This window comes from Nansenia antarctica (assembly GCF_963989245.1).
Source record: "Nansenia antarctica genome assembly, chromosome: 15".
Classification (NCBI taxonomy): domain Eukaryota; kingdom Metazoa; phylum Chordata; class Actinopteri; order Argentiniformes; family Microstomatidae; genus Nansenia; species Nansenia antarctica.
The window spans coordinates 15,118,613-15,190,701 of NC_137685.1; the positions used below are offsets into that span (position 1 = coordinate 15,118,613).

Consider the following 72,089-nt stretch of genomic DNA (forward strand, 5'->3'; position numbering starts at 1 on the left):
AATCTCTCCATGAATAAATACATAGAGGAAGCACTGGCCGCGGGTCATATCCGTCCTTCCACCTCGCCCGCTGGCGCAGGCTTCTTCTTTGTGGCAAAGAAAGACGGGGGACAGCGTCCCTGCATCGATTACCGCGGTCTAAATGACATTTCCATAAAGAATCGCTATCCCCTGCCCCTCATGGATACCGCCTTTGAGTCACTGCAAGGAGCAAGGGTGTTTACCAAACTGGATTTACGCAATGCATACAACCTGGTGAGGATGAGGGAGGGGGACGAGTGGAAGACGGCCTTTAACACGCCTAACGGACATTATGAGTATTTAGTCATGCCCTTTGGTCTCGCTAATGCACCCGCAGTATTTCAAGCACTAGTCAACGACGTACTGCGGGATTTGATTGGTCATTCGGTTTTTGTGTACCTTGACGATATCCTCATTTTTTCCAAAGACATTACTCAACATCAACGTCATGTCCGTCAAGTCCTCCAGCGCCTCCTCCACCACCAGTTATTTGTCAAGGCAGAGAAATGTGTCTTTCACGCCGACACAGTGTCATTCCTGGGGTTCATTATAACACGGGGGGATTTAAGCATGGACCCTGCCAAGGTTAGTGCGGTGTTAGACTGGCCCCGCCCCTCCTCTTTGAAACAGTTACAGCGGTTCCTAGGGTTTGCTAATTTTTATAGACGCTTTATCCGCAATTTTAGTGCCCTAGCTGCCCCTTTAACTGCCCTCACCAGGTCTACCCTCCGTACGTTCGCCTGGTCCTCGGAGGCGGAGGCCGCCTTCGTGGACCTCAAGCAACGGTTCACCTCTGCTCCGGTCCTAGCCCATCCGGACTCGGAAGTACCATTCCTGGTGGAGGTGGACGCCTCAGATCTCGCGGTGGGGGCGGTGCTCTCCCAGAGGTGCAGGAAGGATGGGAAGGTACATCCCTGCGCTTTTTTCTCACGTCGGCTGTCCCCGGCCGAGTGTAATTATGACGTAGGAAACCGGGAGCTGCTGGCCATTAAATTGGCTTTGGAGGAGTGGAGGCAGTGGCTGGAGGGGGCCGCACAGCCGTTTGTGGTGTGGACGGACCACAAGAACCTGGCCTACATCCAGGGGGCTAAGCGCCTCAATTCGCGTCAAGCCAGGTGGGCGCTGTTTTTTACACGCTTCCAATTTTCCATCTCCTTTAGGCCGGGGTCCAAAAACGTCAAGCCGGACGCCCTCTCCCGGCAGTTCGATCCGGCGGACCGGGAGGAAAAACCCCACCCCATTGTTCCGGAGACCCTTATTGTTGCCCCTGTGTCGTGGGGGATCGCTAAAGTGGTGAGAGCGGCGCTCAGGCGGGAGCCGGATCCGGGGGGAGGACCCCCGGGGAGGCTGTATGTTCCCAAGACTGCGCGCTCACGGCTGCTGCAATGGGCGCATGCATCGCCCCTCACTAGCCACCCCGGGGCTGCCAGGACCCTGGACTTTATTCGCAGGAGGTTCTGGTGGCCCACAGCGGAGAGGGATACGCGCGCCTTTGTGGCAGCCTGTCCTGTGTGTGCGCGCAGCAAGACATCTCGCCAGCCTTCAGCGGGGCTACTCCGACCCCTCCCCATCCCCAAACGCCCCTGGTCCCACATCTCCCTTGACTTTATTTCAGGTCTCCCTCCCTCTGACGGGTTCACTACCATCTTGGTGGTAGTGGACCGTTTCTCCAAGGCGGCCCACTTCATCCCCCTCCTCAAACTCCCCTCGGCCCGAGAGACGGCCGACCTGGTGGTGCAGCACATCTTCCGGGTGCATGGTCTCCCGCAGGACATGGTGTCGGATCGGGGTCCTCAGTTCGCTTCCAGGTTCTGGAAGGCGTTCGCTACCAGCCTCGGCGCCTCCGTCAGCCTGTCCTCCGGTTTCCATCCACAGTCCAATGGGCAGACGGAGCGTGTCAACCAGGACCTGGAAGGCGTGCTGAGGTGCTACGTCTCCGGCAATCCGGCGACGTGGAGTCGGCGACTGGCGTGGGCGGAATACGCCCACAACACCCTCCTCTGCTCATCCACTGGCCTATCCCCCTTTCAGTGCCAATATGGCTATCAACCCCCCCTATTCCCTGAGCAGGAGGAGGAGGCGGAGGTGCCCTCCGTCCAAGCCCACGTCGGTCGCTGTCGCCGGACCTGGAGGCGGGTGAGGGCGGCGCTTCAGCGGGCGTCGGCTCGGTCCCAGCTTCAGGCCAACCGCAGGCGTCGCCCGGCCCCGATCTTTCGCCCGGGGCAGAAGGTGTGGCTCTCGACCCGGGACCTTCCCCTCCGGGTCGAGTCCAGGAAGCTAGCGCCCCGGTTCGTGGGTCCGTTCAAAGTGGTGCGGCGGGTGAACCCGGTGGCGTATAGACTACTACTCCCACCTTCCATGCGGGTTCACCCGACCTTTCATGTGTCCCTACTGAAACCCTTCGTCACTTGCCCCATGTCCCCACCACCCCCCCCTGTTCCCCCGCCACGCATCATTGATGGACAGACTGTTTATACAGTACGGAGGATTATGGATTGCCGGCGGAGGGGTAGGGGCTTACAGTTTTGGGTGGATTGGGAGGGGTATGGGCCGGAGGAACGGTCCTGGGTGCCTCAGAGGGACATATTGGACCCAAAACTAATTACAGACTTCCGCCAACTACATCCTGAGGCACCCAGGTGAACGGCAGGTGCCGTTCGTCGGGGGGGGATACTGTAAGGGTTGGGGAAGCGACCTTATTGTGGAGCGACCCTTTGGCGCCCTCTGGTGTTTTATGTATGCATTTGTCTGTCCTAATTAACTGATTTGTACCTGGTGTGTGTTGTTTGGCTGTGGCTATTTAGATCCCTCTGTTTCCCCTCTGGTTGTCGGTTGTTCACTTCATGTTGCGTTTGTTATATGTATACGATTCTTCTTAGCCTTATTGTTCCTCGCCGGATTAGGAAATAAGTATAGTTGACGATTGTAAGTACATTGCTCTGCCTTGTTCCTGTTATTATTTAAAACGTTTATCGGAGACTTGTTTTCTCCTCTTTTGTTTATCCGCTTACTGTGCGGTTATTATTTGTTCCGTTTACTCAAAATAAAGAGTACCGTTATTATTTAGTATACTCCTGCTTCCGTCTACTCTGTTCTACTCTGCGCCTGGGTCCAAACACATTACCCCATCGTAACAAGTATATTCAATATATACAAGATAAACAGCAAGCAGAGAAGGACACTTAAATCAAGGATGCTGATTGTGTTGGGTGTTCCTCAGCGTGTGTCTGGTGATCTGAAGCTTCTTACTGTCTAAGACTATCTACAAAACATCAACATGAAACTTTTCTTGTAATATTAACATGGAAATCCCAGCAATAAAATAAATTGTGTAAGACCGTCGATCGAAGAACCAAATCTAGATATGCTATCCTTTATCAAGTCATTTATCATTTGTGTAACTTTTTTTTCTTCTTTCTTTTCTTTTCGTGATCAGGAAAGGTATGAACGCTTACAACTGAATACTGAGCAGGTTAAACACGTTAAATATTAGAGATGCTCCGATCAGGGTTTTTGGTGCCATAACACATTAAACAAATATGACAGAATAAGACGAAAAAGCAAAAAAAAGCAAATTGTATATATCAGTTTTCACAACTGAATTTATTTCAGACATTTATTCCAGAGTTACAAAAAAATGTCCTGGAGACACATTGTGTACATAGCGATCGCCCGCAGTTTGAATCATTTCACGCAGATACGAAGTTATTATTCACCAAACAGGTACTGAAGGTTTTCATTTGTACATTGATAACGTAGCCCATTCCTCTAAGTGCCTTCTACCATCACCTCATCAGCTCACCAACAGTCACGTCATCAAACACATTTGTACAGTTCAAAGGGATTCTCTTCGATCTCAATTCCGCAAGATAACATAAAAACTTGAATTGCATTTCAAGAACAGCGTTAAAGAAACAAAAACGATGACTCTGTTGCCCGTTCTTAAGCCAAGAATAGTGTAACCTTCCCCCCCCACTCAAAACACTTAACATATCTGCTATTTTGTAAATATCTTTATTTTTTAATTCATTCGAAGCGTTCAACTTTCTTTTCTTTTTTCTTCTTCATTGGAGTAGAAATAGAGATTTGTTATGTATTTAGTGCCTAATTATAGTGGGAATTATTTTTGGTAAAGACATAGCATTAATATGCAAAGAGATGAAGATATACACAACGTTTGTTAACAGATTAAATAGATTGAGTAACACAACAGCATGGAGCCTTGAAGCTACACTGAAGCTACACTGAAGCTGCACTGAAGCTGCACTGAAGCTGCACTCAGCTACAATGAAGCTATACTGAAGCTACACTGAAGCTACACTGAAGCTGCACACACCACCAGGCCAGAGAGAGCCTCGCATTCTGGTGCAGGGCGTTGGAGACAGGTCCTATATTTACCCCCGTTAGAAACATCAGAGTCGTTTAAAATAAGCAGTGACCAACAGGATCATGTAAATGTTCATGTAACTTTATTTCCAAATATACAAATATAGCAAATAAATTGGCAACCCCCCCCCCCCCACACACAACAACCATCCTAATAATAATTCAGAACAAAACTAAAGTAAACACACAGTAAGTATCTGGGCCAAATGTAAAAGTATAAGGTTGTCACTTTGTTTTGTTGAGAAGATGATTTCCTGATGTAACATCCGCTGGGGGCTTGGTACAGGGATGACTGATGTACTGACAATTCCTGAACAACATGTTTGTGATTAATAAAACTCACTTCCAATATCCTAACGTGTGGTCTCCGTTTCTCTACAACACCAAACAAACACAACTGACTCCATCTTGTAGATACAGTAAGGCTTTGGAAACACAGCCCCGTTTAAAACATCAGTGTAGTTAATAAGCAGTGACACATAGGATCAAGTAAATGTTCATGCAAACGTTATTTTAAAATACACACAAATACATAAATCTAGTACTCCTAGAACATGAGTTATTATAGGAACTGGTAAGGGCTTTCAATAAAGTATTTTTGATTACATTTTAATGTTTTTCCTTAAAGGCTCCCCCTCAGGAGGAAGCACGGCCAGTTCACTCCACTTCTGAGGGTCAACTTGTGGGTCGTGGAAGACAGAAAATTGCCTCGCGACTTGTGTCCTCAGAAGGTGCTGTGTTCTATGGTCATTTAAAGTAGCTAATGCATATTAGGGGTGCAACGGTTCTCTGTTTATATTGAACTGTATGGTTCGCCATCCACGGTTCAATATGCACCAGTGAATTTTCAGTGTATGATGCGTTCCATTGAGTCGGAGGTCGAGTTTGTCTGGAACGCAGTTGCTTCTGTAACTTATTCAAATGTTTGTTCATGGCGAGCGGATTTGAGAGTTGAGGGAACGAAAACAGTGAACAGAAACGTTACTGCAAGCATTGATTAATCATGTCTTTCTGCGCATATGGTCTACCTGTCAAGCCTTAAGTGCACTTTTACTTTTAATTCTTCCTCTCCTATACCAGTAGTCAAGCCTAACATTTTACATTTGAAATGTGTTCAATCAATGTGTTTATGACTGTGGCCACCAAGATTGCCCTGCAGATGAACTGCAAGATGGGAGGAGAGCTCTGGAGTGTGGAGATCCCAGTAAGTCGACCCAGTAAGTGGTCAGAGATGTACTGCACCCCCTCCACGGCCTTCCACAAGGAGGGGGACAGGGAGAGGAGACCCTGGGCATCCCTGGGGGAGTTGCTGGAGCCTCCAGCCTTGGTGACGTCTGCCCGGCCTGGACCCCCGCCTCCGCCTGTGTTACGCCTACACAGGACAGGACAGCATTCTCTTAGTTATTCAGTCTCAGGTCTCTCTGCGTGTTTCGACCTTCGGAGGAGAAACCAGAAGGACTGTTGTCGCTGAACCGGAAGTTGATCGGGTGTTTCATCATTTTCAGCCGCCGATGTTGGGGTCCAGGAAGTTGTGTTCGCTGTCCGACCAGTACTCCTCGTCGCACGGGTCCCCCCTCTGGCTCTCGGCGTCGCTCTCCGTCCGGTTGGGGTCCCAGCAGGCCTGGGGATCCGGCGGCTGCAGGGCGTCGGGGAAGAGGCGCCCCTCCGGGGCCGGGGACGGGGTTCCGGCCATGCATCCTCCGCACGACTTCCAGGCGTTCTCCTGGAGCCCCAGCGGGGTCGAGCCTCGACTCTCTCCCGCCTTGGGCCACATCTTGTCGGGGAAGCCCCCTCCGGCTGGGTTGCCGTACCCCATGGGCCAGGCCTTGGGCTGGAGGCTGGGAGCGGGGCTGTCCCAGTGGCGGGGGGTGCCTGGGTGTGGGGAGGGAGAGGGGGAAGGGGCGACCTTCAGTGAGGGTGATGGGGAGGGGGCGGGAGAGGCCATAGGGGTGTTTGGACCGGGGTAAGTGTTCCACTGCTGCTGGACCTCCGTTTTGACGACCGCGGTCTTCTCCGGCGTCTCTCCCGACGCGGCCGCCTTCTCCTGCTGCTTGCCTTTCTTCTTCTCCGAGGTGGCCTTCTTGGCCTCCAGGCGGCGCTGTCGGCAGGACTTGGCCGGCTCGGGGAGCTTGCGGACGGCGCGGCGGAAGTTGTCCAGCACCTGGATGGTGTCGGACTTCATCTTCTGCCGCTGGCCCTCCTCGCTGCCGTGCTCGTCGGTGAGCGAGACCTTGTAGAGGGGCAGCACATGGAGCTGCTCGTCCTCGGGGATCTCCCCCACCTTGCGGTTGTCCTCTTTCGTCAGGGTGCACACCTGGGAGAGAGGCGGTGGTGGGGGGGGGGAAGGGGAAGGGGAGAGGAGAGAAGAAGAAGGGACAAGGTTTAGTGTCTGCTGAGTCATCGTGGCGGTGACCGGGCAGGGGGACGTTGTACTGCGGACACACACACAAGTAGAGATGCTCCGATCTGATCGGCGCCGATCGATATCGGCCGATATGCCCTTGATCGGTTTTGATCGGAGTTCTCAAAACGGCCGATCAAACACGGCCGATCAGTTTACATAGAGAAATGGCGTCGCCAGTCTGGCAATATTAATGTCAGAAAGAGACAACAAATATGCAGTTTGTAATGTCTGCTCAAAAGAAATTCCTCGCAGAGGAACGCACGCAAGGACTTTCAATACCACGAATATCATACAGCATTTGCTGCATTCGTCGATTCGCTCCGAGAGCGCCGAAGCGCACACTGGGCTCGACGTCATAAAGGGACCGAGTGCTTTGATTGGACGAGAGGCGTTCCACGAGTGCTGGTCAGAGTTCCAGCGCGACTTCACGAGCGTAGTGTAGGTAGTGTTCAGCGACGTCATGTGACCCCGCGAGCAGGAAGTCACTAAGCTAGGCTAAGGCCCATAGCAACAACAACTATTAGTGCGCGAGTTTTAGGTCTTCCTCTGTGCACCTTGCACAAGTGTAGATAGCGAGCGACTTTTCAGCATAGCAGGACATATTTTAGATGATAAGAGGTTTGGCTGAGTGCCAAAAACGCTGAGATGCTTGTATTTCTCAAGGCTAATCTGCCAGTGATGCTGCTTAATCAGAAGTAAGGTTTGAGTCTGAAATCTCCTTAGGTGCAATGTTTTGTTTTTTTGTTTTATTGATTATTGCCGACTTGCTGTCTTATCTCCTCCTAAATATGATTTGAAACTGACTGACTTGAAACAGTATTTTATATTTGGCTATAGCCTGTTTATGTTGCAGTTTAGTTTGGGTATGTTTATTGTTCCTCAGGAAAGCTACAGTATAAGCTCCAAGTTCTCTAAGAGCCCCTAGTTCCTCTTATTCGAGTGGAATGTTGCACATTTGATGTGACAGTGTACATTTTATTTATTATGATTTTTATTTTCACATTTTATTTGTTTTTCCTGAAGTAAGCTACAGGTGGTTGTGAATTCAATAAAACAGATGGTTGTCAATTCATGATACTTTCTCATCTCCTAATTTCATTTGAATACTTAATATACAATGTCAATGGTGTTAAGAATAATTAAAAACCTAAATAATGCTACACAATAAATAGAATGCTTCAATTGCCATTTTCGACGCTGTGATCGGTGATCGGTGATATCGGATCGGCAGATCACTGATTCCAGTGATCGGTGATCGGTGATCGGCACCAAAAACCCTGATCGGAGCATCTCTACACACAAGTCTCTCTGGCAACTACCCCCCTGAGAAACAGACAAACGACCTAAGAACAACATAGACATGCACAGATAGAGTGAGAAGGAGCGAGAGAGAAAGACAGACAGAGAGGCAGACAAACAGAGAGACAGATGGACAGAGAGAGACAGACGAACAGACGAGAGAAAGAGAGCGTGAGAGAGACAGAAAGAAAGAGCGAGAGAGAGCGGTAGTGGGGGGTAGTGGACGTCGACGCATCGTCCCAGCCCTACTTACAGGATGAGCTGTTGAACTCAGACATACCCTGTCTGAGACCAGAGTGTTGTGGAATTTAACGTGTATGCAGAGTGAACATAACACACTCCGGCTTATATGAGAGAGGCCACTTAGAGTACCGAATGGACACAATTGTCTCATGTCAGCGCAACCAAGATCTCTCTGGCTTCCCAACTGTCTGTTGAAGAACCCGTCGGAAGACAATGGTATGGGCTGTCAACTGATAATCATGTTGGGATAACAACAATCCCCTTCAATTCCTCTATTAAGTTACATTTACCCATCTGTCTTGCACTGTTGAATATAATTAACGTGTAACAATGAACAGATTTCCGAATTACACCTAGCGGAGTAGATATCACAGATGCCAATACCAGTGTTTCCTCTATATGCATTTATTGGTGGCGGGCCGCCACGAATGAATTTCCTCCGCCACTAATTGATTCAGTCCACAAAAACAAAAAAAACAAAAAACACCTCTGAACATTTTAGCTGATTAAAATATATCTGATCCTAGATCAGCGCTATAATGGATGTTGACTAAATGTGCACCTAAATCCACGCCCATCTCTCTCTAACCGCTGATCCAAAATCAGATTAATGACATTAAACATTCAGTTGACGACGTAACACAAGGGCTACTCCTGATTGGTCTAAATGTGAACCGGCATGAGAACCGTGCAGACTCAACCATCCCTGCTGAAAAACTGTCGCAAGTTGAAGAACTTGCGCAAGTTGGAATGGAATGGAATGGACTTTATTTGTCATTGCTACAGTACAGGTACCAAACAACGAAATTTAGGAGGGGTGGCTCCCCTGGTGTTAGGAAAGGGGAAATGTTTTTTTTTTTTAGAAAAAGCACAAAATCACAAGAAGGTAAGGAGCTGGTTTACATAAATAAAGGCTATGTCCACAATCCACTGTACTATACTGCACAGATAGTCAACTAGGGTTGTCATATTGCACAAAAGTATTTTTTCACGTTATTTTAAAGTGTCACAGTTTGCAGGCTTGAAATGTACATGTTTGTGCCTCAGCACTAGCTGCCATACAATCCGTCCGGACTGTCCTGGGCCCAGAACTTAGGCCTTTGCTGTGTTCAGGGACTTGACGGCCCTGTGGTAGAAGCAGTTCTTCAGTCTGTTTGTCTTAGCGGCCGGGGTCCTGTACCTCCTATTCGAGGGCAGCCTGATAAAGTGTACGTGCCCAGGGTGGGTCGGGTCCCTGGAGATCTTGGAGGCCTTCCTGAGACAGCGTGTGTTGTACAGCTCTTCCAGAGAGGGGAGGGGGGCGCCGGAAAGGAAAAGTTGGAAATACTCGGAAACTTTCGCCAAGTTGGACATACTTTTCCTGTTGTGTTTGAGACGGAGCCAAGACTGCTCGTTTGGAAGGACATTGGATCCGTGAGTAACGTAAACCTTCAGAGCTGATGGATGGAAACCGGTATCACAAGTTTATATTGACTGCTATGTTTAGCCAACTTGAATGCCAACATGGCCATCAGGGTTTTTCCTGGCTCAAAATGAGGCGGAGGTGGTACCAGTGGTGTTTGACATCGGGGGGGACCCATGAAGCAGGGCTGTCTGGGGGTCCTTAAACATCAAACACTAAATTTCTTGCATTCTGGTGAATTGATATGCACCAATTTGTGCCCTTTCTGCATAAATTTATGGTGGAAATGTCATTATTTATGTAAAGGAAAACACAATATTCAGGCACCAGATGACCATTCAAAATATAATGTAATATAATGCAATATAAGGCTCTCAGGCATTCTGTACTTTCAAATATGTATTCTCCTTGAGGCTCAAGGCTTGAGCAGTCACCATACTATCAGCTATTTCGCTAGCAAAAACGAAAGCTAACTTATTTGCGAAACAGCGCCCCCGCCACCACGTCGGCGCAGTGCCGCAATTGCAGTTAGAATTTTTTTGCGACGCCCCTTACGCAAGTCGACGTATTGACGTAGTCGATTACGTCGACTACATCGACGCGTCGTCCCAGCCCTAACACACACACACACACACACACACACACACACACACGCACACACACACGCACACCTATAAACTGGGGTCCTGAACCAGCATCCATGCATTACCTTGGAGGCCTCCTCGTGCAGGCTGCAGTACTGGATGCTGCGAGAGCGACCGCGGACAGAGCTCTGGGGCCTCTCTCTCTCTCCCAGGCCATACTGCACACTGAGGGAACGGAGCTTAGGCCTGCCCTGGCAGTGGTGGTGGTGGTGCTTTTCCCTGGGGCGATGGGGGAGGAGGGGAGGAGGAGGAGGAGGAGGAGGAGGCGGTGTGGAGCAGCCTGGCCGGGTGGAAGAGAAGGAGGAGGAGGAGGAGTGGGGTGGTGGTGGGGGTTCCTCCAGGAGGATGGTGTACTGGCTGTGGCTGGAGGAGAGTGACCCGCCCAGACCCGGCGGCTTCTGCTGCGGTAGCCACACCAGGGGGGCCTCCGTCTCCGTGCGCCGACCCAGGGAGAGAGAGGACGCACGGGCCAAGCTGTCCTGGTCCATAGTGTAGGCCTATGTCTTCACTGGTCCATAGTGTAGGCCTATGTCTTCACTGGTCCATAGTGTAGGCCTATGTCTTCACTGGTCCATAGTGTAGGCCTATGTCTTCACTGGTCCATAGTGTCTTAGTCTTAGGCCGAGTTAGAGGCACTGATACTGGGCCTAGTGATGAGGACATGAGGGGTAGGACTGGTAGTATTACAAGGCCTGGTACGTTTCTGGAGCTCCAGGCGAGGGGTGGCTGGTAGGTAGAGAGGCCGAGTTAGAGGCACTGATACTGGGCATAGTGATGAGGACATGAGGGGAAGGACTGGTAGTATTCCAAGGCCTGGTACTTTTTGGGACTTAGTCTGTGGAGATTAGGCTCTGCGCTCCAGGCGAGGGGTGGCTGGTCGGTAGAGAGGCCGAGTTAGAGGCACTGATGAAGGAGTAGAGGGACACATAGAAGGATGCAGGTGAAGGATCACCTACTGAGTATGTCTCCTACTGCTTCACTGGTCCATAGTGTAGGCCTATGTCTTCACTGGTCCATAGTGTAGGCCTATGTCTTGGTCTCACCATCACTTCCTACCGATTGTCGGAAGAGAAAAAAAACACACAAGTTAAATGCCAAATGACAATGACATGATTGACACCAACCAGTCTTCAATCATGTCTTCATCTACTCTCCACCAGTCCTGTAGCTCCCTCTACTGGCCAAACGCTGCATGCTCCCCACAGGGGGCCCAACAGTGTTTACACAATTTAGTCTGGCAGTATTGTTGTTAATAGGACCACAGTTATAGTCTGGTAGTATTGTTGTGAACAGGTCTACACAGTATAAATCCTGATTTTATGACATTATAATTGTACTGTGACCGTCATATTTTTTCTCCTTTCACACCCTAAGGAGAGACATGCACCATGCATGTCCATATGCAATTTTGGACCAATCAGACTTACAGGTGATTTTAAGTAAATTTTTATAAGTTTGGCCAGATTTTGCACCTTCAGAAAAATCCATCATGGCGGACCTTATCGGTTCTTGAGGCAAATATGTTCCCCATGAGGAAAGACACATACGTACCAAGTTTCATACATCCGGGGTGGAAATGCCAGCATTCTGAAGTTAATTATTTACTTTTGGTTATTATAGCGCCACCTATGGTTTAATCATGGTCATTCTTTCTGCCATAGTTACTGATGCTCTCTAGTTGTGGCATGCACATTTATAGCATTTTCGGTCAGGGACTTTGAGCTATTTGACCATAGCGGGGAAAAAGAATAATAAGGAGTATACCACCAATAACAATACTGTTCCTACGTAGTAGTAGTAGTAGTAGTAGTAGTAGTAGGAACACTAATTAAGACAAGTATCCCAGTTCTAGTGGCAGCTGTCATGTGAAAAAGATAGGATACTACATGAAAACCATTGTCTTTTTCAACATATTTAAACATATGGACATTTGATTTTCATTTGAACAATATTGATGGATGGAGGTAATATAACTAATCAAATGAAACAGAAATTATTATTTTCTTAAATATTTAATCTATTTGTAAAATGGAATTAATGGAATGCAATTTTCTTGTGAGCAAAAACAAGACACACCCCACATGTATTGCTACTTTGTGTATTGCTACTCTGTGTGTAAATGATTAGAACATTGTTAGAGAGGATTTTGGAGGAGCCTGTCTTATTTAAACCTCAGACATTTAGTTTGGTTTGCTCTTGATTGTTGAAGTGAGTGGTGTCACCATGGAGAGAGAAATCGAGCTCTCTGAGGCCTGCAGAAAGAGGGTTGTATGTGTATGAGTCTGGGAAAGGATTTATAAAGATCTCCAAACAATTAGAAATCAGCCATTCCACTGTCCTGAAAATAATTTACAAGTGGAGAACATTTAAAACAACTGCCAACATGGCCAGGTCAGGCCGTCCAAGCATTTTCAAACACCATGACTTCTGGAACAATGTGTTTTGGATGAAGTATTTAAGCACAGTAACAGAAGACTTGTTTGGTACAAACCAAAGACAGCATTTGAGCACAAGAACCTCATAGCAGCTGTGAAGCCTGGGGGTGGAAATGTAAGCAACTTACCATGAGAGGAAGGGGGTTGTGGAGTACCCTGTACCAGTGGTAAATGTCTCCACAACCCCCTGCCCTCGAATGGTTAATTGCTTTTCTACAAAAGCTACCACATAATATAACAAATACACAGATGTAACATTATTAAAAAATACACAGTTGTAAGTTGTAACATTAAATTCATTTATTTACAATCATTAATCATTTCTTGACTTACTTGACTTAGGTCCTTTTTCTTCGGGTGTGAAGAATAGGGCCTCCGACGAGTTTACGCCACCGGTCTCTGTCCCTCGCCACAGCGGCCGCCGCCTCCCGGGATCTCAGACCCGGCATGTCACGCTGCCTCTCGACGGTTCTCCTCCAGGTTTCTTTGGGGCGTCCCCTTGTTCTTCGTCCATCATTCAGGGGTCCATCTGAGGGCTGTGCGTTTATGGTCATCCGGGCTTTTCCTCAACACGTGGCCGATGTACTTCCATCTTCTCTGTCTGATCTGCGTGCTTACTTACCATCTCTATACCAGCACGTTTTCTCACTTCTTCGTTTGACGAAGACTGACTGCTGTTCCACAACTTCTTTAAACGATTAATCATTCCGAATACATATATCCTTCCGCCACAGAATATAGTCCCATAAACAACATAACGATTGCATTGTAGGCTAGGCCACATTCACTTGGCCTTTGAGCCAACTTGTTCGTGATTGGTGCCTTGGAATGACACTCCAGATTTGTAGACCGCTATTGGCTAAACAGTGGGCGGAGTCAGCACAGGTGTTCTTAATCAGATTGATTGGGAGGCGCATTGATACTGGAAATGCGGTCGGAGCTGAACTGAAGGGAGTTGGGGGTGTTTACCACTGTTGCTAGCCAATCAGAATCCAGTATCCAAACATGCTGTTGTAGAAGTCATTGCTCACCATCATAGAATCCACTATGAATTCTATATTGTTGTATCACAGGGTGCTTGAGGAAAATGTGAGACCATGCAAAACTGAAGCTAAAGCAGATGTGGACCATGCAACATGACAATGACCCAAAACATGCCAGTAAATCCACCAACGAACGGCTCAAAAGAAAGAAATGGAGAGTTCTGGAACGGCTGAAGTGAAAGCCCGGATCTGAATCCTATTGAGATGCTGTGGGGTGATTTGAAACGGGCTGTGCATGCAAGACAAGACACCCCTCAAACACCACACATCTGGAATAATTCTGCACGGAGGAATGGGAACAACTGTGTCAGAGATTTAATTGAGGTTATTTCAGCCCAAAAGTGCAATACCAGCTATGAGGAAGGCAAGTTAGTTTTCATTTTTGTTAACACATTTCACTTACTTTCAGAATGTCCTTTTGGCCATTTATTTTATTTGTTATTTATAGCTCATGGACCTCAATATATCCTGTGTATCAACAGCCAGTCCAGGTGCGTCCCAATGATCTAAAGCAGCAGCGTCCTCCTCTCTCTATCTACATATCCTAAATACAAAGGTTCCATCTCACAAAACATAATGGAATGTAACAACTTTGACGCTCAATATCTCTGAACGACCCTAAACGGAGATAGAACCTTATAATTCTAAGCTCACGATACTGACCTGGAAACACAGGACAGAAGAAGACAAGAGGGAGGACGACTTTCAGCTGATGGTTTTAATCTGTTCAGGTCTATAAGGTCAGTGCAGAAGAACAGTAGGAGACAAAGAGATAAGGAAAGGCAGCACTCAAGTTGAGGGGGGGGGTGGCATCCCCCCCTGAAATAAAAACAGTCAAAATCATCCCCCTTCTAAAACTGCCCTCCCCCCTTTCTATCCCTTATGTCATTTTATCAGTGAACGTGGCATTACTGCTATTTAAACATTTAGTTTTGCGCATATTGAGTAAAATATTGTGGGCGAGGGGGGGGGCACGCACACATGCAATGACATTTTTACCAAGCCACTGACACTGTGGGGATGCTCAAATTGTCCCCATATGATAAAATCCACCTCTCCCCTGATTGTCTTTTACAACTTGAGTACTGAGTAAAGGAATGGAGGTTCTAGGGGGGCGGTTAGGTGGCGTAGCGGGTTACCCCGCTGTTACCTGCAGGGTCCCCGGTTCGATTCCGGCCGATTCTTAACCAAAGACGCCACCTCCTTCACTCTGACTGGGAGACACGTAACAGGAAGTCTGTATTCAAAGGCAGAGACTTTGGGGGATTTGTATCCTGTTATGTCGGCCATTTCGCTTCTTATCTATGCATCAGGTTTTTGCCATCCGGTCCAGACTGAGAATGTTACATCACATGGCTTCATTAGGAAACTAAATGCTAATGAATTTATACAAGCCTTACAGAAGTGGAGTATGATCTGATGATACGATATGATTGATTGTAAGTCGCTTTGGAATAAGGCGTCTGCTAAATGCCAAAAATGTAAATGTAAATGATACGTATGTGATTTTAACACAACTACTGTCTGTATGCAATGTTGCAGTGAAAATAAACAGACTTATTTGGGGTTGAGTGACCCACTTGACCCTGTTTGTTTGTCCTCGCCTCTTTGTTAAAGTTATTAACTTACAGTACCAAAGGTAATACAGGTAGCAAAGATAATAGTGTCCTCTTATGTACCTGCCTGCTGAATAAAGTGGGGTTCTGCTGCCCCCCTCTGGCGGTAAGGTGTAAGTGTGAGTGTACAGTAACCATGACAACCAACGACGACAACTGAATTCATCAGAGCAATTGCGCGTCATCACCCTGTCATCAGAATGATCACGCCCCTTTTTGGGTGATAGAAGTGTAGAAGTTTGAATGGTGGTCAATGGGAATTTCTGGTCTTCGCTACTTTAATCCGATACAATAAGAAAACCGTAGTGCTTTTTAGATATTAGGAGCCCAAATCCGATGGCCAGTTAGGCAAACTATTATATAGTGTCATTGCCGATCAATGATCGACGTCGTTATATAGAGAAAATTAATGAAATAGGGGTTGATTCATCAGAGTAGTCATACGTCATCTCCCTGTCATCAGGGATTTGTAGTTCTTCATTTGATTTGCCGTGTAATAGCTAAGCTCTTTCTGGGCTCTGATATGGGAATGTAAACGCAGCATTTAAGTAATCACTTAATGACATGGGGAGCTTGGGGGGGATTGGTCTGCACTCTGGTACCCCTTTTAACCTATTTAGGCGCTATGCAGTATCAACTGAAGAACTACAAATCCCTGATGACAGGGAGATGACGTATGACTACTCTGATGAATCAACCCCTATTTCATTCATTTTCTCTATATAACGACGTCGATCATTGATCGGCAATGACACTATATAATAGTTTGCCTAACTGGCCATCGGATTTGGGCTCCTAATATCTAAAAAGCACTACGGTTTTCTTATTTTATCGGATTAAAGTAGGGAAGACCAGACATTTCCATTGACCGCCAGTCAAACTACACTTCTATCACCCAAAAAGGGGCGTGGACATTACGGGAGAGCAAAGTACCCGGATGTGTTGCTCTGATGAAGAAGTGAACACCTTCCTTGGCAGTTATCGTAACTCGCTCCTTTTATTTCTAAACGTCACACGTTGTTTTACATCGCTTTGTTATTTAACAAGTCTGAGATATGGAGTCAGTTACTTTGTTACTTTCGCCTGGAGAGGCAGAAGGATTCGTCCGAAGTCTGCAAACGTTCTCTCTGAAGGAGATGGGCTCTCCCAGGTGTGTGAAGCTGCTCAGCGTCGCAGGGACACACACTAGCTAGCGGCTAGCTGGTTCGCCTCTAGTCTAACTGAACTTTACATTTTGAATTTCGTGAGTTTAGAATGATAAGGTTCTATCTCCGTTTAGAATGATAAGGTTCTATCTCCGTTTAGAATGATATGGTTCTATCTCCGTTTAGAATGATAAGGTTCTATCTCCGTTTAGAATGAGAAGGTTCCATCTCCGTTTAGAATGATAAGGTTCTATCTCCGTTTAGAATGATAAGGTTCTATCTCCGTTTAGAATGAGAAGGTTCTATCTCCGTTTAGAATGAGAAGGTTCTATCTCCGTTTAGAATGATAAGGTTCTATCTCCGTTTAGGGCAGTTCAGAGATATTGAGCGTCAAAGTTTTTACGTTCCATTATGTTTAGTGAGATGGAACCTTTGTATTTTATTAATTACTAACTCAAAAATGTCAACATTTTAAAAATAACACCACACAGGCATTAATAAACACCTAATGGATCAGATTATGTGAAGAACTCAATTTTGACAAAAATTGAGATAGAACCTCACGATTTGTCAGCAATATGATGTTCTGTTTGTAGCTAATTCCGTTGTGTTTCTTGATCGCCAGGTGGTTCAGACAACACGAGTATATAGAAAAACTCTACATGCAGGCGATAGTCGCTTCATTCACGCAGGACGAGTTCATCAAGGAGCTCCTGGTGTCGCACGGGAAGGTGAGCTTAATTAACCAAAATAAGACATTTTGGGCCGGTTTCACAGACAAGGCTTAAGCCTAGTCCTGGACTAAATCACACTTTCAATGTAAAATCTCCATTGAAGATGCTTTTTAGTCCAGGATTAGGCTTAAGCCTTGTCTGTGAAACTGTCCCTTTGTCTGTCAAGATGTCTTAAGACCTAACCTGAAGACATGCACACATGCACTCACTTAAGACATGGAGCATAAGAGCCATATTTTCTGTGTCTTGAAGACACAGAACATCTTGAGGTGTCTTAAGACACTGAATATCAATGTCTTAAGACAGTCAGGCGATCTTGTTCCAATTGGAATAATTCAAGTATAATAATGATAATAACACTAGTAGTGTGCTTCCAATGATGGGGCCCGTTCGAATACTCTAACGATGCGTCCTTCCTTCCTCCCCCTTGAAGTAACATACTCAATTAGCTTGGATTGGGTTTGGTTTAAACACGCTTTGCACAGCATGCATTGCCTTCACCCATCGAGTCATATCAGATCAGTGATTTCATTCAGTCTAGAAAGGAAGGAAGGATCAATTATAAGACCACTCATTGCCCTGGCTGGTTCCATTGACAACATTCATTCTCCTTTTCCCTCTTCCTCAGATCCCCACCTTGGTCCATGAGATGATTCTGGTGGAGGTTTGGAAACAAAAAGTGTTTCCTATTCTTTGTCAGCTTCGGGACTTCGATCCGAAGAGCACGTTTCCTCTGTATATGGTGGTGAGAGGAGAAACCGTGTCTGACCTCCGCTGTGATCATATTACAGTGGAGGCTGGTGGAGGTAGAAATCGGAGGACGGGGCTCAGTGTAATGCAAGGAATGCACCACCTCCTACCTCCACTGACATTCTGTATTCACATGCTGATGTCGTTGTTATACTGACAGTTCATTCCATTGTTTCTTCTGCTCTATTGTCTGACATTCAGATTCGCCACGAGGTTTCAATCATAAACCTTCTGGAAACAGTTATGTATCATAAGGTGAGCAGTAGTTTACATACGCCTCAGCACAACACTAGCAATGTTTGCAGTTTGCTTGTTTTTTTTTAAACATCTCAGGATCATTGTGAAGCTCTATGTATATTTTATATGTGTACTTTAACTGTGTAAATTACAATCGAACCATCAGTGAGGTGCAGGGTTGGCTGGTGGAGGTAGAAATTGGAGGATGGGCTCATTCTAATGCATGGGACGGAATGAGGAATGGTATCAAACACACGTGTGTATCATAGGATGCCACTGAATACAGTTTGTGTGTGCTGCCATGGTTACAGGATTCCTGTGAGGCAGCTGGTGACTCGGTCCTGGACCTGGTTGATTACTGTCACCGCAAACTAACCCTGCTGGTTGGCCGAGCCTCCAAGGACGACACCCCCAAGCAGGACAGACTTAATGGAACACCGAGTGCAGACCTCTCCTCCATACAGGTGAAGAGTGTAGCAGTGTTGACTTCAATTCAGTTGAACAGAACTGTATTCATCCCAGAGGAGCAAATCACACGTGATATAATCATATATTATTATTATACAGATATAACAATAATCACGTGAAAATATTTAAATAGTACACAACACCAGCGTTTCTCCTACTATTAACCCTAACCCCACCCCCTCCACGTTGGACTGGTAATCAGAAGGGCTTGATTTCAAATCCCAACCTGGGAACACCACCACTAGTGTGCCCTTGAGTAAGGCACTTAGCCCTAAGTTACACCAGGGAGACTGTCCCTGTAATCTATCTAACTATAAGTCACTTTTGGATAAAAGCGTCTGCTAAATGGTAAGAATGTCAAATGTAAATGTACCCTGCTTAAGAAAACATCTGAGGGAAACGCAACATAAAAACATGAACACAACACTGAAAAATCTGCCGTCTGGATTCCAGGCAAGTAGAGCGTTGTTTAACCCAGGATAGAGGAGGTGCTTTGGTTGTAAGAGCTCTACTGTGCTGTGTGTGTCTGATGCAGGAGTTGCAGGGGCAGAATACTACACTGGAGTTTGACATCTCCCTCAAGGCTCTGTCTGTCCTGCGCTACATCACAGACCATACTGACAGGTATGGGATTCACTGGGACGGGTCCGTTAGGGACTTAGATAATGTGACTTAGATAATGTGACTTCGAGAATGTGACTTAGATAATGTGTTACATCGTGGGACTTGAAGCACTAAGATCAACGATTGCATTGTAGGTCAGCACAGGTGTACTTAATCAGATTGGGAGGCGCATTGATACTGAAGGTTGTTGGGATATTTACCACTGTTGCTAGCCAATCAGAATCCAGTATCCAAACATGCTGTTGTAGAAAACTCAATTATGTAGTTCATGTAGATGTTCAGTAGATTAATCAAAACTATCTTTTTGGGAGTATTAATACAAATATTAACAAACAAAAGTGATTGGTGATACTGATCTGGTGAACAGACTTAGAGGTCTCACCAGATTTCACCCACAGCTTGACAGCACATTCATTGAACAATGTGGTCCTTTTTCTTGTTTAAATTGTATGTGCCGGTATGCTCCCTTGTAAAAGAGACCTTGATCTCAGTGGGACTCCCTGCCAAAATAAAGGTTACATTGAAAAAAAAAAAAAAAAAAACCCTAATCTTTAGATATATAGATTCTTGTGATAATAGTAATGTTGCTGATGAAAATGGTTGCCCTTGTTGTTTTACAGTATCAGTGTGATCAGTAGGATGCTGTGCACTCATAACCTGCCCTGTGTCCTGGTGCAGCTGGTAGAGAACTGCCCCTGGAGTCGCTACACTGCAGGTTTGTCACACACACACAAATGCATGCACATGGTCACATGTTAACGTACTTAAATCTGTGGATAGTCTAAGTGCATGCACAGATTGCACACGCTCAGACACACGCACACACACACACACACACACACACACACACACACACGTCACTGAACATCAATCTGGAAAATAGATCAAAAGACAATTTTTGGTTTGATAACATGAAGTTGATAAACATGATCTTTATAGCCACTACAGAAACAACTGATACACTTTGATACCGTTTTTTCATTTCCATTAAACAATGAATTAAGCTTGCATGGCCCTTACCCTACATATCATTATAGCCGTACTCTGTCTCCCCCTACAGGCGAGGTGGAGAAGTACACGGCAGGTGGCAAATGGCAGAAGATTCCACCGGAGGACCGTGTGAAGATGACGAAGCTGGACGGCCAGGTGTGGATCGCTCTGTACAACCTGCTGCTGAAGGAAGACTGCCAGAGGAAGTACGACTTCCACAACTACAACAAGAACCAACTGATGAAGGTAAACAAGTTCTCTACTGTAGATAAGGTCCCACGTGTCTATTGGTCTATCTTTATTTTGTATTTTTATATATTTTATTTGGATTATTATTCAATTGTCACTTTATTTTGTTGTTGTTTTTGTGGTCAGAGCTTCTGTAACTCGTGAATTTCTCTCAGGGATCAATAAAGTATCGATCGATCTATCTATCTATCTATCTATCTATCTATCTATCAGAACCCTTAGTTACCTTCATCTCCCACTACTAAGAGATATATCTTTTTTTATTTTTGCTATATACCAGGGGAGACTGGTGGAGATACAAACAGGAGGATGGGCTCATTATAATGGAACGCAAACATGTGTGCTTGATACTATTCCCTGTTCCATTCCCTGCATTACAATGAGCCTGTCCTCCCATTTCTACCTCCACCAGCCTCCCCTGCTATCGGCTCAACTGTGGTAGTTGTGTGTAGTCGTGTAACTGTGTGACACACCCTCGTTACACTGCCTCACTTCACTTCCAATAATGCACGGCTACATCCTAGCGACCCCTGACCCTCAGCTTTCAGAGCTGTATCTCAGGAAGATGGTCAGTGCCAGATGATTGTCCTCTGACAGTCTTATCTGATCTCTTGGCTGATTACAGGACAGATGAGGTTAATTCAGGCTCTGTTTCCACTGAGGGGTTTCTTCATAGGATTATTTCCAAGGTTTTTCCCTTCTTCCTGACTGTGCAGGGGAGGCTGCTGGAGGTCGACGGGTTCATTGTAATACATGTGTTACAATGAGCCTGTCCTCTGGTTCCTACCTCCACCAGCCTCCCCCGTCACTGAGAGCACAGCCATAGCTTACCACTTGACTGAGGAGGAGATAATTATCAAGCCCGGACTATCCGTATATTGCATCGGGTGAACGCCCTGGGGCACCAGCCAATGGGGGGGCACCAAATTATTCGGACAATGAAGAGACCTTTAAAATATTTTGCGCACATTTTTAAAATATAGGCTATATTTACTGGAAGTCATCCACATAGGTACAAAACTAACGGTTATATTTAGGCTATCATATAAAAAGATAAATAATTGCGATTTCGGTGTAAGTGCCCCCCCCCCCAGTCACAGACAAGTGCGCGATGACGCAGTGCCGCCAAACTATCAACGAAGAAATCCAAATGTCCAGGCGACAACTGAGTGGCTCTGCCAAGCGAAAAACTAAGCAAGGCAAAGACTCCAGACATACGGCCACACTTAAAAATTGGACTTTTTTATTTATTTCACCTAGGCCTAAAATTAGCACCGAAGTTAACAGTGTGTGTGTAGCAGAGCGAGCGAGCCCATTCACAGCCACACTGGAGCAAGTCTTGCTGAATGTGGAGTAGGGCTGCACGATTTGGGGGAAAAAATCGAATTGCGATTATTTGGACAGATATCGCGATTGCGATTAATTTGCGATTATTATTTTTTTAAATAGCAAAAAAAAGAAAAAGAAAAAAAAAAAGGAAGTTTTTGTAAAGTGTGGCCATATCTCCGCCTAGGAAGGTCGTATCAACGTGCAGTTTGTTTGTACGTCTTCAGGGGACTTAGAGGCTCCCTCCTCTAGCACCCCCACAGCCCGAGCTACGAGTGAAAGAACTAAACTTACATTGGGTTGCTTTAAAGTTGGGTTGCTTTAAAATCAAGCTTCAGATTAAAACATGTGATGGAGCATTACTAACCTGACTCAGGTGGTTTGTTTCACACAACCATCTAGGAAAGCTTAATTGGAAGCTGTTTGGAAAAGGGCAGGTACTTTCAAAAAATACTTGGCAGGTGATTGGATGAATCTGTCGAATCTGTCTATCACCTATTTTCAGAGAGCATTACCACATGATACCATCAAACTATTAACTGCTCTAATTCTAATGCAAGGATGAGAACTTAAAAGATATGAATTGTATATATGATAACCTCATCTCATCTAGACAGGTGGCTACTTTCTAAGATGATCCAGCTATTAAAATGATCATTTGGGGATACACTGTGACTATAACTGAAAGGACCACATCTAGATGACTCGGTCAACAGTCGAACTGATGAATGATAGAATGGTGGTCTCTGACTATGGAGCACAGACACACGTCACCTTGACTTAGGAATCTGTGACATACTTCAGCCCAAGGCTAGGCTAGGCTAACCTCTGCGTCTTTAAAGCCGGCTGGTATGAACGAATGGTATGAGGTTATGCATACAGGACACATTCATGTTTGACAACAGAACAGTTAACTTCCATGTATCCATAAGCCTGCTATACTATATAAACACCAACCCGCAGGTTGCTGAGACTGTCAACTCTGTGTCTGTACTTTAACGCCGGGTTAGCATGAGTAGCTAAGCTAAGCTACCGTCTCGAAGACTACAAGTTAGCTAAGCTAAGTTTAAGGCTGGACTAACAGCACCGACATGCACTTGGCTGGTACAGTTAGTATAGTGAAATTGTACACTTACCTGTCGCAATTATAACATACTAACGTTTATCATACGTCCAGTAAGCCATGTGGTGTCTAATTGTCTCCGTTACGTTAGCCCAAAGTCTCATAATAATTGGACTGACTGTCGTGACACAACCTATGCCTGCGTTCGTAAATTCGCTCTGAGAGCGCCGGGTTCAAAGTCATAAAGAGACCAAGTAATTTGATTGGACAAGAGGCATTCCATGAGTGCTGATCAAATTTCCAAAAGAGGTTTTAATCTCAATGTGACTTCCTGGTAAAATAAAGGTAAAAAAAAAAAAAAAAAAAAAAAATAATCGCAGGCAAATCGCAGGCTTTGCGATTAGCTAATCGCATCATTTCAAATCGCGATTTCGATTTAAAATCGATTAATCGTGCAGCCCTAATGTGGAGTAAGAATGGTTCATGTCATGACCTGAATGTGTAGTAAGAATGGTTCATGTCATGACCTGAATGTGGAGTAAGAATGGTTCATGTCATGACCTGAATGTGGAGTAAGAATGGTTCATGTCATGACCTGAATGTGGAGTAAGAATGGTTCATGTCATGACCTGAATGTGGAGTAAGAATGGTTCATGTCATGACCTGAATGTGGAGTAAGAATGGTTCATGTCATGACCTGAATGTGGAGTAAGAATGGTTCATGTCATGACCTGAATGTGGAGTAAGAATGGTTCATGTCATGACCTGAATGTGGAGTAAGAATGGTTCATGTCATGACCTGGGGTTAGACATGTCGGGTAAATATAACGGCCTCCAGGCGCATCTTAAAAAAGCAAACCCCCTGATTCATTACGTGCCCTGTGCTGGACATTCCCTTCATGGTGTCGGTGTAAACAGCATTAATAGCTGTAAGGATGCGAGTGATTTCTTTGACCTACTTCAGTCATTGTATGCGTTTTGTGCAGCATCCCCTCACCGATGGAGCCGGATATTTAAAAGAAGGATGTGAACATCAGCAGGACTCTAAAACCACTGTCCAGTACTAGATGGAGTTGTAGGACTGACTCTACCAAAGCGTTGAGAGAGAACTATAGTGCAATAAGAGAGGCCTGATAATAATAAGATTCCCTGCTGGCAATTGAATCCGAGTTGGTCAAAGAGATGGACTTTGAGGATTTAGTAAACGACTTTGCCTGCGTAAAATCAAGAAAAAATAAGTTCTGCTAAAGGTAAGGCTTATTTATGATTATTTGGGGCTAATATGAGGCTGTGGCTGATTTGGGCAGGCTGTGTGATGCACAGGGCTATAGCCTACGTCTGATACAGCATCACAGGGCTATAGCCTACGTCTGATACAGCATCACAGGGCTATAGCCTACGTCTGATACAGCATCACAGGGCTATAGCCTACGTCTGATACAGCATCACAGGGCTATAGCCTACGTCTGATACAGCATCACAGGGCTATAGCCTACGTCTGATACAGCATCACGAAGGTGAGCAGAGCGGCAAAGAGAGAGGCGCTGTTTATTTCCATAATACCTGTAGTACGCTTCATTAATGCTGACAGACAATATGTTCTTATTCTTATATGCCTGCAACAGTCGTTATTGGACTTGGTTGGTATTGAGCTTGTTTTATTGTAGTATACAGTATGTGCATTTTCCCCCTTTGTTATGGTTTAGCATGTAGTCTCAGGCCATTTATGATGGAAATAATTAGCCTATATATAGAAAGTCGTGTTGCATTGTGATGTGAGTTGCATTCAGATTTGAGCATCAGTGTAAAGGCTATACTACGGCATTAGGCCCAACTGTGATGAGCCTGTACTGTAGTTATATGCTCTTGTAAATCTATGGGTTTTGTAACCATAGTAAATATCACACTTTCACTTGCAAAGTAGGAGGGTGTGTGTGTTGGGGGGGGGGGGGGCACACATCATGTCTGGTCACCCAAGGGCACCCTAGGGGGTTAATCCGGGCCTGCCGGCGCTACCTGATTGGTTGGCGAAGCAGGGAAGGTAGGGCAATACCGCTACCTGATTGGTTGGCGAAGCCCCCTCATTGGCTGGCGAGTGAGGGGGCTCTTCACGATGAGGGGGCTCTTCACGAGTGCTTCGCCAACCAATCAGGTAGCGGTATTGCCCTACCTTCCCCTACCATCCTAGGTTCTGCGACCGGGGGCTGGTGCGTTCTCTGACCCAGAGGGGCCTCAGCGTGGACAGCAGAGACAACCGTGGCTGGAACGCGCTCCACGAAGCTGCGGCGCTCGGTGCCACGGCGTGTGTACGTGTGCTCCTCAGGGCTGCAGGTGAGAAACGAGTGGGAGAGCTTTGCGATGATGGCTGTCTGCATGCTTGGTGTTAAAAATGAATATTTACATTGTCACTTTAGCCATTTATGCTCTGGTGAAATAGAGAGGATGAAGGGGACGGTGCCAAATTAGGTAGTTGAAACATGCCACGATATGTACTCCCCCTCTCAATCTTCCCTATTGTTGTGACTGTAGACCTTGTGCACTCTCACCTAAGATTCCCTCTCTCCATTGACTCTGAGCAGCAGGTTCCTCCCGCGGTCATTGTGACTATTCATAACTCATTGTGAGCAGTTAAGATGTAACCTGAAGAGATAGGTCTTCAGTCTACGACGGAAGATGGGTAGTGACTCTGCCGTTCTGACAGCCGCGGCGTGGGGAGCTCATTCCACCAGCGGGGAGCCAGTGTTGTGAAGAGACGTGATCGGGCAGCCCGACTGCTGTGTAGAGGAGGTGGGGCCAGTCGGGCACACACACACACACACACACACACACACACACACACACACACAGCAATTCACTCCCACTCTCTCCTCAGGGTTACAGGGAGATTGTGTGTATCCTGGCGGGCAAGTGTATTCTTGAAGTGTATGACGACTACAAGATCACACCCTTGTTTGTAGCTGCACAGTACGGACAGCAGGAATGCCTGCAAATCCTCATTGATGCAGGTACACAGCTCTGCATCTGTATGCTTTTTGTAAATGGCTGCTTGTGTGTGATGGCTTACTGGTGGAGTTGTTTATATTTTTCATGTGCATAATCATTACAGTTGTTTACACGACAAAAAAGATGAAAGACAAGCATCCAATGCTATGTATGTATGTATATATATATATATTATATGTATATATAAATATTATGGGAGCCAATATACTGCCTATAAATACTGTGATATATTGCATATTAATATATGTCTTGGTTGTAGGTGCGAATGTTAATGCCCAGGCATGGGACTTGGCTACGCCCTTGATGCTTGCCTCTCAAGAAGGGCATGAGGGTTGTGTGGATGTTCTCCTCACCCACGGTGCTGACCCAAACCTAGCCTGCCATGGCGAATGGCCACAGCTCCCCATCCACGCCGCAGCGCAGTTCGGACACATCAGGTATGCAAACATGCATTTGAAACATATTTTCTCCTGCTCAAAGAAACATGGCATCTTCTCACATGTGTGTGGGTGTGTTTGTGTGTGTGTGTGTGTGTGGGTGTGGGTGGGTGGGTCGGTGGGTGTTTTTGTCTTTGTCCTTGCAGTATCCTAGCCAAGCTTATTACTGTGACGGATCGTGCATGTGACCGTGGAGAGTCTTCAGTGAGTCCGTTGTACATGGCTGTGGTGAATGGACAGAGCCACGCTGTGGAGCTGCTGCTGAGAGAGGGCTTCAGCCCAGACGGCCAGAACTGTAACTCTGTCTTTGGCTCGGAGTCACCCCTATCCTACGCCCTCAGAGATAACCGCTCTGTGTGTGTGTTGAGGTATACACACACACACACACACACACTATGAGTGACATGGATTGATTACTCACACACACACTTCCCTTGCACTCCACCAGTCTTACCTTTACCCTCATCTCTCTCTCTCTCTCTCTCTCTCTCTCTCTCTCTCTCTCTCTCTCTCTCTCTCTCTCTCTCTCTCTCTCTCTCTCTGTCTCTGTCTCTGTCTCTGTCTCTGTCTCTGTCTCTGTCTCTGTCTCTGTCTCTGTCTCTGTCTCTCTCTGTCTCTGTCTCAGTGAATCTGTCCGGTTGTTGTTAGCTGTGGGGGCGAGTTTAAATCAGGAGGTATGGATTTATGCCATTTGCACCCACAAACCCGAGCAGCTGCAGCAAATAATCCAGCAAAGGAGTATCTCCAGACCAGAGCAGTTGAGTAAGAGCATCAACATATCCGGACCAGAGGAGAAGAGCAGAAGCATGTTCACGCCAGAGTTGAGTGAGCTGTTGTATGTGGCGCTGAACACAGGCTTACGGACTGCTCTCTACTGGCTTCCCGCTCTGTTGCAGGCAGGACTGGAGCCCTCCCTTTTCCTGCAGCCCATCATGTAAGACACACACACACACACACACACACATACAGAAACTCTTATAAGCTAATGTCACTGCTTTACATCGTCTGTTGTGTTTGATTGGTTTCAGGCTGAAGAAGGCGGAGCCTGAGGTGCTAAGTTACTTCCTGGAGTTTCAGAATTGGTCGACTCTCCCGCGGCCGCTATTAGACATACTTGACCAGCGACGGACACAGAACACCTGGACTCCACGCTCACACCAAGGTAAGACACATGTCAAGTGTAAAACAGAATATAGCTGCCCAATTGCATATTGCCCTGATCCCAACACTCTACCCTGATAGTAGAGGTGTACAGAGATGTCATTATCGGTATATGTATCTTACTTTCCTGTCTGTCTTCACTATATCTGTCCAATAAAATTAGAAATATGAGTGGGACTGCCCCACTCAGAAAAAAATACTTAAAAAGAAAAATCGTATCGAATCGTGAGTTGAGTGTCCTATGTTGCAAACAAAATGGGCATTTTTATTTTGTGGCCATCAACAATGATATGAATCGATTTGAAGAAACATAATGGCTGACGCACAGACATGTCAATCATAGCTTTTTTCCGAATAATAACGAGCAACTTTGGGTAGAATCTGTGTCTGGTTCCATCGCATTACTTGTGCTTTCATCTCTCACATTTCACGTGTGTATTCTCATGAACTGCCAATTATGTAGTTCACTTGTTTTTAGGTGGTATGGGCTAGTGGTCTATTTGGCGAGTATATAACAGCCACATATGTGTCTGTGTCTGTGTCTGTGCGTGTGTGCGTGTGTGTGTCTGTGTCTGTGTCTGTGTCTGTGTCTGTGTCTGTGTCTGTGTCTGTGTGTAGTGTCTCTGCCCTCTCTCTCTCACCTCTGCAGGCTCCAGATCAGGGTGATGTTGGGCTCTGAGACTCTGATGCAGACAGCTGTAGTTCAGCAGCTCCCTCTGCCCCCTCCACTACAGACATACCTCCAGTTTACAGACATCCTACCACCCTCACAAACATGTTTGCACCCCCACCCTTAGAGGCATCCTCATGTCCCAGAGGTGCCTGTAATCGGGCCCCTATTATAGGGGATGTACGCAAACATAAGATTCAGCTTATGTCATGCCAATTTGACGTCATTCAGTTTGTCACGCCTACAGTTTCACCTCATTCAGTGCTATGACAGCTGCATTTCTTTATGGTTTGATGAAATGCGGACAGGCAGGAGCAACAATGGTAACTTGTTGGTCTTCAGTAACTACTTATACTGCAATAAGAAAATGGAAAGACTGGAACCCATGCTGCACGCAGACTTAACTGTCAATGAACTGCAATCTGTCAACAATGCGCTGTGAGGTGAGTTTGTAGGAATGATGGCAAGCTGTCTTAGCACTAAATGTGTAATGCACAACTTTAAGGTTGACCTAAACTTAACACAAGATGGCAGCATTGAGTTATTTTTTGTTTTGACATTTGTCTTTTCTAATCCACATTTGACATAAGAAGATTGCAACACAAATGTACAAAGATGTCCATACATTTTAAAATGTCATTCATATTTGAAAATAAAGAAATTTAAATAAAAAATGTAAAAAAAATAATAATAGTTTTAAACATTTTAAACATGTAATTAAACATGACGGTGTCTGTTATTGCAAATGAAAGTACTATACTAAAATTATAAAACCAGTTTGGTTATATGATACCATTTCAATATTGCTTTTACACCGTTCACACTGAGTGGGCTGGCATGGTACAATTGTTCAACACTTGCCTCTGCTTCACTTTTGGTGAGTTTGGCAGCAGACCGCATAGTCTTGCTTGAAGTCTTCTTTGCCATTAAAAACACAAGAGGTCTATTTTCCACTTCATGGCATGGTTTACCCCATCTGCCATTGTGACGGCCAGGAGCTTAAGTTGCACCAACAGAGAGTTGCCTTTGGGGGGCTGCAGGGACTGGTGTCCTTCTGTTAGCACTGTTCATGACGCTGTTCTGTGTGGCTCTTCCCATGTGGTATTCCTCCATAATGACTCATTGCATTTTCATTAAGTATGCTAGGTGGAATATGCCTAAAGACACGTAGAGGAAAATCACTTAGAAGTGTCATTTATTATATTGCTATTGTATGACAGTTTCTTTTTTGGATTTAGCTTATTTGATATGTTGTTTGCTCGATTTGATAAGCATTGTGGGGTGAGTGTGATACAGTGTTCAAATGATTAAGAAATGTGACATTTAAGAGTTTTAGAAAACATGAAAGCCCAGTTTAATATGAAGGATCTGGGAAAAATATCATCTTTCCTGGGCATTCAGTATGAGCAAAAGGGAGAGGAAATCAAAATGAATCAGAAAACATACATCCAAAAAAATGCTTGATAGATTTGGAATGTCAAACTGTAAACCTAGATATACACCATGTGAACTAAAAGTGGAAGGTGACCGAAACGAGGAGAGTGACACCAGCAAAGATTATAGGCAGTTTGATCTATGCTATGACTTGTACCCGACCAGATATTAGCTGGATAGTTAGTAAACTATCACAAACACTGGCAAACCCAAAAGCAGAGAACCTAGTAGCTGCTAAACATGTTTTGAGATACATAAAAGGGACAAGTGACTATGAGTTGTGCTTTAAGAAATCTGATGAAGACTTAAGTCTTATAGCTTATAGTGATTCTGATTGGGCATCTTCTGTGGAAGATAGACGTAGTACTACAGGGTACTGTTTTAGCCTGACAAAACAAGGCCCTGCCATATCTTGGAAGTCAAAGAAACAACCCACTGTAGCACTCTCGACATGTGAGGCTGAATACGTCAGTCTAGCCACCACTACTCAGGAAAGCATGTATCTAACTCAACTATTAAACGGCATGGATAATAGAGTCTACAGTATTTAAAGCTATCGTATTATCGCTATCCAACTGTTTCGTTTAGTTTGTCAAGCTGTGACATCGGGAGGTAAAGTTTAATTAGTGTTGTACAAAGATTTATGAAGACAACCAGGGAGCCATCGCACTAAGTAAGAACCCAGTGAACAGACAGGTCCAAACACATTGATGTAAAATATCACTTTATTCGTGATGCACTCAGTGAAGGAAAAATAGATATTGTTTACTGTCCATCAGAAGACATGGCTGCAGATACACTTACAAAGCCAGTAGTTAAGTTTAAGTTCAGAAAATTCAAGAGTTTTTTCTTTGGAAACTAATATGGGTATCATCATTTTCGGCTTCAGATGATGAGAACAAGTGGGGGTGTTGGGATGTGTGTTCTCATGTGTTAGGATGAGTGTACATTCATGGTACATATTTGTGTTGTAGTGCCTTGTGCACATTTATTGTGAAGGTTATATTGTTATCTGTACATGTGACATGTGTAACACGTGACGTTTATGTATATATATATATATATATATATATCACGTAACGTTTATGTATAAATATCCGTTTTGGCGCGAATGTTGTTTCAGACAAGTTGATGGATACCACAGTATTGAGGAGTTTGCTGGTGCTGTGAAGATTTTGGTAAATAAACCAATAATATGAACATGTGAGTGTGATGGTCCTTCTTTTTATATGGACGAGGATAATATATTGCACATACAGATGGTGGATCAAGAAACTGAACGTCTTACAGAGATTATTTCAACTTGCGTACGTGCCTAGCTACGGAATGTTTTCTCCTCAATAATCGTGTTTTCACATTCGCAAGCTCTCAACGATCATATTCTGCTGTTGCACAATATTCTACTGCGCCCCATAGTGTCTTGGTGGTAAAGTGCAGGCAGTCAAAGGCATACTGTCATTCACAGGAGATTAATGCTGGTGCGTGTAGTTCTTTTGGAAAACGTGTTTATTTTAGAATATTTCTCATATAAATAAATATAAATAATACTCATTACATTTACATTTTTGATCAAATAATGGTTGTGGTCATGTATTATTAGCGACCCCCACAGATGTAGGATTTAGTTTCTCTTAGAGAGAGAGCTGTCAAACACTTGTGATCTGTACATTGTGACATCATAAAAGGTGACATTTCAGTGATGTCATATGATTCTATAGTCAAAACAAAGGAACGCAGTTTCAGACAGTCTTTCATTTCAGTAGGAGATGTAAGAAGTATAGCTAACAAGAGAGAGAGACGATTAATTAAAAGATGAGTTGTGTTCTAAACCAGCTGGGAGGACGCAAATGTGTCTGTGTGGCTGGCCTGGCAGCCGCTGCTGGTTACTACATCTATAAAACCTGGGGCTCTGAAGAGGCCCCTGTTATTATCACTGAGGAGGAAGGTAGGTTACAGTTATCTCTGAACTGCCCTAAACGGAGATAGAACCTTATCATTCTAAGCTCACGAAATGTCAATGTCATTATTCCTTCTAGTCCACCGAGTGGACAAAGTTGGATGGTAATTTAGCTACGGCAAGCATGGCTCGAATTTTACAAATCACGTTACAGTACATAACATCAACCCACTATAAAGTGCATTTATTAGTTCAGGGGGCCTCATATATAAATAAAAATAAATAAAAAAATACTTGAACGTCATCTCATCTTTGACTTTCACGTAAGCACATTTTTCTAAACGGACGTGAACAATTATTTATAAAACGGGCTGAGATGGTTTAAAGTTGCGTGCTTCCTTCTATAAATACCAACGCAGGTAAAATGAACGCAGGTGAGGTTTGTATTAACGCCCTGTGATAGCGGCTCAATTATATGAATGAATGGTCTTTATTGTCATTGATATAGTACAGGTACCAAACAACGAAATTTGGGAGGGGGGGCTCCCCTGGTGCTAGGAAAAAAAAAACTAAAAACAAGAAGGGAAAAGTAGATATGTACACTGCAGGTTATCAATCATATCTACATTACATATCACATTTGATTATACATATCAGGCGGTCGTGTTGTTAAGAGAGAGGCTATCTTTAGACTCCCCACCAAGGCGAAACAGCGGAAATATCAGTTGTTTTTCAAATGTCAGTTATTTTTCAGATGTCAGTTATTTTTCAAACGTCAGTTATTTGTTATAATTGGTATTGGTCTCAGGTATCTGTAGTTAGTTAACGTTACAACATCCACGTCTTAACGTTAGCTGGCTAGCCATGTCCTCTGTGTTACCATAGCTACGGTACGTTAGCTCGCTGCTCTCGGGTGCGTTCGTAAACACGCTCTGGAAATCTGACCAGCACTCATGGGAATGCCTCTCGTCCAATCTAATTACTCGGTCCCTTTATGGACGTTGAACCCAGTGTGCGCTCCGGCGCTATCAGAACGACTTTACGAACGCAACCCTTGTCGGTTTTCTATGAATGAATGAATGAATGAATGAATGAATGGCATTCCCATTATTCATTAGTTAGGTTACCACAGAATGAATGAATGGTCTTTATTGTCATTGATATAGTACAGGTACCAAACAACGACATTTGGGAGGGGGGCTCCCCTGGTGCTAGGAAAAAAAAGAAAAGAAAAAAAAAAAGCGGCTGAATTAAGACAAGTGCTATAATATAATATAATATAATATAGGGTAGCCGTTCGTCTGGAAGCGGGAGAGGGCAGAGAAGGGTGGCTTCTCTGTAAGTTGCATTTGAAACGTTTGATCATGACAACTAACCAGGCACATGCTTAAATACTCTACTCAAGTTGTAAAAGAAAATCAGGGGAGGTGGTGGATTTGATCATAAGAGGACAATTTTAGCATCCCCACAGCGTCAGTGACTTCAGTGTCAGTAACTTGGTAAAAATGTCATTGCATGTGTGCGTGCCGTGCCCCCTCGCACCTTGAAATAGCAGTAATACCACGTTCATTGATAAAATGACATAAAGTATGGAAAGGGGGGGGGGCGATTTTGACTGTTTTTATCGAGTGCTGCTTATACTGTAATAATATAATGGTCTTATTCTTATATGGCTGCTCACTCCCAGACACCGGGTAAATCCAGTATAATTGAGCGCGTGGCCGGGCAAGGTCCGTTGTGGAACGCACTAGGCATGTTGAAGAGAGATAGACAGCTCCGGAGGCATATTATAAAGAAAGACTGAGATACAATCATAAACATCAGTTCCCTTTAAATCTTGAATTAAACTCATTTTCTCGGCTGATAACAACATCGTTAATTTTATTACGAGCCACTTGCATGAATTACAGTAGGCAGTGCGGCTCACATGCCTGTAATAACTCCGCATAACCAGTAGGTAATGTGCGTAAGCAAGTTGAATACTCGACGTCGAGCTACGATCGTTTCCACGGTCAAATTGACTCACGTTGAAATTGTATAAATCACTACGTTGACGTGGTTTTCTACGTACGACACGGGTAAGATCAACATTTGATCTAAGCACGTTCTATAAATGAGGCCCCATAAATGATTACAACACTTGTGTGTTGTTGTGAACCACCTATGTAGCCTGTAGAACATTCTAGAAACCCTACCAATAAACATAATCATGTTTGATATTACTAGTCCTGACCGTGGACGGCGTGGAGGATCTGCCAGTGACTCAGGCGTGTGTCCTGACCCACCCTGTGGGAAACCCAGACCTCGGTCAACCAGACCAAGACTCACCCACTGTCCTCATCTGTGAGGTAAGATCTCCCACTAGGAGAGAATGATGACAGTCTCTAGTCTAGGTGTATGTATGTTAGTAGTACAAAGCATTACGTTTATTTTGTATTGAGTATAAAACAGTATTAATGCATTTTAACATTGAGACATATATTTTGTATTGACTATAAAATAGTATTAATGCATTTAAACATTGAGACAAGAAGCTGTCTTCTGTACCCGCTCTCCCAATATCTCAAACTGTGACCCCCCTCCCCAAGAAAAAGTTTCAGGCACAGCATTTTTCCCCACTTTAAGCCCTGATGCTGGTGCTGCTGAGTAGCCAGTCAGTTTCCCTATCCCCAACCCCCCCTTGTTCCCAGTTATCCTGTGTCTCAGACACCTGACCCTCCCAGCCTGCTTATCTGGGGTTCCCCATCTCTTGCAAGTCTTTCTCCTGCTCCTATTCCTAGCCAATGTGTTCCTCCCTTAGGTGTATCACAACCAATATGGTAAGGGCATTCAACTGCAATCCTTAAGGGCCACAGTCTCTGCTGGTTTTCTTTTTTCAATTGATGTAATGAATCACTGAGAGTGTACACGTCTGGGTTTCCAGATCTAATTCGAAGTATGAAAACCAGGAGACACTGCAGCTCCTGGGGGGTGAAGTTCAAAACACCAGAGGTGTGCTGTGTGAGAACTGATATGGTACCACCAAACTATATCCACTAGAGGGCAGCGCAATACATTAGGAACAGGCATCCTATATTACAAATGTGGGATTAGAGTGTCATTTGATGTACTTATACTACTGCTATGATGGACCTCTCTGCCACGTGTTTGTATAGGGCCCTATTTAAACTCAATACAGACCCTTCCTCAAAGACTTGCGCGATGCCAGGGATATTCAGCAGTTACCTTGTCTTGCAAGTGTATACAGAACACACTCATTTTGAGCCAGAGTTGTCCTGTCCTATAGGTTGCCACGGTGTCCGAGAAGTCCCGCATCATGGAGCTGGAGAGGGACCTCTCTCTGCGGACAAGGGAAGTGGCCGACTTGCGGCTGCGTCTGGAGTCCCAACAGGTCTCTGAGGGTGCTGACTCCACTGCCTCACCTCTTCTTGAGGAGGTGATCACACTAAGAGCTCAGCTGGCCTCTCAGGAAGCCAATCAACAGGGTGAGCTGACTGAGCTAAAGGAGAGGATGGGGGCTGAAGAGAAAGCCCACCGTGAAGCACTGGCCCAGCTTCAGGCTTCATCCGGGAGGCTCTCCGGTGACAACGAGCAGTTGCGAATGCGCCTGAGCCAAGGTGAGAAGGAAAATGCAGACATCATAGAGTTGTGGCGCTCTAAGCTGGAATCTGCCATTGCCTCTCACCAACAAGCAATGGAGGGGTTGAAGGTGTCCTTCAGCAAAGGGGAAGGTGCCCAGGCGACAGAGCTAGTAGAGACCAAGAGTGCCTTGGAGAGGCTGAAGGTGGACCACAAGTTAGCGCTGGAGGAGGCAGGGGCCAGGCACAGGGCAGGGGCTGCAGTCTTGGCACAGGAGACAGAGGAGCTAAAATCACAGCTGCTGATTGTGTCAGAAGAGAAAGAGCATCTGGATGAGTCTCTGCGGACCAGTGTGGAGAGTGCTGAGGAGCAGCACCTGGTGGAGATGGAGGATGTGCTGGGCAAACTGCATGCTGCTGAGATGAAGGTAAAGGAGCTGGAAGACAACGAAGCAAAGTTAGTCCAGCAGGTCCAGGACAGAGCCAGAGAGGCCCAAGAGCAGGTGGCAGCTATGGAGGCCCTGAATTCCCAGGAAACTCAAGGTAACTTAGAGCTCCAGAGCCTGAGGACCCAGCTGGAGGAGGCCCAGAGCCAGGCTCGCTCACAGGGCGTCAAGGTGGGCCTACATCCATCTTCCCATTGTCAATCACCATTTCAATCTCCAAATGTATATCCAATCCCATATGTTATAACTAACACATTTGCCAATTGATCATGGAATACATCTGTATGATACTATCTGTTATAGCTTATCCCTTTCATCAAATTCCTTACTTGAATTTATTTTTATTCATTATTACCCTTTCCTCCATATTTATTTTGTTTACTTATTGTCATTTTGTTTTCTTCAAAATGTCCTCCATGTCCATGCATGGTGTCACCATCTGGCCTGTGCTATAGTTCAACGAGTTAAGCTCTGAGTTGGAAGGACAGCAGCAGAAGCTTCTCTCTGTGCAGCACAGCCTGACCTCTGTTCAGCAGGAAAAGAGCTCCTTGGAGCAGGAGCTGGTGAGTTATGGGGCCTACAGAAGGGTGGTGAGGAGCCAGGGGTTGGGCATGGGTGGCATGACTGTTGGGATAGGACTTAAGGTAAGCTCAGGTAAGGAAGAGCATAGCATCATCAGCATGCTAGTGAATGCTACAAAGAATGCAATGTTGTGCTACAAAGATTCATCACATGGTGGTGACACATTCTTCAAGAGGCTAGATGCCTATAGAGGTTTTGACTTATTATATCATCATGGATAAACCATCATTTCAGTCTTTAGTATAAGCATAACTTGATGTCTCATTATGAATTGTGAGTAATTTTGAGGTGTGTCTTGGAACAACACATTCCAGCATGCACACACATACTAATAACTTTTTTTATTTCCTCAGAAACAAAAACTGGAAGAAAGCACAGATGAGAAGATTAAATCAACACAAACTATGCAAGGTAAATGTATTTACTTGGGTTGATCTTTCATACCCTTTTTGTTTGACAGATCTTACTTGTAGATACATGAAGTAATCTGAATTCAACTCCTTCTTTCAGAGTTGCTTGAGAAGCTTGGCAAAAAGGAGGAGCAATGCACATCTCTCTCCGATGAATCAGAGGCTGGTCTAGATCTGGCCGAGGCCAATGGGAAGCGCCAGTACAACCGGGACTTCCTGCTGGGCTTCCAGTTCACGCCCGCCTGCGTGCAGAAGCCAGAGGGACTGCCTCAGATCAGTGACGTAGTGCTGGACAAGGTGTGTGTGTGTGTGTGTGTCTGTGTGTGTGTCTATGTGAGTGTGTTTTAGACAATGTGTGTGTTTGTATGTCAGCCAGAGCAGTGAGGAAGGCCCTGAACCCTCTACCAATATGGCTCAGTCAATATTGAGCTCTAAAAACTGAGACATGTGGAATATGGGAGCAATGGAAGCTGTCTTCTTCCTCCCTCAGAGGGGAACTCTTTGTTTGTAAGGAGCAAACTACTCCATGAGTCTGGCTTATTCAGTCAATAAAAATGTAGATAGATTTTTTCTCAGCAGCCCCTCCAGAGTAATGAGTTTGTCTACACACACACACACACACACACACACATACAGTTATGAGTACAGTGAGGTAGTTTATTTACAGTATCTAATGTGTATGACATGTTAGCGTTTAGAGCACCAGTGGGTTAGATCCTAATGAGAGGGGGGGAGGGGGTTGAGGAGGATGAGGAGGGGGGAGGAAGGGGAGGGTCTGGCCGGTCCCCCCCCCCTCACTGCTGTCTTCTCACTGCTCCCCCTGCTGGCCTGTTCATTGTGTCTCTCTGTCTCTCTCCCTCCCTCCCCCCCTCCCTCCCTCTCTCTCCTTCTCTCCCTCCCTCACTCTCCCTCCCTCCCTCCCTCCCTCCCCCTTTCTCTCCCCCCCCAGATAAACCAGAACAAGGTGCCGGTGCGGGGGTCCGTGGACTCCAGGGTGATCTCTCGGGGTCCCGACTTCACCCCGGCCTTCGCAGACTTTGGCGGCAGGCAGCTGGTCGGAGGCCGCGGCGACGCCGTGAGTCACGCACACATCCACGCTCATGTAATTATACTTTATCTTTATTTTTTTCTATATCTTTCCCTTCTTTCTCTCTCTCTCTCTCTCTCTCTCTCTCTCTCTCTCTGTTGAATCTCAGCCTTCTGATGTTGTAGTAAATACATTTTTAAAAAAAAGAGAAAAACAAGAAAGAAAAGACATTCTTGGGTTCCGACCGGGGAGATAAGTGATGGTGAACGTGCGGTCGTGCCGTGAGGAGAAGTTGTGGTTTTTTGGTGTCGGCCACATTTTAAAAGGGCATAGATTAAATCTAAAAGAGAATGAAAAATCGTCAAATCAAAGCTCTAATTTGAGGAGATTCAGGGATTTTTTTGGGCCTTTGCGGGAAGGGATGCCATGCAGATGTTGATGTGGGTATGTGTTTGTTTGTTTGTGTGTCTCTCTCTCTCTCAATCTTACTTGCTCTCTCACTCTTTCTCTCTCCCTACCCTCTTCTCCCTCTCTCCCTCCCTCTCCCTTCTCCCTCCCTCCCCCTCTCTACCCCCTCCCTCCCTCTCTCTCTCTCTATCTCTCTACCCTCTCCCTCCCTCCCCCCTCTCTATCTCTCTACCCTCTCCCTCCCTCCCCCCTCTCTACCCCTTCCTCTCCCTCCCTCCCCCCTCTACCCCCTCCCTTCTCTCTGTCTATCTCTCTACCCTCTCCCTCCCTCCCCCCTCTCTACTCCCTCCACCCCCACCCCCCCTCCCTCCTTCTCTCTCTCTACCCTCTCCCCCTCCCTCCTTCTCTCTCTCTACCTCTCTCCCAGATGATGAACATGGGGGGAGGGGCCCGGCGGCCCCCGCCCAGGAAGATCATCCTGAACGTGTCGGCCAACGACGAGGTCCAGCTGAAGAAGTCGGAGAACGCCTGGAAGCCCGGCCAGAAGGTCCAGACCCCCTGGGACGACCCGGAAGTGGTGAAAACACAGGTAGAGGCAGGCAGACCACCTAGACTAGGCCTTTTTAAGCCCAACACATTAGATCACTGATACCCAGTCCTGGTCCTGGAGAGTCTCACCTGGTTGGACGAACCAACCAGGGCCCAGTATTTCAGAACTTTTACGATTATTTAGCTTTTTTTTTTCTTCTGTCTGATTATGAGTCGTATAGGGGGGAAATCAGGCAGCTCGATCTGATCCTGGATAGCTAACAATAATCTGGATCGATCTGATGCAGGTTAAACGTTTTTAAATACCGGGCCGAGAGTATTTAAAAAACGACTGGCATGGATACACTCTTGTAGGAACACACACACACACACACACACACACACACACACACACACACCACACTCAACCACAGCAGGGCCTCCAGCCCTGTTTAGACTGTCATCACACACACACACCCTTTTGTATACCTAAATACACACACACACACACACACACCCTTGTAAACCTAACCTAAATACACACACACACACACTCACACACACCCTTTTGTAAACCTAACTACACGCACACGTACACTCACACACACCCTTGTAAACCTAATCGAAATACACACACACAAACACACACACACACACACACACACATCACAAAAATAGCTCTCAGCGGTCCTTGTTACGACTGAAGTCTTTCCAGTCCTGAGTAGTTAATGGAGTGTGAGGAGGAAAATGTTTACCTCACTAAACATCGTCGTGCATCGTTGTCATTCCGTGTTATTGCCGCCCGCTCCACACAGGAGCTGTTCCGGAAGGTCCGCAGCATCCTCAACAAGCTGACGCCCCAGATGTTCAACCAGCTGATGAAGCAGGTGACGGACCTGACCATCGACACGGAGGAGCGGCTGAAGGGCGTCATCGACCTGGTGTTCGAGAAGGCCATCGACGAGCCCAGCTTCTCCGTGGCCTACGGGAACATGTGTCGCTGCCTAGCAACGGTACGCAAGCTCCCGTCGTCACACCCTTTGCCTCTTCGTCACACACGTGCGGCGGTTCCGGTTAAAGCACCGCGCTAAGCATAACGCCTAAGGTTGCGGGTTTGATTCCCAACCGGGACCGTATATATACCAAAAATGTGCTGATATCTATCTCTCTCTCTCACTCAACGTTTCTCACCTTTCTCAATAAACAATCTGACGATGTTTTCTCCTGTCTCGGGTCGTCGCCATCTCTCTCTCCCTCCCTCCCTCTCTCCCTCTCTCTCTCTCTCTCTCTCCTTCTCTCTCTCTCCCTCCCTCCCTCTCTCCCTCTCTCTCTCTCCCTCCCTCACTCCCTCTCTCTCTCCCTCTCTCTGTTCCTATCCTCTAATATCTATCTATCTCTCTCACTCAACCTTTCCCACCTTTCTCAACGTCCCCTCAACCCAACATGTTGTTGTTGTTGTCGTCGTTGTTGTTGCTGCAGCTCAAGGTGCCGATGACAGACAAGCCCAGCACCACGGTCAACTTCCGCAAGCTGCTGCTGAGGTGCTGCAAGAAGGAGTTTGAGAGGGACAAGAGGGACAAGGTGTTTGAGAGGAAGCAGAAGGAGCTGGATTCTGCACAGGTGTGTACGCCACACACACACACACACACACACACACATACACACACACACACACACATACACACACCAACAGCAGAGCACTAAGCTGTCATACACACACGCACACCCCCCCCCCCCCCCTTTCACACATACAGGCCTTCCCAGTAGATTCCATGCAAATTCCAGGGTCGACGTATGTGTGAATGCGACTGACCAGGGAAATCCACCCGGGCAATTACCCTGGTCGAGACCATGGAAAGTCCCGGGTTGCTGTAAAGCCTCTTTCACACACAGTTCCCTGTAATTCCCAGCAAAGTCAAAACACGAAAATCTGTGCTCACTACCTTTTCCAGTTGAACATAAACTAAACTATTTAAATTCTGCTATTGTTTGCAAAGTTACAAGATACTTACATCCCACCATTTTTTTCAAAGGATGCAGAGTTCTAATAGCCTATATGGAGAAGTTGTAATTGATCCCAAAGTCTGTTCAAACCCCAGGCAGCGAGACCAGCAGGAAAACACAACTAGATCTTCTATAATTCTAACTGGATAGTACTTCGTTTCCAATCATAGATATCTAGATTACTTAACTTAGCTAGCTTACTTTTACTTATCAAATGTACATTTTGGGATATAGACGCAGTGCACACACACACCGTCTCCTCTCAGCTGTCTTGCATCGCGCAGAGCCCGCAGAGCCCATAGCAAGTCTAATTGAGTCAACTGGTATTATGCTTATCACCAAGTTCTCCCATACTGTGCTTATGGACTAGTATAGTATGTTTATATCAACGGTAATCAAGTGCTTTAGTTGGGGAGCGAAGGAGTAGACTCGCTGTAACGAGACAGGCACGCGAGACTGCCACATATCATACCTCCGTCCCAAATTTCATCATCATATTTTTCAATATAAAACGGAGGTATGATATGGCAGATACATACATATATGGTATATGGCAGTCCCACGCGCCTGTCCCGCTCCAGTTCTATATCCAGTTGAATTCAATGATTCAAGTAGATCGCGCCACCAGGCAAATTGCCGACGTGTGAAAGGGAGCGACACGGGTATCTACCGGCATTTGGCTCATGTGTGAACGGCGAAAATGCCCGGTTGACACAGCTTGGGATTCCATGGAAATTACAGGGAACTATGAGTGAAAGAGGCTATATACACATACACACACACACACACACACTCCCCAACAGCAGACCACTAACCTGTCATACACACACACACACACATACACACGCACACACGCACATGCCCACACGCACACACTCCCCAACAGCAGAGCACTAAGCTGTCATATACACACACACATACACACACACACACACACACACACACACACAATATTAATTGTTGGTCATTTCTCTCTCTCTCTCTGTCTCTCTTTCTCTCCCTCTTTCTCTCTCACCCTCGCTCTCTCTCCCTCTCTCTCTCTCCTTCTCTGTCTCTCTCTCTCCTTCCCTCCCTCTCTCTCTCTCTCCTTCCCTCCCTCTCTCTCTCTCTCTCTCTGCGGTCCAGTCTGGGGAGCGCGAGCGTCTCCAGGCGGAGCTGGAGGAGGCCAAGGTCAAGGCCCGGCGGCGGTCCATCGGCAACATCAAGTTCATCGGCGAGCTGTTCAAGCTGAAGATGCTGACGGAGGCCATCATGCACGACTGCGTGGTGAAGCTGCTGAAGAACCACGACCAGGAGTCCCTGGAGTGTCTCTGCAGGCTGTTCTCCACCATCGGCAAGGACCTGGACTTTGAGAAGACCAAGGTGAGGCGTGGGAGGGTGTTAGATAGGGGGTGTGAGGCATGGGGGGGGGGGGGGGGGAGGCAGGGGTGAGGCATGGGGGGAGTTGGACAGGGTGGGGAGACACAGTTGTGAGGCGTTGGGGAGGGGGGGGAGGAGGGTGGTGGTGGTGGTGGTGAGACATGGGGGGGGGTTAGATAGGGGGTGTGAGGCATGGGGGGGAGGGGGCGGCAGGGGTGAGTTGGACAGGGTGGGGGGACACAGTTGTGAGGCGTTGGGGAGGGGGGGAGGAGGAGGGTGGTGGTGGTGGTGGTGGTGAGACATGGAATGAAAATATGGTTCTCTTCGTTTGATATAGGGAGTCATGTCTTGGAGAGGGTTTTTACGCAGTGTTTATGGTTAGGCAAACCGCACAAACTTTTTTCCGCAACCGCACTATGCTGGCTCGGATAGATGGTTTCCCTTCACATAGCTGCTTTCAGTTGTAGCTGTTTCAACAGCTATGGTGGATGAGGAACCAACCATCCATCCAGCCCCCTCCCCCAGTTAGGGTGCTTCCTGGTTTGGTGGATTTTGTGGCAGTGTGGAGAGGGGGGGGGGGGGGGGGGCATAGAAGAGATGGACTGAAGACGTTCTGGCTGGAAAACGTCTGTTTGGTGCTAGGACACTTTGGTTTCACCGACTAAAGGCTTAAGCCTAGTCCTCGACTAGATCACACTTTCAATGTAAAACCTCCATTGAAGATGCTTTTTTAGTCTAGGATTAGGCTTACGTCTTGTCTGGGACACCGGGCCCATTGTGTTACAGTTTAAAGTTGTTGCAACTGTTTGTCCCTTTTCATGGGATTCACTTTCACACAGACTTAACTGAGAACTGGTAACATCATCCCTTTTTCCTTCATTTCCGCCGGTGTTGATTCTCCCTCTGTTCTGGACTTCCTGACTGAGTTGGGATTTTGATTTCCCTAAAGGAACCAGACATTATAGCTCACTGTTATTATTGTTTAAAAATAGATTTCAAATTTCCTTTTTTATTTTTTTATGTCGGTCGATAGAGTAAATACATCTATTGATCTGCTCACACCACTGTGTTTTCACAACATCGCTGACCCCCTTTTTGCTTGCTTTTGGCCGTCATAAGATCAGGCTTTAAATATATATTTGTATATATATATATATATATATATATATACTATAATATATATATACTATAAATTGACAGTTATAATACCTCTAACCTAAGGAAACGCACTCGAACACCGCTCTGTCTTTTGTTCCATCGTGCCCCCCCTAAAAGGCTCTGTTGGGTCTTGGGGGGGGGGGGGGGGTGGGGCAGTAGAGCAACAGAACCACTCTCTCTCTCTCTCTCTTCCAAGTCGTAAAAGTTGCACAGTTGCTTAATTGGGTGTAATGAGAGGAAATGGCTGTGGCTGCTGTCCTGCTGTCCTGCTGGAGGAGCTGGTGGGAAGATGACGGTGTTGTGTTGATGGTTTGGGAAATGACCCTTGACCCCTCGCTGTCTCTCTCTCTCTCTCTCTCACCCTAGCCACGCATGGACCTTTACTTCAATGACATGGAGAAAATCATCAAGGAGCGCAAGACATCGTCACGGATACGGTTTATGCTGCAGGACATAATCGACCTGCGATTGGTGAGTGTGTGTGTGTGTGTGTGTGTGTGTGTGTGCGTGTGTGTGTGTGTGTGTGTGTGTGCATGTGTACGCGTGCGTGTGTGTATGTGTATGTGTGTGTGCATATGCGTGTATGTATGTATGTGTGTGCGTGTATGTGTGTGTGCGTGTATGTGTGCATGTGTATGTGTGTGTGCATGTGTATGCGTGCGCGTCTTCTAACGGTGGTGGTTTTCTGGTCTCTGGTCCGCGGTGCAGCACAACTGGGTGTCGAGGCGGGTGGACCAGGGCCCCAAGACCATCGAGCAGATCCACAAGGAGGCCAAGTTAGAGGAGCAGGAGGAGCAGAAGAAGGTCCACCAGCAGATGCTCAACAAGGACTCCGGCAGCAAGGGGAGGAGGCCAGGTCAGTCAGGCTCAGGACCCACGGAGAAATCCTCTTTAAGGCTTAGAGCACAGCCAGGCAGGGAGACAGGCAGGCAGGGAGACAGGCAGGCAGGCAGGCAGGCAGGCAGGGAGACAGGCAGGCAGGGAGACAGGCAGGGAGACAGACAGACAGACAGCCAGACAGACAGCCAGACAGGCAGGCAGGCAGGCAGACAGGCAGGCAGGCAGGCAGGGAGACAGACAGACAGACAGACAGACAGAGAGACAGACAGACAGAGAGACATACAGTCGAACTCACAACCTCCAAATCCACATCTCTCTCTATCCCCCATCCCTACATCTCTCTCTACCCCCTAGCCCTACATCTCTCTCTATATCCCCCAGCCCTACATCTCTCTCTATCCTCCAGCCCTACATCTCTCTCTACCACCCGCCCTACATGCCATTATGAGTATCAGGTGGAAACACTAACCTTGTCCTCAATTTCCTTTCAGAATTTTGAACAAATGTACATTAAACTCCGAGCAGCTGTGAAGTCCAAACCACAGTGATGTCACCGGTGGAGGAGAACGGAGAGGGTCCGACATTTTTTACAGTCTCAACGTCTTGCCACATTGATCAGAGACATTTGAAAGAATTTGCAGAATTTGAAAGCCACGATAATCCCCACTTCAGTGTGTTTTGTAATCCTACCGAAGCATTTTATTATCTATTTTATTAAACACAAATCCTCTGAATAACCTGCATCCATTGTTTGTGTCTGCCACCCCCCACCCCCCAAACTAATGCCATCGTCTGGTGCTTGCTTTCTGCATAATGTGCTCATTGATGTGGTATTCAGGCTCATGGTTATAAAGGATTGCAAGATACAGTATGCCTTCTAAACATTATATTACATAACACAGTTACACATTTGCCCTGGCAAATCATTGGCAAATGATTGTGTTCTACCTGTTCTATGTTCTATGTGTTCTATGTGTTCTATGTGTTCTATGTGTTCTACCTGTTCTATGTGTTCTATGTGTTCTATGTGTTCTACGTGTTCTATGTGTTCTACCTGTTCTATGTGTTCTATGTGTTCTACGTGTTCTATGTGTTCTACGTGTTCTACCTGTTCTATGTGTTCTACGTGTTCTACGTGTTCTAAGTGTTCTACGTGTTCTACGTGTTTTACGTGTTCTATGTGTTCTACGTGTTCTATGTGTTCTACGTGTTCTACGTGTTCTACGTGTTCTGCGTGTTCTACGTGTTCTACGTGTTCTATGTGTTCTATGTGTTCTCTGTGTTCTATGTGTTCTACGTGTTCTATGTGTTCTATGTGTTCTACGTGTTCTACGTGTTCTATGTGTTCTATGTGTTCTACGTGTTCTACGTGTTCTATGTGTTCTCTGTGTTCTATGTGTTCTGCGTGTTCTATGTGTTCTATGTGTTCTATGTGTTCTACCTGTTCTATGTGTTCTACGTGTTCTATGTGTTCTGCGTGTTCTATGTCACTCCCCGTTCTTCTCCCCGTGGCCCCGGCCGGCCCGGCTACATTGGGCTGCACCCCCACCTGCTGGAATTGCTTCGCAAACTGTTTATTTCACTCAAACACATAGCCTACCTATAAATAGTAAAACCAGAGAAACTGATATCGGATGCAGTGGTGTCCTTTTTTCCAGAGCTGTATGCATGTATAACTCCCAACACTAAAATGTTAAAAGATTATTTAAAACACATTAGCAATTAGGAAAATTAGGAACGCTTCACGATTGTGCGTGTCATCCGTGCGCCAGGGCCATGCTAATCTTCTCTGTATCAAATGACAGCAGCATCTGCAAAAGAAAAGCAACAATTTTACTGATCTCATATGTGCTGGTGCTGGAAAGAGTAAAGCATAAGAGGAGACAAAACTCTCTTCTAAGCCTTAATCTTGTGTCATACTGACTGTTGCCAATAGGGGGCAGAGTGCTGCCACCTCATCGGTAATAACACCCCGCTCCTTCTCACTGGCTGTAACAAACCCCTCCTCCTCCTCCTCCTCCTCCTTCTCCTTCTCCTCCTCCTCCTACACCCCCTCCTCCTCCCCCTCCGTCCCCTCCTTCTCCTCCTCCCTCTCCTTCCTCGACGGCCCCAGGAGCAGGCCTCTTGCGTCTCTTCTGTAACAGGGGGTTGTTGGACGTATCCAGGTCTTTGATCATCACCTGGTTGTAGTCCACACGCATGGTGGCTAGAGCGCTGGTCATTTCCTCCTGTAGCCAGAGCACAACACGAGGGGGGGGGGGGTTACTGTACACATCTAATGCTTTACCGCCACCTACTGGCTGTGTAGTGTTACAGCAGCAGGGGAGAGTTTTTAAAGGGAATCCTGGTTATTACAGACACGTAGGCCTTTATACCCTCTAATTGCCATCTCCTACTAAAATATGTTGGTAGAAAGACATGAAATATGTTCATGTCCGGATCTTCAGTCTCACCTTGACGTCGTCCCACAGCTCTCTCTCTTCCGTCAGAACGCGAGAGGTGTGCAGAGGAGTCGGTGGGACCACCATCGATTGCTGTCATATCAAAACACAGAGTTAACAAGAGCCAGTGACACCGTCCTATACAGTATGGGACCTCCCTTGTCCCGTATATTCATCCAATCACAGGTCTTCTCATGCGTACATATAGTGTAAATGATATAGCACCGATTCCTGCAAACCCATTTGTCCCGTATTTGGAAGTGAGAAAGTTTGCAACCCTAACCGTGCTCATGCTCTATATCCACAAGGCTAACAAGGCTAACAAGGCTAACAGATCGTCAGCGGTCGATGGAGGTACCTACATTGATCCAGGGGTGGTTCATGAACTGGGCAATGCTCATCCTCTCGTTAGGGTCTGTCTTCAGCAGCTGGTTGATCAGCTGTTTGGCTGCACATGGTGAGGTCATGAACGTGGAGAAAATAAAAACAGAATATCAGACAAACTAGACAGTTTAAATGACGTATATCAATACACTCCCAAACCTCAATGTGTCTAGAACTACCCATCCCTAAGCAATGATTTAAAATCGTAAAAGACCTGTGTAGTTCAGTGCTACTCTAACAGTTAGAGTATCCTGACCCTAAAAACACTTCTCTTCAACTGAAACCATACATTGTCCAGTCCAGAAGTCTTCTAAGTCCACTCTATCCCGCTCCAACTCAAGCCCGTGTACGGTAGCAAACAGCGGACTGACTGACCTTCCTCAGACACCTCGGCCCACTCGGGGTTGGGGAACTGATATTGGCCCAGCCTGATTCTCTGCTTCATCCCTGGGGAGATGGCCTGGCCTGTGTTGGAGTAGAACGGAGGGAACCCACAGAGCCTGTAGGACACGTCACACATTCATATCATCACCTTCTTCAAATAATGACGTACGTCATATTTTATATATATATTTTCTTTTTTTGTAAAATAATATAGAATATATGATATTTAGGCAAAAACATAATTTTCCTCAAAAGTCACGTAAGCCATTATTTTAAGATGGTGATGATATAATAGAATAGAATAAACATAAGGATTTTTTTTCTCCAGCCGCAACCAATCTTCTGGACAACACACAACACATAGAGGTAGCACAAGATTAGTTGCAGCTGCATATGACTATAAACATGGTGTTACACCAGCTACATACACACTCCCATTCATAAAACAGTCATTCAGAGGAGAAAGGGAGAAAGGGAGAAGAGGGAGGACTGATGGACAATGTTGCTGAGAGTTAAAAACAAAAACAAAAGAAGGTAGAACTGAGATTTCAAAACGGAAGGAAAGTGAAAGTGAAGCTTGTGATATAATTCTAACACACACACACACACACACATGCACATGCACACACACACGCACACACACACACACACACACACACACACACACACACAGGGTATACAGACACGCTCAGTACTCACAGGATGTACATGATTACGCCCAGAGACCACATGTCACATGACTTGTCATATTTCTCTGGCCCAAGCACCTCAGGGGCTGACAGACAGACAGACAGACAGACAGACAGACAAACAGACAAACAGACAAACAGACAGACAGACAGACAGACAGACAGACACCCACATACACACAAGAGAGACAAAGGGACAACCAGTCAGAACGACTGACAGGTAGGGACAACAAGCAACTGAACAGTTGATAAAAGCATGTCATAATTTCTGTATATATCCGAATCATCGCAAATACCTCAGTAAAATTAAGTGTAGACTCATCGGTTATACAAACCCATCCGATGTGAATATTGTGACTGGAAAATCCCTCACCATCAGTGCAACACTTACCGACATAGTAAGGGGTGTAACAGGGGGTCTGGAGGGAGTTCTGCAAGGTTGTCTCCTTGGCAAAGCCAAAGTCAGTCAACTTCAGCACTGCGTTGCTCTCCTCGGTGGTGTAGAGCAGATTGTCAGGCTGTGGAGTGAGTGTGTGTGTGTGTGTGTGTGTGTGTGTGTGTGTGTGTGTGAGAGAGAGAGAGATAGAGGAGTGTGTGTGTGTGTTTGTGTGTGTGTGTGTGTGTGTGTGCGTGCATGTGTGTGTGTAAGAGAGAGAGAGGTGTGCGTGTGTGTGAGAGAGAGAGAGGTGTGTGTGTGTGTGTGTGTGTGTGCGTGCGTGTGTGTGTGTGTGAGAGAGAGAGAGAGAGATAGAGGAGTGTGTGTGTGTGCGTGTGTGTGTGTGTGTGTGTGTGCGTGTGTGTGTGTGTGTGTGTGTGCGCGTGTGTGTGTGTGTGTGCGTGTGTGTGTGTGTGTGACAAAGAGAAAAAGAAAGCGAACCAGGGTGAGAAGAGATTCACTCAACATATTAGCACTTCAGCCTTCCAGTGTGACCTGTCTTAGCCTCATATCTATCTACGTGTGTCTGTGAGTGACAGGTGAAAGAACCACGCGTGCTGTGTGTGACATGTGTTTGAGAGTGGTGACTGACCTACCTTCACATCTCTGTGGGCTATATCCATGTGGTGCAGGTATTCGATGGCTGTGCCTATGTCCCTCATGATCTCAGACACTTCTGGTGGAGAGAAATGGCAAACGGAGATCTTATCAACACAGAGCGGACAGCACAGGGTCCCAGGGCACTGTAGCACTAGTATACATCGTAGAACAGCAGTGTAGTAACTAGGGATGCACCGAAGGTTCGGCAGCCGAATAATAGGAAAAAAAAGCACATTCAATATTCGGCCGAATGTGTGACAAGACCGAATGTTTACAGACGAATAGTAGTCGTTTTTTGATGACGAGATGAAACAGTGCAAGCAACCCATGCTGTTCTAATTTATTGATTTATTTTCAGTTATTGTGCTTTGTTGGTATAGCCTAATGTCAGCTGGAATGTTCAATAAACGTTTTTTTTCTTTGAAAAGCTTGAATAAAAAGCAAAATGTATTAATTTTTAATTTATGCAATCAATGGTACAAACATTTGCTAAATAAATGGAAAAACCGCCAGTAAGCATTCTGTATTCGGTATTCAGCATTCGGCCAAGTGTTTCCTTAAATTCGTCTTTCGGCCAAGAATTTTCATTTTGGTGCATCCCTAGTGTAAACCACCATGGATCATTAAACTCCATCAACATCAACTCACCTCTCTCTGTGAAAGCCTGGTCCCCTCGGGCCTGGATGCGACTGAACAGCTCCCCTCCCCCCATACTGAGAGGCGGCAACAACAAGAGCCACAGATCAGAGTGGTGCAAGCGAGGCTTCACAACAAACAAAGCCAGAGATCGCAATTAGTAGGTCCTCGGCCAACAAAGGCCAGCATTGTGCTTCAGCAATTACTGGGTAATGAGTTGGGCCTCAATCTAACTAGGGTCAGAACACAATCACCATGATAACGTAACAGCAGGGACACATGTTTAGACGCTCCTTCGTCAAAAGGTTCATCAATGAATTCATAAAACACAGAAGGAATGAAGCACGAAAAAACACAGAGGACCTATCCCCCTCCCCTTAATGGATGTCTTTTATCCATTAACTATTTTTAAATGTCTTATTACATTTAAAAAAATAATAATCGATTTACTTCTTATTATTTGCTTTTATTCGTTGTAATTTTTATTTTCTTACTACGCTCCTCTTGCTGTATTTTTAAATAATGTATGTAAAGCACTTTGAATTGCCCCTGTTGTATGAAATGTGCTATACAAATAAACTTGCCTTGCCTTGCCCCTAATAACACATGAGCTCCTCTCTGAACTCTGACAGAGAGGCCCACAGAGGTGCATTGTGGTCTGTGTAGTCATGGGTTGTCCTCACCACTCCATGATGATGAGCAGGCATTTCTTCCCCTGGTGAAAGTTCTCATACAGGCTGAGGATCCGGACGATGTACGGCCCGCCGGACACACGCCAATGCAGCTCCACTTCCCTCCGCGCTTTGGGGCTGTCATACAGGATCTGCCAGGCCCCCCAGGGAGTCAGGGAGGAGAAGGAGGAGGAAGAGGAAGGAAAGGAGAAAGAAAGAGAAAGTACTGCAGATGGGATAATGAAAAGGTTTAGAGAGGCTGTTTATTCTGATTGAATAGGAGGATGATGGATGAGGCTTGCATCTGAAAATGTGTGAAGGCATTGTTGTGCTTCATGTGGATATCATTGTTGTCTGGAGGTGACTAAACACTCACACAGGTTGAAGAAAATCGATCGAGGGCCAAGGGGCTTCAATTAGGTTAAAAGCCCTGGCTGGCTGTGATTCATTGCAGTCCTACAGCTCCCTGTCTGTCTGTCTGTCTGTCTGTCTGTCTGTCTGTCTGTCTGTCTGTCTGTCTGTCTGTCTGTCTGTCTGTGTCTCTCTCTCTCTCTCTCTCTCTCTCTCTCTCTCTCTCTCTCTCTCTCTCTCTCTCTCTCTCTCTCTCTCTCTCTCTCTCTCTCTCTCTCTCACACACACACACACACACACACACACACACACACACACACACACACACAGTCACGTCACTGATTCCATAAGCCTAAATCCAATCAATCATTCATATTCATTTGCTTGGCATGAATGTCCCTGGGGGGGGCTTTTAGAATGAGCACTGCATTCCAGGAGTGCATTTAGAACCGTACTGTATCTACAACGATAACCTTAGCATGGGGATTGCATAAAGGGGTGGGAGAGATCCTCTTTCCTAGTCCACCGACAGACAGCTAGAGAAATGAGTCTCTCCTCCTCTATCAGAAGGAGGAGGAGGAGGAGGCAGGTTTATAAAGCAGTAGCCAAACACCAGGAACTAGCACCATGCGTAATATAAACACTAGCACAGCACAGCATTACATACAAACACATGCACTTGTCATTCAGCTATCTTTGGTCTCACTGGAAAAAACAATAGCAGTCAACTATTATTGATGATGTGACCGCTCCAATGACAACATGGCTGGTTTCTCACAGCCGGCCAGACAGCCAGGTCAGTGCTGGCTTTTACAGGCTCTGAAGAACAACCAACTTAATGACAATTTTGTCAATGTTGTTGTTGTTGTTGTTGTTCATTATTCCAATGGAAGGCTGACCTTCAAAGTGTAGAATGGAACACTCAACGCGTAATCAGAAGGACCTCCTCGTGCCAGACATGACTTGGAGAGATGGAAAGACAAAGACGAGATGGAAGATGGTGGGAGCGGACATAGAGCATGCCATTGTCCAACACCGACGGGACAATGACTAGTGCCCCTCACAGCAGACCCTCTGTGTTAGACAAGGTCCCAGACAGCGGATCACTGTCTCCAGACACATCCCCTGTCTGTAGACAATCACTAATTGAGTTAGCTTAAAGATCACTGCTGGTGGTGAGAGAGGGAGGGGGAGGGAGAGAGAGAGAGAGAGAGTGATAGTGAGAGAGAGAGTGATAACGAGAGAGAGAGAGACAGAGACAGACACAGAGAAGGAGACAGACACAGAGACAGAGACAGAGACAGAGACAGAGAAAGAGAATAGATAGTGGTAGGGGTAGATAGAAAAAAAGATAGAGAAAGGGAGAGATAGATAGATAGATAGTGAGAAAGAAAGAGAGAGAGAGAGAGAGAGAGAGAGAGAGAGAGAGAGAGCACTAATCTCTTCACACGATCAGTTCAATACACTATCCCCTTGTTTGTGGATCCAGTAGCAGAGAAGGGAAGTGGAAGAACGTCAGCTGACACTGAACCTCTGCTCACCCCACACATACTGTAGTGTATACTGTATACATTAACCAACTGGTTCGGGAAGGTCACTTGGCAACATAGATTGAAAAGAAAGAGAGAGAGAGAGAGAAGGGGAGAGAGAAAGAGAGACACAGGGGGGAGCGGGGGGGATAGTGACAAAGATAGATAGTGAGAAAGAATCGTTCGTGATGACACTGGCAACCCAAATCTTGTATACCTGAACCAGTGACACTGACACAGGCCCTGTAAGAATGAATGGCAAACAAAGGAGAGGTCCCATCATGGCATCAGATCACATAAGATGGACGAGAGAGACTGAGGAGGAGTAGTGATGAATAATTGATGAATGTTCTCCTCCTTATCAACACCAGTGCAAAGACGTCCTCAAGTAGCCCATTATACCCCTCTAAGAAAGCAAGGACCACAGGCATCTGGTGCCACTTGGCACGCACTCTCTCTCTCTCTCTCTCTTTCACACACACACACACACACACACACACACACACACACACACGCACGCACGCGCACACACACACACACGCACGCACGCACACACGCACGCACGTACGCACGCACACACACACACAGTCACACACACACACACACACACACAGTCACACACACACACACACACACACACACACACACACACACACAAATACCTTCAGCGCACATTTCTCGCCTGATTTCTTGCCGTAGCATTGCAGCACTTTGCCGTTGATACCCAGTCCGAGCACTTGAGATGTTATCTTGTAGTCTTCGGTGACCGCGTTGCGTTTGAACTCCAGTTTCGGATGAGGAGCGGACAGGTCCAGACGTGTGCCGCTGACAGTGTCCCTTCCTGGGCTGATCGAGCCGCTGGGAGTACCCTGGAGCTCCTGGTCGGACTGGTTCGCCGGACGCACATCCTCCCCGTTACCATTCTGATGCATGGCTCAATATGTCTATTCGTGAGCTTAGAATGATAAGGTTCTATCTCCGTTTAGAATGATAAGGTTCTATCTCCGTTTAGAATGATAAGGTTCTATCTCCGTTTAGGGCAGTTCAGAGATATTGAGCGTCAATGTTTTGTGAGATGGAACCTTTGTATTTTATTAATTACTGACTCAAAAATGTCAACATTTTAAAAAAATAACACCACACAGGCATTAATAAACACCTAATGGATCAGATTATGTAAAAAAAATCAATTTTGACCAAAAATGGAGATAGAACCGTATAATTCTAACGCCACGCTCTGCTGAAGCCTGCTGTTGGCGGGCACAGACTCTCACCCCGTCTCACCCCAACGCCCGGACGGTCAAGGCCCGTTACTTTCCTTTTGACTGACCTGTCATCTTTCCTCCGACGATCAAATGTTTTCCCAACTCTTGCGCTTCGGATTCTTTTGTTTTTGTATCTGTTATGTAGGACTAGATGTTGATATCCCTCGATACATACATACTTAAGGCACCGATGAGACTCTGTGGTGTTCAAATGAGCGATGGCATCCTTTGGGTTGTCAAGTGGGCGCCCTCCTTCATGAATGTTTCGCTGATAAGCCCACGACACCTCCAGAGGGTTCAGCAGTGAATCCCAGCGTCCCAGGTTCACTCCCTAGATGCGATCAGCTCATTTGAACGCCCGGGTCGAGTCCTTTCTCTTCATCCACAGCCACTGGCTCCCCTTTTCAGCAGCCCTGGAGAGGTCCTTGATTGCCTGCCGGTGGGTCTTCCCTCACACTCCCATCTCCCTGAGTAGCCTGGATGTTGAGGTGGCTACGAACCCTCTGCAGCCTACTTCCACTGGGCGTACCTTCGCTGTCCAGCCTTGTTGTTGGGCATCTGCTGCGAGTTCAGTGTACCTCAGCCTCTTCCGCTCGTAGGCCTCCTCCACTGCACCCTCCCAGGGCACAGTGAGCTCGATGATGTAAACGAGCTTGAGCGAGGCTGACCACAGCACAAGGTCTGGTCGCAGGTTGGTGGCTGCGATCTCAGCTGGGAAGCAGAGTTTCTTGTCCAAGTCTGCCAGCAGCTTCCAGTCCCGTGCTCTGCCCAGCTGCCCAGTGTCTGGTCTTATGGTGGTGAGGCTGGCTTGACCCTCGCCCTCCCGAACAAATGGTGCTGGCTGCCACCGGGATGACGGGGGAGGAAGGGCGTTCACACTTGTCCGTTGACTTTCCAGCACTGCTGCAAGACACCTTAGCACCTGGTCGTGCCGCCAGGTGTAACGGCCTTGGGTGAGGCTGGTCTTGCATCCCACTAAGATGTGCTTCAGTGTTGCTGGACTTTGACATAGAGGGCACGTGGGGTCTTCGCCATACCACTGGCTTAGGTTTGCAGGAGAAGGCAGGACATCGTAGGCAGCCCTGATGGTGAAGCTCGCTCTGAATGCCTCCATCTCCCACAGATCTTTCCATGAGATCTTCCTCTTTTCCACTCCTTCCCATGCCATCCACTGCCCTTGCTTTGCCTGCGCCACAGCTTGTGCGCGCCTTCCTGCTTCCTCTTCCCGACGTACCTCCTGGACCACCAGCTTGCGTCTCTGAGATGGATTGGCCTTGCTCCAGGCCGGTGTACTAATCCCGAGGCCAAGACCACTCCTCCCCTCCTGCACTCGGCCCACAATGTCCCTGTGTCTGAGTGCTGCCTTTGCCTGCTCAGTTGCAGCCAATGGGGTCCACTTCCTCCCAGTGGCCAGGATGGGGGCAGCTTGGGCTACAAATGGATCATTCGAATCCAGAAGCATCATCTCCAGTCTGACTTTGGCACACTTGTACTCCTCTGTCAGACTGGAAATGGGCAGGTTTGGGCAGGTCCCTTTGCCGTAGAGCCCAATGCTGCTGAGGCACCTGGGAAGGCCAAGCCACTTCCTTGCATATGAGTTGACCAGTCTCTCCAGCTTTTCCACCTTTGAGAGAGGAACTTCATAGGGTTAGTGGCCACAGGAGACGTGGAAGTAGTCCATACTGCATGCACCAGAGCTTCAGCTTGCCAGGAAGCAGGGTTCTGTCGATGTTCTCCAGGCCGCTGGCTACCTCCTTCCTGAGCTGCTCTACTTGCTCTTTATCTTTGAGGGAGGCATCATACCAACGACCTAGGCTCTTCACAGGCTTCTCGGAGACCGTTGGAATGGGTTCTTTGCCAATGTGGAAGCGGTGGTCTGACAGCTTCCCCTTGACAATGGAGATGCTTCTGGACTTGCTCGGCTTGATCTTCATGCGAGCCAACTCAATGTTTTCCTGGAGCTTTCTTAGTAGCCGTACTGTGCAAGCCTTGGTCGTGGTGAGTGTTGTGAGGTCATCCATGTAGGCTCTGATCGGCGGCAGCCTCAGCCCAGGTCTTATTCGCTGTCCGCCAACCACCCATCGAGAGGCCCGAATAATGACCTCCATGGCCAGGGTGAAGGCCAGCGGGGAGATGGTGCAGCCGGCCATGATTCCCACTTCCAGATGTTGCCATGCTGTGGTGTACTCTGCTGTGGTCACGCAGAGCTGGACATCCTGGAAGTAGGCCTTGACAAGGGTTGTGAGAGCTGGTGGGATCCTGAAGTAGTCGAAGGCTGTCCACAGGAGGTTGTGAGGGACTGAGCCAAAGGCTCATCTATTATATTAGACTACTCCAGACGGTGTGTGCATTTCATTATATAATGAAACGTTAGGATGATCATCTGTGAGGCTGATCGTAACATTTGATCAGAGACCACCACAGCGGGGGAGCGTCGCCAGCGGGTTGCCTCTTTAGAGGAATAGCTCTCAATTACATTGGCACATTATTCCCAAAACAGTTTCCAGCCCTTGGTACACCAAACTAGGCTCACTGTTCAATAGATTTGTTATCACTTGTTTTCAATACAGTAATTATAGCCCTACGTCAACATATTATCACAATTGACCATAACGCATTAAAGCACATATTACTTATTTACGGTATGTCCAGATTCCAAGGATTCAACCCCTAAAACGCGCAAATGTATCCTATAAAACGACTGGCCAAATAAAACAGTGATTGGGCAGTCAGCGGTCCGGTCTCTCTCCTCCTGCGCCCCCCTCAGCAGACGGGACGCGTCCTAACGATTCCCACATTGGTTAGGCGCTCCGCCACGCCCCCAGCGGGCTCGCCACGCCCCCAGCGGGCTCGCCACGCCCCCAGCGGGCTCGACACGCCCCCCAGCGGGCTCGACTCCGAAACGGCATACATTTAGCCGTCGCCACGCCCCCAGCGGGCTCGACTGCGAAACGGCATACATTTTGCCGGACTGCATACATTTTCACGCACTGCGTGGCTATTTTAAACATTACCGTTTCAATCAACCACGTAATATGTCACTGTCAGATATTTATTCACCAGAACTAGTAAAACAGAGGTAGAGGACAACAGAGGGGCCAGAAAAGTGAGCTGTAAAAAAATATTCCCTGACCTCTCTTAACGAGACGAGCGATAAGTTACATTAAATTACAATATCAGAGCATAAAAACATCACAGGAGAGACATGGCAAATGTGCGTCCATGAGTGTGAGTCCATCCCACCAGCTAAGCAGTTTTTGAGTCGATTAAAGTTTCATTTATTTCAGTTGTTCTGCCTATGTATCCTCTTGAGGATAAAACATGTGAGATCAGGTTTTGTATAGATTTGTAAAAATGAACATTAGAACCTGAAATGAACTGATTGAAAAGAACCGATTGATATGAACTGATTGAAAAGGGCCTATTGATATGAACAGATTGAAGTGAACAGATTGACAATAGCAGGCCTATTACCGTATTTTCCGCACTATAAGGCGCACCGGATTATAAGGCGCACCTTCAATGAATGGCCTATTTTAGAACTGTTTTCATATACAGGGCGCACCGGATTATAAAGCGCACCGGATTATAAGGCGCATAGAATAGATACTGCAGTCAAACGTTTGACTGGGGTTGCGTTACGCCCAAGCTCCACCTACTGCGTTGCGTCACCTCTCCATCGGTGTTGTGTCAACTTCCCGTTGTCCAAGCTCCACCTGAGCGTTGTCACCATCAACGTTCTACCTGCTCCACTGTCAAAAATATATTTTTTTCCACCTCAAGTATCAGCCGTTCGTCATCCATTTTTGCAACAAGCGTCAAGGACCTGCGGTGATTCACAGCTGACTCGCGTGAATAGCAATTCGCAATAGCTGCAACCACGAGATATAGAGTAGTTAGCTACAAGCATTTTCAATCTGCTATTATCTCTATTAGTGGATTAACCGCTGTGGTGATTTAACAGCTGATAAAAATACATCAAGTAGACTACAAACAGAGCAAAACAACACCAGAAAACAACCAATAGGCTATACAATTATAACCAACAACCAATATGTGACAGCTCCTGGTGAAATGTGCAACGTACTTTTTCAGTTTTTACACATGCTTAAACTACAGATTGTAAGCTTTCAAATGATGTTTCATACATTCAAATCAGAGAAAGATTGAACACGACAGGCGTATTTGAATGTTGGTTCACCTCAAACACTGAATGGGAGAAAAGTGACTCTGACCAAACCACAACAAACGCTGCTAGCGGCTAACAGCTAACAAAACACATCGCTACGAAGGTCTAAACTGTATTTTAATAACATGACAACATACTGGGAGAACATCGACATGCTAAAAACACATAACTACACAACTAGATGAACACACAGTTCTTGCTTTTGAACACGAGCTAAAACGAAACTATGTTTACAAGTCAACCCTCCCTTACCGGTAGCCTCCGGCAAACGAGAATAATGAATCCAATACACAAATGATAAGTGTTTAGTGATCGTTAAACTGTTGTTTATTATATCGAGTGGGTACTTTAAAACTTCAAGTTGAAAGCACCAAGAATCTCACTTTGTTCCCTCGGAAACTCTGTTTAGTCTTCTTTACTTGGGGTCTTTATACACACAAGTGGTGTGGGACTGTGTAAGCACACTAGCACAGTATACCGGTGTTTACTGATTACCGTAATGCTGCAAGCGGTGCGGCTTTGTAGTTTACCAGTCGTACTGAAACATTTTGACAGAGCGCCTTGAGCGCCGTGTACAACCAGTATGGATCAACAAATTAACCAATTGATCCATATATAAGGCGCTCCGGGTTATAAGGCGCACTGTCGTTTTTTTTGAAAATTAACACTAGGACCGCGGCGGATCGCGACCTTATTCAATCGCGATGAGGTGTGATTCAGCACTATGATAGTTTAACATAGAGAAGAGTGTACTGACGCACAAAGATCGCTGGAGGGCGATGTCACACAAGGCCGTCTGCCAGGCTCCGACGCCTTCTCCCAGAATGCATTTCGCACCGGCAAGCAGAAGGCGTTTTGAATCCTCCATTTTTTTTCAAAAAAAAATGCTGTGATTTTGCCTTTACAAGTGTTACCATGTCATTTTATGAAGTTTTAATATGTTTTCAGGTGAGAAAGTACCAATATATATTCCCAAAATGTGTCCAGCTTATCAAAATAACCCGTATATCTCCTCTGACGATTTTCGTCGTCGAATTCGCTAGCATGCGTTCGTAAATTCGCCCTGGAAATCTGGTTAGCACCCATGGAATGCCTCTTGTCCAATCAAATTACCTGGTCCCTTTATGACGTTGAACCCGGTGTGCGCTCCGGCGCTCTCATAGCGAATTTACGAACGCACCCTGCGGTTTCACTTTCAAGATCTAATTTTTTTGCATTGGAAAACACTTACAGAGTGAACTGTCATAATGAAAACATGACAAAGCCATTTGACTATCTTGTTCATAAACAATGGTGTCAGGACTTTTCATTTTGATGACACTGACAACTGTTGTGCAAATGTTAATAGTGATGTGAGAAATGCACCAAAGCGACTGAGAAAACTGTATTATACACAACAGTGTTGTGTTGTGTATATGTGAGTGAGACTGTGGTCTACAGTGATATACAGAAAAAACATTATATACAATATTATACATATATTTTTGTTGTCAGGACTTGTATAGTTATTGTCATTTCGCAGAGTCACCTCAATAAAGCAAATGAACAAATGGAACATTTGCGAACAGTTCTGTAACAAAACGCTGTTACTTTTCCTCACACATGTGTAAGTGGAAATCCTTGGCCTTTCCTGTGGTCCTCGCAAATAAACCAGAATAACTCGTTTCTAAAGTCAGTTCCATTCACTTGATATAATGGTTGAAGCATGGGGGATGGTAATCTAAATTCAAAGGATCTAAAACAATTGTGGCTTGTTTTTCCAATGAAGCCAACAAGGTCTTTGAATTTAGCCCTGCCATGACTAATCTCAAGTATATTGCAGGCAATAGACCTCCATTTATCCCTATACTTGTAGGGCAACTTAGAAACAATAAGCCTGAGGTTTGATGGGCTATCAAGCTCTTCCAGATAGTGCAAGTCTTGCATGGCATTGTTGCATCCTCTCAAATACAGTGCATAGGCCTGTAGTGACTTTCCATCTTCAGCCTTTATGCTTGGCCAGTTCAAGGCTTTATTTATATATATAATAACGTATGCATGTATGTAACGAGACTGCGGGAGTTTTCATTACTAACGAATGAAAGTTGATTATCATTATTAAAAAATAACTGTAATATATATTGCAATGTTGTCCCTTTCACACATAGTTCCAAGTAATTTCCTTGGAATCCCAAGCTGTGTTGACCAGGTATCGAGACACAACAGCAGGGGAGGGGTGGGGGAAGGGAGGGGAGGGAGGGGTTACATCACCCTCTGTAGAACATCTTCTATCTAATCGGCGCACTGTGCAAAAATGCAATGCAAACAAAACAACACAGGACAGACAGCAGTGCAGTGATGCGTTTTATATTATATTCTTTGAACAACAGAACGGGACAGGCGCCAGAAACTGCCATAATATACCATACATATATCTGCCATATATCGTACCTCCGTTTTATATTGAGAAATATGATGATAAATACATATAGGGCGGAGGTATGCTATGTGGTGTGTGGCTAGATATTTTCATGTAGCACTGTGACTGCGGGGGAACCCGATGTCTTTGTTCATTGATCGGAAACGATCGAGAGCCAGCCATCAACCCTCCCCCCATCAAGCGCATGTCTTATTGAGTCAACACGAGTTGACTCGCTGGAACGAGACAGACTGATACACACCACACCTCTGCCATATCATACATCGGTCCCACATGTATTTATTTACCATCATATTTTTCAATATAAAACGGTATGATATGGCAGATATATATGGTAGCCTACATTGCAGTCGTCCCGCAGTTCTAGTAGATCGCCGACATCATGTTATTTGATGTACATTTCACGGCAAGATAATTCCAATTTGTGGCAAACACCCAACAATTGTTCGTTCACTAAACATTATAACATGAACACAGTTATAGCACCAGTTCCTAGCACCTAGTTTCCTAGCACCAGGGGAGCCCCCCCTCCCAAATTTCGTTGTTTGGTACCTGTACTATATCAATGACAAATAAAGACCATTCATTCATTCATTCATTCAAACAATGACAGTTACAGTCTCGCTCAAACTGTAGCGAGATTAGGAGACTACTAATTGAGAAAAAGAAAAGAAAATACATGAAAGAAAGGAGAGAAAGAGTACAGAATGATAAATCCGCTAATGTGTGTAATGAAAAGTGTGACAATGTTGAAAGACATGATGTCATAATCAAAATATAAAACCTGGTTGGATAAAATAAGATTCTGTTGTGATTGTGTTGACATTGTTGTGATGTCAAAAGAGATCTTGGTTATGTAATGTGTAAAGTGGAGAGGAGATTGATCGGAACTGCGGGAGTTTTCATTACTAACGAATGATGGTTGATTATTATTATACAAAAATAATAGTAATAAATATTGCAATATTGTGTTATCATAGTTATGAGCTTCACAGTGATAACGTCTGTTTATTTGTCGTGAACTTCACGCCGGCCGTGCCCGTAACATCAGCAGACAATCGACTGCTGTAAGCTTGTAAGCGTTGAAACCTGCTTGGCAGCTTTGAAACCCGCTTGGCAGCTTTGAAACCCGCTTGGCTCGCTCATGAATTGGCAGCTATTGTTTGCTAATGGGAAACGATCAATAAGATTACCCTCCCCCGTGTATCAACCATCAAGTGATTGTAACTCACTTTAGAAACTAGTTCTTAGCCTACACGTTTCTTTGTCAAATACATGCTCTGCATGTTTCTCTAAAATGCATAAAGTTCCTATAAGCAGAGAAGTGGGGAAATTATTAGAGCAATCTGATGAAGCTTGAGTCAGCTGAGAACGAACTATGGAACAGATTAAATGCTATATATGGAGAGGAGATTGATTGAGACTGCGGGAGCTTTACTAATGAATGAAAGTTGATTATCATTATTAAAAAAGAATAGTAATAAATATTGCAATATTGTGTTATCATAGTTATGAGCTTCACACAGTCTGTTTATTTGTCGTGAACTTCACGCCGGCCCTAACATCAGCAGACACATGAACACAGTGAGGATTCAAACCAACAAAAATAATTAATACACATCATTTCATTTATAATGTGCAGTAAACAAACAAAATAATGTATACTCTCTGCAATTGGCTACTATACAATGGTGCCAAAATCAACTATCCAAATATGAATCTGCGTATATCTATGTACAACCTTGATTGAACCAAGATTCATAGACAGATTGTCCCTTTTGCATATCATCATAATAGGCATTCGTGTCATCATGTTCTTTACACATTACATAACCAAGATTTATTTTGCAATCACAACAATGTCAACACAATCACAACAGAATCTTATTTAATCCAATCAGGTTGTATATATAATCTATATATATAATCTATATATTGGTTTCAATATACCTCCATAGCAGTCTACAGTCTAATTTAGCTATATATATAATTACATTATGAGAACATCAGTATTTTTACGCCTTTGGTTGTATTGTCTGAACGAACATTGATTGGGAGACATACTGTACAGTTTATCATTTTCATAACTGTCTGCACATATACATATCTTATTTTGATTGTTATTGTAGCCTATATATAAACACAAATATCAGTCTTATGCACTGTGTCTCATTCAGCACTGAAGCCTGAATTTGAGCACAGTGTGTGCCCCCTTGCTACCTCTGCTGATATAAAAGAGAATTGCAGGCTTGGAGAAATAGATGGCAGCCACAAGTACACAGACACACACAGAAATACTGCTAAAACGCTTTATACTAACTCGATTTTGAAAATGTAAAAATGCTGGGTGGTAGAACGCACATATCTAGGAAAAGTCATGAAAGGAGGGTCCTGAAATGTGATCGAGTGCAAAGGTAGAATTTTTTTTGTACTCACTGGTGCTGTTTAACACCTCACGGCTGTTCTAGTGTTAAAGGCTTTTAAGTGCGCCTTATAGTGCGGAAAATACGGTAATGGAAATGCAATTTTCTTGTGAGCAAAAACAAGACACCCCCCACATGTATTGCTACTTTGTGTATTGCTACTCTGTGTGTAAATGATTAGAACATTGTTAGAGAGGATTTTGGAGGAGCCTGTCTTATTTAAACCTCAGACATTTAGTTTGGTTTGCTCTTGATAGTTGAAGTGAGTGGTGTCATCATGGAGAGAGAAATCGAGCTCTCTGAGGCCTGCAGAAAGAGGGTTGTAGATGTGTATGAGTCTGGGAAGGGATTTATAAAGATCTCCAAACAATTAGAAATCAGCCATTCCACTGTCCTGAAATAATTGACAAGTGGAGAACATTTAAAACAACTGCCAACATGGCCAGGTCAGGCCGTCCAAGCATTTTCAAACACCATAACTTCTGGAACAATGTGTTTTGGATGAAGTATTTATGCACAGTAACAGAAGACTTGTTTGGTACAAACCAAAGACAGCATTTGAGCACAAGAACCTCATAGCAGCTGTGAAGCCTGGGGGTGGAAATGTAAGCAACTTACCATGAGAGGAAGGGGGTTGTGGAGTACCCTGTACCAGTGGTAAATGTCTCCACAACCCCCTGCCCTCGAATGGTTAATTGCTTTTCTACAAAAGCTACCACATATTATAAAAAATACACAGATGTAAGTTGTAACATTAAATTCATTTATTTACAATCATTAATCATTTCTTGACTTACTTGACTTAGGTCCTTGTTCTTCGGGTGTGAAGAGTAGGGCCTCCGACGAGTTTACGCCGCCGGTCTCTGTCCCTCGCCACAGCGGCCGCCGCCTCCCGGGGTCTCAGACCCGGCATGTCCCGCTGCCTCTCGACGGTTCTCCTCCAGGTTTCTTTGGGGCGACCCCCTTTTTCTTCGTCCATCATTCAGGGGTCCATCTGAGGGCTATTATATATTATATTATAGCCAGTAACGTGCAGTGAGGTCATTGGCTGGGTAGGCAGTGAGCTATTAAAAAAAAATCATGCGATTAACGCAGCAGCCAGACTTCAAATGGCATAGCGCATACTATAAAGGCAATCAATAGCCCTTATATCTTTTAACGCAGGCTCAAAACTCACTTCTTCAAGAAGTAGGTCTACTACCAGAATCCTCCCTGCACCTATTGTATTGTTAGTTTGCTATTCTTCTCTATGCTATTGCTATATTGCTATACTGTATTTTTAGTTTGCTATTCTTCATTTTGCCTTAAAAAAGCAGTACACTCCTACGTTAAATGCAATTATTGTAAGTCGCTTTGAATAAAAGCGTCGGCTAAATGACTGTAATGTAGGCTAATATACTATACTAAAGTCAATCACATAGCCCATATATACTATACTATCAAATAGCTGGTCAAAAATGTCAAATGTATTGTTATCTCATAACTACACATAGCGTAGCGCAACAGCCTGTATGGCATTGCCTACATTCACCTAGAACCGCGGCGCGAACAGCAGAGGATGCCGCTACGGCAAGCCAAACGCAAACTGTCAATCATGCTGTCAGAAGCAGCGTGGCACAGTGCCTCAACGTCCTCCAATGAAGACAATGTGAGAACAGACTACGCATGCGCAAACCTACGAAACCGTTGGTCTGTCACTTCGCATAGCACAGAAGCACAAGCACAGTCTGCCTCAGCCTCTGGGAGCAAACTCTCCTGGTGCCAGGGCATGCATTATATTTTTATAACAACACATTTTACATCATTTATTTTTATTTTAACAACATATTAACACATTAAAGTTAAGAATAATGAGTAAAATAAATTAAAAATATAATTTTGAGATAAAAATAAAATAAAAAAATATTTTAAAAAGACTGATATTGTTTTTCTTTCTTAAATGCCTGGGTGAGGCACTGCCTACCCTGCCTCACCTGACTGCACGCCACTGATTATAGCCTATGCGTTGATGGTCATCCGGGCTTTTCCTCAACACGTGGCCGATGTACTTCCATCTTCTCTTTCTGATCTGCGTGCTTACTTACCATCTCTCTACCAGCACGTTCTCTCACTTCTTCGTTTGACACCCATTTCAGAATACATATATCCTTCCGCCACAGAATATAGTGCCATACACAACATTAACGATTGCATTGTAGGCTTGGCCACAATTCACTTGCCTTTGAGCCAACTTGTTCGTGATTGGTGCCTTGGAATGTCACTCCAGATTGGTAGACTGATATTGGCTAAACAGTGGGTGGAGTCAGCACAGGTGTTCTTAATCAGATTGATTGGGAGGCGCATTGATACTGGAAATGCGGTCGGAGCTGAACTGAAGGGAGTTGGGGGTATTTACCACTGTTAGCCAATCAGAATCCAGTATCCAAACATGCTGTTGGAGAAGTCATTGCTCACCATCATAGAATCCACTATGAATTCTATATTGTATCACAGGGTGCTTGAGGAAAATGTGAGACCATGCAAAATTGAAGCTAAAGCAGATGTGGACCATGCAACATGACAATGACCCAAAACATTCCAGTAAATCCACCAATGAACGGCTCAAAAGAAAGAAATGGAGAGTTCTGGAACGGCTGAAGTGAAAGCCTGTATCTGAATCCTATTGAGATGCTGTGGGGTGATTTGAAACGGGCTGTGCATGCAAGACAAGACACCCCTCAAACACCACACATCTGGAATAATTCTGCATGGAGGAATGGGAAAAACTGTGTCAGAGATTTAATTGAGGTTATTTCAGCCAAAAAGTGCAACACCAGCTATGAGGAAGGCAAGTTGGTTTTCATTGTTTTTTAACACATTTCACTTACTTTCAGAATGTCCTTTTGGCCATGTATTTGTTATTTATCTCAATATATCCCGTGTATCAACAGCCAGTCCAGGTGTGTCCCAATGATCTAAAGCAGCAGTATCCTCCTCTCTCTATCTACATGTCCTTTATGCTAACTCGTGACGTTAGAATTTTTTGTCAAAATTGAGTTTTTTACATAATCTGATCCATTAGGTGTTTATTAATGCCTGTGTGGTGTTATTTTAAAAATGACATTTTTGAGTCATTTTAAAAATGACATTTGAGTCATTTTAAAAATGACATTTGAGTCATTTTTAAAATGACATTTTTGAGTTAGTAATTCATAAAATACAAAGGTTCCATCTCACAAAACATAATGGAATGTAAAAACTTTGACGCTCAATATCTCTGAACTACCCTAAACGGAGATAGAACCTTATAATTCTAAGCTCACAAACTGACCTGGAAACACAGGACAGAAGACAAGAGGGAGGACGACTTTCAGCTGATGGTTTTAATCTGTTCAGGTCTATAATGTCAGTGCAGAAGAAGAGTAGGAGACAAATAGATAAGTAAAGGCAGCACTCAAGTTGAGGGGGGATGAGGGGGGATGGCATCCCCCCCTGAAATAAAAACAGTCAAAATCATCCCCCTTCTAAAACTGCCATCCCCCCTTTCTATCCCTTATGTCATTTTATCAATGAACGTGGTGTTACTGCTATTTCAACATTTAGTTTTGCGCATATTGAGTAAAATACTGTGGGCAAGGGAGAGGGCACGCACACATGCAATGACATTTTTACCAAGTCACTGACACTGAAGTCACTGACGCTGTGGGGATGCTAAAATTGTCCCCATATGATCAAATCCACCTCCCCCCTGATTTTCTTTTATGACTTGAGTACTGAGTAAAGGAATGGAGCTTCTAGGGGGGCGCTTAGGTGGCATAGCGGGTTAAGCGTTGACCATGTAACTGCAGGGTCCCCGGTTCGATTCCGTCCGGGGACATATCCTGCATGTCATCCCTCCTCTCTCTCACCCATCCTTCCTGTCTAAATCTTCACTGTAACTGTCAATAAAAAAAATAAAAAAAATATGAGTGGGATATGAGCCACCCAGAAAAAAAAATAAGGAATGGAGCTTCTAGATCAGTGGTACTCAACCTTGTCCTAATCAGGAGCCACATTGACAAAAACATATTTTTGCAAGAACCACAATCCAAAAACGCTCCTTTCCTCCCTGAAACCATTATGCATTTGAGAATATGGATAATAGTAATATTGTTAGGCCTGAATCAAGCGGTCAAATGTGGCAGCACCCCAGAACAGACGGACACAGAGACTAGGGTAATAACAAAGGATATTTATTAAAGGGGTTAGGCAGAGAATGGTCGTAGGCGTAGGGCAAGCGGGGGTCAGGCAGGGGGAGTAGTCGGCAGGCAGGGGCTTAGGCAGGAGGAGTAGTCGTTAGGCAGGCAGGGGCTTAGGCAGGAGGAGTAGTCGTTAGGCAGGCAGGAGGGTAGGCAGGGCAGGCAGGCAGGAGGGTAGGCAGGGCAGGCAGGCTGTCCAGGGGTTGTTCTGGTCCTTGTGAGCGTGGGCACAGAAGTCCATGCAGGCGGTGACCCCAGAGAAGGGCCTGCCCTCCTTCAGCCCCAGCCTGCAGTCTGGAGCCGCCGACTCGTTCTGACACTGGACACACACACACACACACACACACACACACACACAAGGGGAACAGGACGGGTCATACCCTGTACGACAGCTAGCGAAACACCGTGCTATACACTTAGAAGAATAAAGCTTCTAGTTAGTACCGAAAAACGTGTTGAAACCTTTCCACTGGTTGCTTTGACTACTTTTCACCAGCAGCTGTCATATTTTTTCCTTCATAAACACACACCTGGTATGTGGTCCTGTGGCCTTGGTTCAGTTGCTCAAACTGGCTCTTCAGGACAGCCTGGCGCTCTCCTCTCTTCTGGGCCCGGCCCACATAGACATGCCTCCCGTTTATCTCCTGGCCGTTCATCTCCTCGACGGCCCTCTTGGCGTTCTCGTGCCTCTCGAAGTTGACGAATCCAAAACCCACGGATCTACCAGCGCCATCAGTCATGACCCGGACGCTCAGGGCCGGTCCGAATCTCTCAAACCTCTCCTTCAGGCGTCGGTCGTCCATATCCTCCCCAAAGTTCTTGACGTACACGTTAGTGAACTCTCGCTCTTTGAGAGACTTCCAGTGTCCGACAAACACTTTTTGGTCGTTCAACAACGTGCCATCGAGTCTCTCGATAGCTCTCTCTGCGGCCTCCTGGGTGTTATACTGGACGAAGCCGAAGCGTTTAGAGAAGCCGTTCTCGTCAGACGCTACCTTGCAGGAAAGGATGTCCCCGAACTCGGAGAACATGTCGTAGAGGTCCTTGCTGTCGAAAGCCTTCGCTAAATTCTTGATGAAAATTGTGTAGTGTATCCTCGATATGAATATAATAGGATGAGAATGGATCAGGCTAAATAATCCTATGATGGCATCTCTGCCAGAAGACAACAAATGTAATGCTGAATTTATAAGGTCACTATTGTATTCTGTCACTGTAATAGTTTTTAGGCATATCATTAATTCAGTTCTGACTGTATTTGAATGCTCTTGCACTGCTAATTGAGTGATTAAGATTACTTCACTTACCTTTATGAGTTTTCACAGTAATTTTGTGGAGTGTTGTTGATATGAAACATGAGTTATTATAGGAACTGGTAAGAGCTTTCAATAAAGTATTTTTGATTACATTTTTATGTTTTTTCTTAAAGGCTCCCCCTCAGGAGGAAGCACGGCCAGTTCACTCCACTTCTGAGGGTCAACTTGTGGGTCGTGGAAGACAGAAAATTGCCCCGGGACCTGTGTCCTCAGAAGGTGCAGTGTTCTATGGTCATTTAAAGTAGCTAATGCATATTAGGGGTGCAACGGTTCTCTGTTTATATTGAACTGTATGGTTCGCCATCCACGGTTCAATATGCACCAGTGAATTTTCGGTGTATGATGCGTTCCATTGAGTCAGAGGTCGAGTTTGTCTGGAACGCAGTTGCTTCTGTAACTTGTTCAAATGTTTGTTCATGGCGAGCGGATTTGAGAGTTGAGGGAACGAAAACAGTGAACAGAAACGTTACTGCAAGCATTGATTAATCATGTCTTTCTGCGCATCATTTTCAGCCACCGATGTTGGGGTCCAGGAAGTTGTGTTCGCTGTCCGACCAGTACTCCTCGTCGCACGGGTCCCCCCTCTGGCTCTCGGCGTCGTTCTCCGTCCGGTTGGGGTCCCAGCAGGCCTGGGGATCCGGCGGCTGCAGGGCGTCGGGGAAGAGGCGCCCCTCCGGGGCCGGGGACGGGGTTCCGGCCATGGAGCCTCCGCACGACTTCCAGGCGTTCTCCTGGAGCCCCAGCGGGGTCGAGCCTCGACTCTCTCCCGCCTTGGGCCACATCTTGTCGGGGAAGCCCCCTCCGGCTGGGTTGCCGTACCCCATGGGCCAGGCCTTGGGCTGGGGGCTGGGAGCGGGGCTGTCCCAGTGGCGGGGGGTGCCTGGGTGTGGGGAGGGAGAGGGGGAAGGGGCGACCTTCAGTGAGGGTGATGGGGAGGGGGCGGGAGAGGCCATAGGGGTGTTTGGACCGGGGTAAGTGTTCCACTGCTGCTGGACCTCCGTTTTGACGACCGCGGTCTTCTCCGGCGTCTCTCCCGACGCGGCCGCCTTCTCCTGCTGCTTGCCTTTCTTCTTCTCCGAGGCGGCCTTCTTGGCCTCCAGGCGGCGCTGTCGGCAGGACTTGGCCGGCTCGGGGAGCTTGCGGACGGCGCGGCGGAAGTTGTCCGACACCATCTTCATCTTCTGCCGCTGGCCCTCCTCGCTGCTGTGCTCGTCGGTGAGCGAGACCTTGTAGAGGGGCAGCACATGGAGCTGCTCGTCCTCTGGGATCTCCCCCACCTTGCGGTTGTCCTCTTTCGTCAGGGTGCACACCTGGGAGAGAGGCGGTGGTAGGGGGGGGAAGGGGAGAGGGGAGAAGAAGAAGGGACAAGGTTTAGGGATGCTCCGATTTATCGGCCACCGATTTAAATCGGCCGATTTCACTCCAAATGACTCGATCGGTGATCGGCAAAAATGGCCGATCGCAAAAACCGTTTTTTTTTTTTTTTTTTTCCTGGGGAAGACAGATAACTGAACAGAAAACATAGGAGGACGTAACAGTATGTAAACCATGAAGGCCACGTTTATGATGTCTTTTATACAGCCATATCGACTGACTTGGGCTTCAGGCCCTAACTGGGTGATAGGCCAGACTTTTACTATGCCATAAAAATGGGTCTGCGTTTGCTTGGTGCCTAATGGATCAAAACTTTTGTCTAAAAAGCAAAAAATATGTAGGCTATCCAGTCAGTAGGCCTACAGTTATGTATTATTTTTTAAAATCGGTATCGGTTGATCTTGAGGAAAAAAATCGGTGATCGGTAAAAATCCAGATCGGAGCATCCCTAACAAGGTTTAGTGTCTGCTGAGTCATCGTGGCGGTGACCGGGCAGGGGGACGTTGTACTGCGGACACACACACAAGTCTCTCTGGCAACTACCCCCCTGAGAAACAGACGAACGACCTAAGAACAACATAGACATGCACAGATAGAGTGAGAAGGAGCGAGAGAGAAAGACAGACAGAGAGGCAGACAAACAGAGAGACAGATGGACAGAGAGACAGACGAACAGACGAGAGAAAGAGAGCGCGAGAGAGACAGAAAGAAAGAGCGAGAGAGAGCAAGAGAGAGAGAGGTAGTGGGGGGTAGTGGACGTCGACGCATCGTCCCAGCCCTACTTACAGGATAAGCTGTTGAACTCAGACATACCCTGTCTGAGACCAGAGTGTTGTGGAATTTAACGTGTATGCAGAGTGAACATAACACACTCCGGCTTATATGAGAGAGGCCACTTAGAGTACCGAATGGACACAATTGTCTCATGTCAGCGCAACCAAGATCTCTCTGGCTTCCCAACTGTCTGTTGAAGAACCCGTCGGAAGACAATGGTATGGGCTGTCAACTGATTATCATGTTGGGATAACAACAATCCCCTTCAATTCCTCTATTAAGTTACATTTACCCATCTGTCTTGCATTGTTGAATATAATAAACGTGTAATAACAATGAACAGATTTCCGAATTACACCTAGCGGAGTAGATATCACAGATGCCAATACCAGTGTTTCCTCTATATGCATTTATTGGTGGCGGGCCGCCACGAATGAATTTCCTCCGCCACTTATTGATTCAGAACACAAAAAAAAAAAAAATCCACCTCTGAACATTTTGACATTTTAAAATATATCTGATCCTAGATCAGCGCTATAATGGATGTTGACTAAAAGTGCACCTAAATCAACGCCCATCTCTCTCTAACCGCTGATCCAAAATCAGATTAATGACATTAAACATTCAGTTGACGACGTGACACAAGGGCTACTCCTGATTAGGGATGCACGATATTATCGGCACCGATATTTATCGGCCCGATAATGGGAAATTAATGTTTATCGGTATTTATAACATTTTAGCCGATATTTAGCCGATAATATGAAACCGGAAATATTTCTGCTTCCGGTTTCCGCGCTCATATTTCTGCTTCCGGTTTCCGCGCTCTGCTTCCGGTTTCCGCGCTCAGGCACGCAGTGTGTATAGACGAGACGCGAGCGAAACATGCCTTCCCCGGTGTGGACATTCTTCACAGTTTCTGAGGCAGATAGTGCGTTTGCAATTTGCAATACATGTTCAACAAAAGTTCCGAGAGGAGGGCAAAGGTCTACGAGTTACAACACAACGAATCTAATAAGTCACCTGAAGAATCACCATTGCAAGCACGCTGTATGGAAGGAATATCAAGCACTCGTAGTAGCAGAACACGGTAGCCTAGCCGCGGAAAAAAAAGCTGCGGTGCCTATTGAACACGCATTTGAAAACTGCAGGAAGTTCACTCGAGACAGCTCAAAGGCTCAAGCCATCAATGAAAAAATAATGGAGTTGATGGCCCTCGACGACCAGCCTTTCTCTGTAGTAGAAGATAAAGGATTTCGCCAGCTAATTTCACATTTAGAGCCCCGGTATACACTCCCTTCCTAAGGAAGGACTCCAACAACATCACTAGACAGGCCTTGGACTACAACCCGCAGGGGAAGAGGAAAGTTGGAAGGCCGAAAAACACCTGGAGACGTTCCACACTCCAAGACCTGAAGAACATCGGGGTGAGCTGGCAAGAAACAAAGGCCCAGGCCCAAAAGAGAGTGAGATGGAGAGCTCTGGTGGACGCCCTATGCCCCTCAACGGGGTGAAGAGGACTAACTAACTATACACTCCCAAGTCGCCGCTATTTTGCAGACGTGTGCCTGCCTGCTCTGTATGATACAGTCGCCACGCACATCCATAGTCTGATCGATACTAGCGAAAGCCAGATACGTTTTACCACGGACATATGGACTTCTGACGTTAGTCCAGTCAGTATGCTTAGTTTAACGGCCCAGTGGCTGGATGAGGACTTCAATATGAAGAAGACACTGCTGCATGCGCATGAGTTCTCCGGTTCGCATACTGCGACAGCCATCCGCGGGGCTTTTGAAACCATGTTTGGACAGTGGAAGATACCTAAGGAGCGGGTGCACGTTGTGCTGAGGGACAATGCGCGCAATGGCCAAGGCTTGTGAGGAATGTGAAGTTGCAAGCTTGGGCTGTATGGCCCACAGTTTACAGCTTGCCGTTAATGAGGCTGTACTGAGCCAGAGAAGTATATC

General features: G+C 45.9%; 2 protein-coding genes across 2 annotated transcripts; one reads left to right on the forward strand and one right to left on the reverse strand.

Annotated features, from left to right (window-relative positions):
• Window positions 1-16,548: 16,548 nt before the first annotated feature.
• On the forward strand, window positions 16,549-27,457 carry LOC308171168 (zinc finger MYND domain-containing protein 10-like; the record flags this gene model as incomplete). The annotated part of the gene is made up of 13 exons (XM_080546024.1): window positions 16,549-16,643; window positions 17,264-17,369; window positions 18,001-18,117; window positions 18,324-18,377; window positions 18,671-18,823; window positions 19,363-19,451; window positions 20,072-20,166; window positions 20,512-20,687; window positions 25,305-25,410; window positions 26,001-26,084; window positions 26,459-26,519; window positions 26,666-26,887; window positions 27,145-27,457. 13 exons carry the CDS (start codon window positions 16,549-16,551, stop codon window positions 27,455-27,457), a joined length of 1,671 nt encoding a protein of 556 aa, XP_080402150.1.
• Window positions 27,458-45,778: 18,321 nt separating this feature from the next.
• On the reverse strand, window positions 45,779-53,074 carry LOC308171169 (MAP kinase-activated protein kinase 2-like; the record flags this gene model as incomplete). Its single annotated transcript, XM_080546025.1, has 11 exons — window positions 45,779-45,832; window positions 46,070-46,249; window positions 46,475-46,555; window positions 46,825-46,910; window positions 47,222-47,346; window positions 47,930-48,005; window positions 48,311-48,437; window positions 48,952-49,031; window positions 49,604-49,668; window positions 50,275-50,414; window positions 52,805-53,074. The coding sequence occupies 11 exons, from the start codon at window positions 53,072-53,074 to the stop codon at window positions 45,779-45,781; spliced, it is 1,284 nt and encodes a 427-aa protein (XP_080402151.1).
• Between the last annotated feature and the right edge of the window lie 19,015 nt (window positions 53,075-72,089).